The following is a 72,089-nucleotide window of genomic DNA, read 5'->3' as shown; positions in this document are numbered from 1 at the left end:
CCTGTCGTTTTTTTAATGGAATTGATCAAATTTGGACTCTGTTGGAGGTACGTGCCTGCTCCCCCCGAGCCTCCATGATGCTACGTACGCTCCTAAAAATGATACTTACGCTTTGAGCAGGTCAAATGCAGAGCATGATATCCGTAATACTGACATGATCCACGAATGCTACCAACTGATTTGATTGCTATTGGTGTAATAGCAGCTTCTCCCAGCAATATGCTCTTAGTAGATTCAATTATATTCCAGTTAGGCTCCTCATCTTTTCCGATTACAAGGCTTTCCACAAGGCGGCCTCCTGGTATGATCATTTGGCAAATTCCATCTAGAAGCAAGATTTTCTGTCGAAGAATAACAACATTAACTGTTTAGATATGCGTAAAAATGTAGTACAAACAATTATTGTACTTTCTAGTAACATGCCGAAGGGGACAGGGCAGGAAGGAATGGACAAACATTGGCAGTGATTATTGCACAACTTCCAGCCCAAAACGAGAGTTTGTTTGAGGCGAATATTTGCAGCAGCTCTTTTATACACAGGACCCCTAGACCCAGGTTTGGATAAATGTTAGGTTAAAGTACATGGTTAGGTGTGGGCTAGTATTATTGTTAATGTGAGAGTGCAAATAGTATTATATTATTATGTTTTTCTTTCGTTGCTCCAGTCTTCCCTTTTTCCATTGTCTGTTGACTATGTTCTCCAATTTACAGCCGAACTTTGGCTACACTCTTGTGTTTCAGCAATTAGCCTAGCCGTACTTCGCAGGAGGCATGTGTTCATAATGTTGATTAGCTCATTTCATAGTTTCTGGAGTTCGTGCCAGGTAATCTGCATCATTCTGTTGAATGACGGATCCCCGGCAATATTCTGTAGCAATTGGTGGCATAGCTATTTACGTAGTGCTTCATCTTTTGTGCGAGAATCCACGTTCACAGCCATACAACAATATTGAGAGGCAGACTTTTTGGAAGGTGCTGATTCTGAGTTCAAGGATGTGGCTTGAGTTCCAGATTCTCTCTCGTTTCCATAAAGGCATACCTTGCAAGAGCTCCGCGTCTTCTGATGTCGCTTACGCTAGAAGCCATCATGGATCCAATGTATCGGAAATCTCCCTTTAATTCCTTCACCATTTAAAATCAGACCATCTTTGCAGGAGGCATGTGTAATAACATCTATTTTGGTTGATGACTTGGTTAACTTCGGCAGTTGCTTCACTGTGAGATTTGACCTGCAATTGGTCTCCTGCTACCAAACATGCCAAATAACAGGCCAACGTCATTTTCAAAGTCGAAATCATAATCCAGTGAATAGATTCATCAGGTTTGTAAGACATATCAATTAGAAATTTTCGCTTGACAAAACCAGTAAGTTTTTACTTACTCTCTAATATTTCGTCCTACACGTCGGAGGACTTCTTCAGATGTGAAACATCTGATCCACTTTCCCGGGAAACTGACTTCCGGTTGTGATTGGTCTTGTTTCCAGTCTTCAAAAGTGGGTCATATACGTGACTTAGGAAATAAGTGCCTTACTGGTTTTGTCAAGCGAAAATTTCTAAGCGAAATCATAATGTTCGCAGGCTCTTCCTAGATCTTCTTGGGTGAGTGACAAAGCCATATCCTCCAGTTTTCAATGATATCAAAAGGCACATCTTCTTGAAGTACTCCTCTAGTATAACATTGAATACCTCAGTCAGAAGGCCGTCTACAAACAATAAACTTTTGGAAGTTGTTGTACTCTTTGTCTTCGCGATCTTCTCTTGAATGGTACCATGTCTCAGAGTAGGGAACATCATGTCCTTGCCGAATAATCGCGCCATGCATTATGAGATGGTTTATTGTGCATATAATTATAGGGCTAATAATAATGATAATAATTATGTTTCACTTACTTCACTAATAGTATTCGGTATGCAGAAGGGATGCCAGAATCCCAGGTTTTCAATATGGATTTCAAGAAGCCCCGAATTTATGCCAGTGGACTGACCAAGACGAAAACTGTAATTCTTTGGAGGAGCTGCAATATGATCTGTAAATTAATAAGAGCATTCTTCCACGTATAAAAAAGATAAGCAATCACGGTTGACAGATTTAGTTCACATATAAATTCTCAAATTATCCCAAAGATCACCAGTTTACCATCAGTTTTTTCACTCAGCCAGGGCCAAACCGGTCGGTATGTGACCCAGATGTGGATCAGATTTTCACACAGCTAGGGCCAGACCGGTCAGTATGGGATCCAGATGCATATGGTAAAGGTAAAGTTTGGCCGGAGAGTAGATGGTTTGGCCCACTTTCAGTCAGAAAAGATTGACTAGCCAAGCGCACATTAGTATGAGCTATTATAATAATAATTTACCGTTCTTCACGCTTGCAAGCACAGCATGCACAGGTAGTGTGGTTGCTATTGACTACTCACGTGGATCCTCGCCCGAGGCAATTAAGGACTAAATATAAAGAGTATGTGTGTCCGCCGCGGAAGTAGTGATATAACAGGATTAATTCGCCGGCGAAGTGACGTAATAATTTGATTAACTACCATAGCAATAGGTGAAAACAATTTTTGATTATACCGCGCAGCACTAGTACGTATGACGGCGAATTATATCCCCTATTGGTGGATTATACAATATGCAACATTGTGGAGCGATAATAGGCCATTGAGGCAGAGAATAAGTGATGACGTATTCATTAGATAATAAGGAATAACTCATATTATTTGCTGATTTAAATTTAAATTGTATGTAAATAGCGCCCTCAATTTGCACACAAATGTGCAATTTATTGAATAAAAATTACCTCAAAAATGCAGAAAAATATGAATAATTTGATCCTGTAGAAACGATAATCTATGTTTAAAATAGGTATAAAATAATAATATAAAATAAAATATAAATATATAAAATATAATATGTGTATATTAGTGTCATAATGCTAGAATTGAACATTATATAACGTTTTGTTAGAAAAATTAATAAATGATCACATCAAACAACCGTGGGCAATTATTTCCTTGAGATTGTGTCGGGAAGGTCCATGAGGAACACGACTCCTTAGTCATCACACTGTGCTTTCAAGCCGGACAAACATAAAAAGTAGACCTAAAAGATCACTTACCGCTACAAAGGACCCCAAACACTTGATAGTTGTAGCAGTCACAGATGGTAGTCGACGAAATGTCAGTAAGACATTCTTCCAAAGTATACACCCGAGATGTATTAGCTTCAGCACACTTCTGTGACACGTCCGGATCAGTCATTAGCACATTAGCGGTGCCGTTCTCTACGGCTATCTGGGTAACAGCCAATGCGCCAGCATATCCAAGTTCTTGACACATAACTTTGCTCATGGGAATACCATTAAAGTATTCGGAAAGGCAAATGTAGCCCCATTTATCGATACCGTTGTAAATCTCCACTATTCCACCGTTTTCCTGTTGCCGTATTTGATAAGTATCGTTTCCTGAATGGGAAAAATAGTACATAGTTTATTAAATGGAAGACCTGAGCGCAAGAAGACCGTAAGTCCACTTGGCCCCTCAACATGTATACACTAAAGTTGCGTATAGTTTCTTATAGTTTGGTAATGTTTTATACATGTTCAGGGGCCAAAACAAATCTTTCATGATGTTTTCCCCCTGCAACATGTATTAAACATTATATAAAACCCTATAAAGAAACTATACGTAAATTTCGTGTATACATGTTGAGGGGCAAAAGTGGACTTACGTACGATCTTCTTACGCCCAAGTCTTCAATTACAAATTGAAATTAATTAAAACGGTATAGCCGATTACGAAAAATTGATCTATTCCAGCTCCAGTGACATCCCATTAGTTTCATTAGCATTTTACCTTACAAATCAATATGACAGGGCTGTTGTGCTAGTTTTCATGCCCCTCCAGTAAACATTGGCCTTATTTTACCTAGGAGAATATGCATGAGGTGTCTCTTGAATTTGAACAGATAATAATAACAAGATACATACTTGGTGCATACGCACCAATATGAACCTCGCGCCAATCGGGCCGTCTTCAAGTACCAGAGGTAAAGTTTGACATATCGCACGACTCTGGGATAGCTGGTTTAAAAGATAGAGGCTTAAGTGCACAAAGTACAAAAAGTGACTATATCTCATTAACCAATGATCGTACAGATGCGCGACCACTGACCTTTTTTGTTCCTTATGACCAGAGGAAAAGTTTGACATATCGCACGACTCTGTGGTATATTTGGTTAACAAGATAGAGGGTTAAATTTCGTAGCAAACGTGACTATATCTCATTAACCAATGATCCTACAGATATGCGACCACTGACATTCTTCACGTACCAGAGGTAAAGTTTGACATATCGCACGACTCTGGGATATTTGGTTAAAAAGATAGAGGGTTAAATGCACAAAGTAGAAAAAAGTCACTATATCTCATTAACCAAGGATCCCACAGATATGGTTAAAAAGATAGAGTGTTAATGCACAACGTATAAAAAATGACTATATCTCATTAACCAATGATCCTACAGATATGCGACCACGCACTTTTTTGTTCTTTATGACCAGACGAAAAGTTCGACATATCGCACGACTCTCTAGGGTATTTGATAAAAAAGATAGAGGTTGTAAAGTGCAAAAAAGTACAAAAAAGTGACTACATCTCATTAACCAATGATCCTACAGATATGCGCCCGCTGACATTTTTTGTTCCTTAAAACCAGAGGAAAAGTTTAACATATCACACGACTCTCTATGATGATTGGTTAAAAAGAGAGCAAAGTTCACAAAAGTACAAAAAGTGTCTATATCTCTTTAACCAATGATCCTACAGAAATGCGACAACTGTCCGTTTGTTCCTGATGATCAGAGGAAAAGTTTGACATATCGCACGACTACACACAGCTCTCTAGGATCATTGGTTAATGTTTAAGTGTGCATGTCCCTAATGGTACACCGTATTATACTCAAACACCCATGTGCCTAAATTAATCGAAGAGTCCAACATGTGTATAACCAATCAGCAGTAAGAAAAATGTCGATATCAATTTGCCCATGACTATCACTGACGGGTCACTGGCCTCAATGGCCAGAGTATGCATGTGCAATTCAGCCTCTACACAGCGAAGAAAAGTCATAGAACGTCTAAAATATACAAAAACTCTTAAAATACTAAAATTTCACGTTTATTATATTACACATTATCATCGTTTGAATATTTGTTTTGATGAAAGTGTCATAAATATTTAAATGAAGTTATATATAAGTAAAAGGTATATATAAGTAAAACAGGCTTTTCTTCAATTCCCCACGTTCCGCTCAGAAGTAAACACTAATACTCGCGCCTCCCGGCGCGAGCAATCAATTAGGTTTTGCAGAGATGTTTTTTCTCCGCTGCGAATTTCAGTTATCGACTTAATAATTATTTTCATAGCAATTCCATTGTGGCGAAAGGTGATTTTTGGTTTTGGTCATTTTTTTAATTGGCACATATGTTTTTCACTTTGTTCTCTTTCATAAATTTCAACATGTCAATGGAATGGGAATGGGATATCTTTCTCAGGACCTCCTCCCAAGAAACTTCGTTCAAGTATAGGTGTTCTGCATGATAAGGCATTGTGCGTCCACAAAAGTCTGGTAACCGGGACAAAAACACTTTTTGTTACTTTTGACACAAGATGCATGGAGAAGATTCAAGGCACACACTATCTACATTGCAGATAAGGATACAAGAGAGCGGTTAGATACGTTTATATGTCAATCCCAGACAGGCAAACAGCCTTTGGCTTGGAAATCAGATACCACCGTCATTGCTGGCGTCAATATGTCAGCAATCAAGCGAGAGATAATATCAGTGAAAATGCAGAGCATCTACAGCATGTTAACCTTCGGGAGGCTCAAGCTTTGTTCTTTCAACATATCCAACAAGTCATATTTAAAGATCGTGAAATACGCACCCTTGAAGGACTGCTCCAAGATTATATTCGTATTACTTCAAATCACGGGCACTTTTCCCAAGCAAGGTCCAGCTACCTCAAGGAACTTCTGATCAAAGAATTATAGACATAGACATAGGATTTCACGTACGTATTCAGAAGAAAGTTAGTGAGCTTGTGTATGATACAAGCACTTCCGATACATACATCGAGGCCGCGCTGTTATCACTGGGAGTAACGGATGACCAGTTGGTTAAGAACAGGTCATCAAAACAACCACTGTTCCTTGGCCCCCGTATATAGATGAGGTGGAGCAAGCTGAAAATCGGGTTCTCCCTTCAAAATGCCAACCCCTGTCGTAAATAACGATTGCTCTTTAAGATTGACGAAATTGATCAGACCTTTGGGTTGTCATCAGCTGAACCTGTGTTAGGTTTTTTCAACCAGGTAATGAGCTTTAGTAGGAGCTCATTAAAGTTTTCATCTTGCTCCAACTCGTGTATGTACGGGGCCCAAGGAATAGTGGTTCCATTGATCACCTGTTCTCTAACTCGTGTTGCGACATTGTTGACCAACTGGTCATCCGTTACTCCTAGTGATTACTCCTAGTGATACATAGCAAGCTGAAAACTTGAGTGAGCTCATACTAAACTTCATTACCTGGTTGAGGGGGAACCCGAATTTTTTATTTGATCTTGAGGTGAAAACGGAAAATTGTTTGTTGAACCAGGAGGGGGGATTGTTAAGTTTAAAAAGGGTGAAACTGACAATTTTGAGTGGATGCGAGGGGGAAAGCAAATTTTCAAATTCCGCCCTTGTTTAACCTAATTACTCAATTTAAAACTTAACAATCCCCCTCCTGGTTCAACAATAATTTTCGACCCCCCCCCCCCCAGATAAAACAAATCGGGTGCTCCCTTCAAAATGCCAACCCCTGTCGTAAATAACGATTGCTCTCTAAGATTGACGAAATTGATCAGACCTTTGGGTTGTCATCAGCTGAACCTGTGTTAGGTTTTTTCAACCAGGTAATGAGCTTTAGTAGGAGCTCATTAAAGTTTTCATCTTGCTCCAACTCGTGTATGTACGGTGCCCAAGGAATAGTGGTTCTTTTGATGACCTGTTCTCTAACTCATGTTGCGACATTGTTGACCAACTGATCATCCGTTACTCCTAGTGATAACAGCGCGACCTCGATGTATGTACCGGCAGCTCTTGTATCATGCACAAGCTCACTAACATTCTTCTGAATACGTTCGTGAAATCCTATGACTTTTCCAAATTCTTTGGTCAGAAGTTCCTTGTGGTAGCTGGACCTTACTTGGGAAAAGTGCCCGTAGTTTGAAGTAATGCGAATGTAATCTTGGAGCAGTCCTTCAAGGGTGCGTATTTCACGATCTTTAAATATGACTTGTTGGATATGTTGAAAGAACAAAGCTTGAGCCTCCCGAAGGTTAACATGCTGTAGATGCTCTGCATTTTCACTGAGGTTATCTCTCGCTTGATTGCTGACATATTGACGCCAGCAATGACGGTGGTATCTGATTTCCAAGCCAAAGGCTGTTTGCCTGTCTGGGATTGACGTTATAAACGTATCTAACCGCTCTCTTGTATCCTCATCTGCAATGTAGATAGTGTGTGCCTTGAATCTTCTCCATGCATCTTGTGTCAAAAGTAACAAAAGTGTTTTTGTCCCGGTTACCAGACTTTTGTGGACGCACAATGCCTTATCATGCAGAACACCTATACTTGAACGAAGTTTCTTGGGAGGAGGTCCTGAGAAAGATATCCCATTCCCATTCCATTGACATGTTGAAATTTATCAAGGCCCTTCCATTGTAAAAAATTGCGTTCTCCCATTTCTCTACTTTTTCTTATCTGTCTTTTACAGGGCAATGATCTTTCAGTATGCATTCTAGTTTATCAGTCTCTTGGTTGCTCTGTAGCTCTTCAATGTCTGTTCTGTTCTCCATCACATGCTCTTAACGTGCAACTTTCCTGAAAGAACAAAGGTAACACTTTCAAAATCTATAGTATAAGTAATTGAGTAAAACAAAGTATTGGCCTCATGTGTGTCACATCTTAAATATCGATGTTCATGTTTTCGACATGGCTTAGACAGTCATCTTGGATTTAGGGGTCAAGATGCCCCAAACACTTTGAATACGACATGAAAAGGTTTGGCATGCCAAAAATAGTGCTGGCGGCCATCTTGGATTTAGGGGTCAAGGTGACTCCAAACTCTTTGAATATGATCTTAAATGGTTTTGCATGCCAAAAATAGTTGAAAACGACACATTTTTGGTTATTATAGTCAATCCACTTCATGATATATCGATTTTCATGTTTTTCAATATGGCGCTGGCGGCCATCTTGCATTTAGTGTTTAAGATAACCCCCAAACACTTTCATTTTGACAAAAACAGATTTGGCATGCCAAAAATAGTAGAAAACGACACATTGTTTGTCAGTATAGCCTATCCACTTCCTGGTATATAGATTTTCATGTTTTTGTCAATATGGCGCTGGCGGCCATCTTGGATTTAGGGGTCAATGTGACCCCAAACTCTTTGAATATGATCTTAAACGGTTTTGCATGCCAAATATAGTTGAAAACGACACATTGTTTGTTATTATAGCCTATCCACTTCATGATATATCGATTTTCATGTTTTTCAATATGGAACTGGCGGCCATCTTGGATTTAGGGGTCAAGATGACCTCTTAACACTTTGAATTTTATCTTTACAGGTTGGGCATGCCAAAGATAGTGGAAAACGGCATATTATTTGTCATTATAGCTCATCCAGAACATGGTATATAGATTATTCATGTTTTTCAAAATGTCACCGGCGGCCATTTTGAAAAATTAGCTATAAATAGATTTTCCCGCCATTTTTGGGAGGGACATAGGAGCTATTTTTTCTTAGAATATGTCCATCTAGTCAAATCCACAGAGAAACAAAGGTATGCTATGAATGGTCACGGATCGTAAGAAAATGATTCAACTAATAGTCATGATAGTGCCGTATCGACTTTATTACTTTTTATACACATTTTATAATAGTAAACAACTAAGAAGAAGTATTGGAAGTTTTTGCCTAATGAAGGTTCATTTGGGGCATCATTTGTACGCTATTATTATTGCTTTAAACAAAAAAAAAGGCCGAACTCAATTTGCAAAATATAATGGGCCCTGTGTATCGGCAGGCTCGCAGTAATTTTTACAGGCTTTTGGGTCAAGGACCCGTCTTCAAGCACTGCCAAAAGATTCACAGGCATATGATTTTTACCAGCCGCTACCACGACTAGGTTCTGTAATCTAGCTGTTTCTTACCTAGAAATCTGTCTGTTTCTTTCTTCTGGCAACAGGTCCAGTGCGCCGTCATGCTGAGTCCGATTTTGCCCATTATTATGTTTTGATGAATCCAAGTGTGTGAAAATATTGGATCCAACACATGATAAGTTTTAAAATCATGAGTTTTAAAATATTAGACTCGACTACGTCTCGTGCAATATTTTTAAACTCATAGCTCGACCAATAAATATGGGCTCAATCTAACCAATGTTATATCATACTTGGTCTCAAGCATTACTGTCTAAGATGTAACAGGATATGTGACTAGTTCCAGGTCAAAGGTCATACATGGGTCATTATGAAATACCTTCAAAATGCTACTTCTCGCACAAATTAAGTAGTACAGAGTTGGACGTGCATTGACCTATGCTGGTGTAGATAAGTTAAACTCCGATTTGGTGTCAAACGTCATTATTGGTTGAAATCTACAAATCTTCAAAATTTTATATCTGCTACATGTAACATAGTATGTTGATGCCACTTGGACAGAAATGATTCTTATGACATCCTGAACATATCAAAAATATTTCTGACCCAAAATGTCAAAGTTTATGGGTCAAAGGTCAAATTTAAAATGGGTCCAATCGGAATGACCCCCCATAAGGTCAAAGTTTTAATCTGATATTTTTGTTCAGAAGTTAATTTTCACGACATGGCACTTAATTTTTAGCAGTCCCGCACTAAATTACCCCCACTTTTGGGGAGCCCATACCAGATGACAAACAACAATGACTCCGGTAGGCACAGGTACGTTATTTTCATATTCGAGTGCTCCCCCACCCCGGGTCGTGTTTGTGGGAAAAGGTCACTCACACTCACACTTGAAATTAAGATATTCACTTACCTGGTAAACATACAAGACTTAAAACATCATTTGGAAGTTTCGGATCGGCGATACCTCTGCTGTCGATGTGAAAATTAAACTTACACTGCAGCAAAGTTTCCTCATGACCAAGGCAATTAAAATACGCGTAATAAAACCATAACGTTCTGTTTGCTTCTCCATAGTAGCCGACCACAGACGAGATTGGATTCGACGATCCAAACATACGACATGCTACTCGGGCCGCCCTGCCATTCCAAGCAAGTCTGTCAATTGCTGCCCATGTTAAGTTACCCATACGAATTTCAAGGACCCCGTCAAACTCGGTATTACCTCCAACCAAACGCCACTCATATATAGTGTTTTCTAGAAAACGGATGTGAAAAAGGTGAAGAACGTGCAGGATTAGAAAATGGAAAATGAACTGCAGTGGCACTAAAATTTAGAAAAAAAAGCTATTGATTCAAAAGCTGGAAACACTTGGTAAAAAAGACATCAACGGCGAGGTGTGGATTCGAGTCCCTCTGCCAAATTAGTTTCCTTTTTGAAAAATTACCACAAAAAAGCAGAAACTACGTACTACGTCCCCCTCCCCCACTGGCTATGCCACTCTCACTCCCTCTCCCTCCCTCTCTCTTCCTTCTCCCTGCCCTCTCTCTCTTTCTCCCTCTTTTTTTTTAAAGACCCGTGGGGCTGAAGCCCCAAAGCCCACCCCCTGGACACGCGCCTGATGTTACGCACCGATTATTTGGTCGATTCCGGCTCAGTGATAATGTTGTTCTTCAAATACGGATGTTTATCGTACAGGGTGTCCCCCAAAAAAACAACAGAACCCTCATTGCACCTTAAATCGTTAGCTTTAATAAACCGAAAAAAAATTCAATCGGCTCACAACTTTTGAGATATGCTCTTTTAAAGAAATGTAGAGTGTTTCACTCTGTCCACGGAGGAGGTTTGGCTACTTCAAAGATTGAAAAGGAGTACACGTACCATGCATGAATATGAATATCACACTTAATTTTTCTTGGTTATTTATGCCTTTTTGTTTTATTAAAGTTTCTTACTTTCTTACTTTGTTGATTTCCATCCGAGCCGCGAATTTTAGTTTTATAAGAACACGCAAGCTCAATAACTCGCAATCAAAGCCTCAGTGAAGGCATTTGGTGCAACATTTTTACATTAATATTATTGGTTATTTTGGAGCATAGGCCTTTTATATGCATCTAGGCCTATAGGATTTTTGACCGAGAAAATGAGGGAAAAAGTGGCTATAAAATGCGTTATAATTCCATTCAAAATTTGTGAAATAGGCCTATGGATCCACCTTTGGGCGCTTTTTTTCTCCCCTTTTGATTTTAGGAGGTACTACGTCCCCCTTCCCCCACTGGCTATGCCACTCTCACTCCCTCTCCCTCCCTCTCTCTTCCTTCTCCCTTCCCTCTCTCTCTTTCTCCCTCTTTTTTTTTTTAAGACCCGGGGCTGAAGCCCCAAAGCCCCCCCCTGGGCACGCGCCTGATTTTACGCACCGATTATTTGGTCGATTCCGGCTCAGTGATAATGTTGTTCTTCAAATACGGATGTTTATCGTACAGGGTGTCCCCCCAAAAAAAACCAGAACCCTCATTGCACCTTAAATCGTTAGCTTTAATAAACCGAAAAAAAAATTCAATCGGCTCACAACTTTTGAGATATGCTCTTTTAAAGAAATGTATAGTGTTTCACTCTGTCCACGGAGGAGGTTTGGCTACTTCAAAGATTGAAAAGGAGTACACGTACCATGCATGAATATGAATATCAAACTTAATTTTCTTGGTTATTTATGCCTTTTTGTTTCTTACTTTCTTACTTTGTTGTTTCTTGCTTTCCTTTTATTTACAACATAAGTTATTATTCTTTTTTAGATAAAAGGTAGCCCTGAAAAGGGTTGTTTGGTTTGTCTTTGGTTCTTCAGAAGTGAGTTTACTGTGTTGCTCTGCCCTCTACCTGGTTGCCTCCTTGGCGAATACAGGTTTCAGCCCTGGTCCTCATGGCATCAATTACGTTGCGTACCACAATTGTGCGCCGAATACTTGCAAATGCAGCAGTAATTCGTTTCCGAAGATCATGGAGGCTAGCTGATGGTCCTCGCTCATAGATGTCGCTTTGGATTTTGCCCCAAAGGAAGACATCAAGTAGTGTGAGGTCTGGTAATCTTACAGGCCACTCTAAAGCATGACATATCCCAACCACTCTGTTTGCTATCCGTGGACAGAGTGAAAAAGGGTATATTTCTTTAAAAGGGTATTATCTTCAAAAGTTGTATGCCGATTGAAATAATTAATTGTTTTGGTTTATTCAAGCTAACGATTAAAGGTTTCTTTACATAACAAAATATATTTGATCAACTTTTCAGAAATAGGTGAAAAAGAGGGCACAATGAGGGTGCTGGTTTTTGAGGACACCCTGTATGTGCATTGAATATAGCAATGGCATCTTCATTAAATCTGACTCAACATTTTAATCACCCTCATGGTAAGGGATTATTAGTTAATTAAAATTATTGTGAGCCAAAGCCTTCCGTATCAAAATGAAATCGGCTCTGCTTAGCAATATTCAGTATTTCGAAGTAAAACAGCAACAACAATAACATTGGGTCTTGCATGTGAGAATCACAGTAAAGATCAACAAATAATGTTTGTAAGTGAAATTATTGACACAATGTATACAGAATAATGTAAGTTTGAGCAGAATAAATCAAGATCTTTGTGACGTTGTGAATGTCACATATACTAGTACACAGGGTCGTTCGTCGTAGCTGTGGGTAGTGACGGACTAGTTGTCCACGTCCAACTTAGTGTAATCAGCACAATCATGTAGTACAGTTTCACTAAAAAATTTCAGGTTCCTGTATCCTTTCTTACATTTTAAACATCATATGATTTGTTTAAAAAAGCCTGCTTGCAAATGAGATAATTTGAAAAGAAACACGGCCCTATGAAGTCTACGGCGCTAGCAAAATTACGATTTTCCCACAGATGGGTATGAGTAGTCTCCTTCACAGCCAGTTTGGTTCCGCTCCATCCACCAAACTGGCAACGGTGAAGACCATGCGATCATGTGACCTTAGCCGCGCAACTGCCGCGATAAATCGTAGTGCACTAGCAGCCTCCTAGTTTTGTCGAATTTTTCAAAGAAAATTATCTCAATTTTGAAAACTGTAGTTACGACTTCTAAATTCTTAGGTACGTCTATTCGCCGTAGAAGTGACGTAATAATCGGACTAACTACCATAGTAATAGATGAATACAATTTTTGAATATATCGCCCTGCAATAAAAGCAGATTGCACTTAACAATGATACCACTCTTTTCAAAGATACTAATCTTACAGGTGCGAGGGACAGCACGATATGAATATTCAATAGAATTACGATCCAGGTCTTTATCACTATTCTTTGACATCTACTGTTCAATGCATAGGTACCGCGTGAACGTTATAGTGCATGGCGATATATTCAAATTTGTATTCATCTATTGCTATGGTATTTGATCCGATTAATTACGTCACTTGTACGGCAAATACTTAATTATGACATCGACTGATGACTGCTCAGTGCCAGAAGTGGGTAAGTGCTATAGTTGCTATGTGTAGATTAGTACCATACACAATGTCGACAACCTGTAAATAAATATTTTTTCCCTGCAATTGAATCACGTCTTAATACTCCGTTGGTGAGCGACGGGCGATTGGTATTTCACCGAACGCAAGAAAAGGAGTCCTATCTGATTGGCTTGAAACCGATCGCTAGATCGCTCAGTGATGAAGTACAAATTCAGATGTAGAGATGTATTCAATTACATTTAAATATTCTATTATTGACGTAGTTAAAGAACGTTGTATAGTGTCTCACTATGGTGCATTGTATTATAGACTTGTGATTTAATATTCAGTTAAATAAATGTGTTGAAAGAACACGAGTATCGTATCATAGTTAACTGAAATTCCAGTGAGTTAATTGAAAACAAAACCTGGGTTTTACCTGACAACAAATCGAATTTTTTTGTAATGGCAACATCATATGGGTGCTGAGCATGCGCAGATCGTAAAAACGTGTATGAATGGAAACACTGCGGTATCTCATATTGTGTAAGTATATGCTTAGCCTGAGTCGCTCGGCCTATCTCGAACAAAATCGCCATGCGTAGCTGTTGAAGAACGAGTGGATTCGCCGTACTATCACGGCAATTTTTGACACGAAGATATAGGGATGATGACGCTGTACCATATACTGTGTGTAAATTGACACATGTTCAAGGGCAGTTATTGCACTTACCCACATCTGGCACTGAGCAATCGACATAATGGTAATATGGAATCCGTTGCTTTATTCCGCGTAATCTGTACTTTCGCAGCACAGCGCTAATTGGGAAATTTACACAATAAATCCACGCCGTTGTGCGATAGACACGCATATGATAAAGGACGTGACTATGCACCATTTGATTCACAGGAGAGACATGGGAGTTTATGTCAGGCGGATTTTTTGCGGATCATTGCCTTTGGCGGCAATTTTTTACGCCGCTTTTGGCGGCAATTGTTTTTTTCTTTCAATTTTGATGTATACCTATTTCTTTTTATTTTATTTCTTTTATTAAGGCATAAAATGTTTGTTGTTTTTCGTGGGCGAAGTTTTTCTTTTAAAAAAAATTCCATGCCACCCCCTGAAAATCTAATGGTGCGCCCCCATACCGTGGAAACTTGGCATGTTGCCCATGGGGATCGACGCTAAGTCAGGTACTGCGTGAGCAAACTCAAAATAGCTCAAATAGCGCGAGCGTACACAAAAGAAACTTCGCGCGATGTCGCCAGGTCTAAACGCTGTACCGACGTCAGCTGAATTCGAGTACGCTTAGAGGGCACAGGCATGGACAATTCCAATCTGTTTACTTATTAATCTGAGTGCGCCCCTAAGACGGACTGACAGACAGACACACAAACAGAGACAGCTATGAAAAGGATAACGGTGTTCATCAAATCAACCAGTCCGGCAAGGTCCACAGAGCTGGAATAGTATTTGTTCGCAGGCAACACAACCCAGACCTCCACGTGGTGCCGGATGGGAAACTCTAATTTGGGCAGAGGAACATATAAAAGGCTAGGATGTGAGGATTTCAGCTAGCCTAAGGATCATATCGTGTTTTGTCTACGGTGTAGCTACTCAGTCTGGTGTTGCTCTGAAAAGACACCGTTTGGTTTTTAAAAAGTATGCAAGGAAATAATTAAGAAGAAATCAACGTACGATTATAGACGAATCCAATTTCACGCATTCCTACACCTCAATAGCAGCCATAACTGGATCCCTGCTGAGTAAATCCCACCAGAAATGAGAAATGATGCGTCCTTGGCGGGAATTTTAAACTGCATTCCATCACCCGTGTTACACGTAGACAAAAGAATGATGAAAGTTTACAACACAATGCAATATAACATCGATTTTAAAGCGGGTTTTAATCCACCCAATTGGGCAGTTACAACACCAGTTAGATGCGACGGGGACCCAGTAATGGCCGACCAAATCCTGACCATAATTTGGCTCGTTGGATTCGTCTATACAGACAGAGATCTATATGTACAACGTGGCAGACAGCCGTTTGGACATAGGAAATAACTAAGGTGCAGTGAAGCATATAAAGTAACATATTGGAACAAAGGTATTGTGCACGAGAGAATAGCACATGGTGCACATAAAAAGCACCAAACCTCTTCAAACAAAACAAACAAACAAACACCAAAACAACCAATCATGGACTTACGATGCTCTAGAATAACCCGATTCCCACTGCAATTCGTGATGAGCCACAATAACGAGAGGATGAAACATAAACTGAAAGACACCATTTTCAGTTTGATCATTGAGAGAAGATGCCTCAGTCATAGCCAACAAAGAGAACTTAAGACAATGAAACTCCGTTGCTTTTGCAAAGCAATATATCGATCGACAATTATGTCCATTGACCTTTTTACATAAAAGTATGACCTTTTTACATAAATGTCTATGCGCATGCTCTCTGGCCTTGTAATAAAACTCATTATGATGTTATATCCCTAGACAGTACGACAGCAACTTAGCTCACTTCCGGTAATTTTTACCGGCGTGACCTTTGCTGTTACGTAACGTAATGTTGTAAATCAGGTGGCAAATACAGTTTTTCAGAAAACATCAAAAAAATGGAATACACGAGTGGTTTCTCCCTTCATTTCCATATTGAGCCCATAGGTAAGATATGAAACATGAGTATAAGGCAAACAGTAACGTGTAAAAGTCCAATTATTGTGGAGAAAATGAATGTTTATTGTGCGCGAAGTAGCCTAAAAATGAGAAAAATGCATGTCACGATCACCAAAATAGTTATATCTGCAACTATGCGCCAACGCCGGTCGTATGCTTTTCTGTAATGATAGATATTAGCTAACTTGAGCTTGTATTAAATTTTCAGCGAAAATGATTGGTGGAACAATCGAGTCGTAGGTTGGAAAGTTGCTTTCAAAACGGCTTCCCTCGCAATCGTGCGTGACCATAAGTGACCAGTGTCAGCAGGAAAATTAACAGCCGGCCTTGTCCATATAATCGATTAATAATTGTCAGGATCGTCCAGTTGACTACAATGATATTTATTTATTCATTCAAAATACTGCCCTGTCATACAAAATATCGAAGTCAATATAAAACGTAATTTCAAGCCATTTGACTGAACTTACAAACAGTTTATAAAAGATTATTGTTGAACGAGACACTGAATTAGAAATAACATTGCAAAAGGTACGAGAATAAGTTAGCAGGTTGTGATGGTCTAGTGGCTAAGTCCGTGCCTGAAGTGCGTGAGGTTGGAAGTTCGAACCCTACCATAGCGGTTTTTTTTTTTTGTTGAAAATATTTATGATATTAGTAAACAACTTTCAGGAAGGGTTTCTGATCATTTGAAGCAGAAATAATGAGGTAAAATGAAAGAAAGCATTTTTTTTATCTTGACCGCTTGTGGTGTTCTATTGAAGATAATTAAAGTTACTCTAGACAACGAAACGCTGATTCCAATTATGTGTATGTCTGGGTATGGTGTAAGAACGGTGTAAAAATTACAAATAATATTGTGCCAAAATATCAGGTTTGAAATTCGTAAATTATGGCTGACGCTATCTTATTTTTTAATATGTAGGCCTACGCATAAAGAAAAACATTGCAAACGTGTTGCATAGAAATATTTTTAAATTGATCATAATACTGACGGGCCTACACCATAGGCCTATTAAACAGAACAAGAGAGAAAAAAATCGAAATGCTGTAGGATTCGAACCTTCAACCTCTCGCACTTCAAACCACGGCGTCAACCACTAGACCATCACAACCTGCTGTAACATACTCGTATCTTTTGCAATCTTATTTCTCATTCAGGGACTCGATCAACAATAATATTTTTAAAACTGCCTTTAAGTTCAGTCAAATGAGGTGATATTACTTTTTATATTGACTTCAATATTTTGTAAGTCAATGCAGTATTTTACTTGAATAAAGAAATATCACTGGAGTCAACTGGACGATTCTGACGATTATTATTCGATATAATGACAAGGCCGGCTGCTATTTTGCAAGTGACACTTGTCACTAACGGGACACGCACGATTGAGACACGGGCCGTTTTGAGAGTAACTTTCCAACCTACGACTCGATTGTTCCACCAATCATTTTCGCTGAAAATTTAATACAAGCTCAAGTTAGTTAATATCTATCATTACAGAAAAGCATAAGACCGGCGTTTGCTCATAGTTGTAGATATAACCATTTTGGTGATCGTGACATGCAAATTTTCTCATTTTCCCGGCCACTTTGGACATGTTCAAGCTTCTTTATTTTCAATATTATTCAACTTTTACTCGTTTTTTGTTCTTTGCACAAATGTTTGGTATCTTATCCGTGATAATGGTACACAATTTAAGCAAAAAACGACCCGTGTCTCCCATTTCTGGAGCTATTTCGCTAAAACATGTTTGCCGGCCAAATTTTCAACATTTAGTTACGTAACCCGTGTTCACCAACCCGTAAAATTTTTCTATCGAACAAAAGAGGTCACGAAGTTGCCGTCGTACTGTAGAACTACGAAGGATTTTGATTTTTTATGTCATAATAAACGCACGCGTTTACGCCCAAACGACCTAAGCTAATCGTAGATCCACCCTTTGTGCTCATTTGTGCTCATCATAGAGGTTGGGTCAGTGGTGAGACCCACCATTGGTTTCTACAGTAAAATCCATGATTTTTATTTCGCTCATGTCAAATTATTCCAAGAGCTGCTGACTTTTTACTTGTTAGTTGGGTTGCAATAGTCATTATTTTCCTATGTCCCATTTCCTTGAAAGTGAATGTAACAATAGATAATTAAATTACATGGCTATCATTCACCAATTAATTGTAATTAGTCATTAAATTTATACCTCAGTATGTCAATTTTTTTGAAAAATTATTCTCCATTCAAAATTAACATATGATATGACATACGTCAGTATGTCAACAAAAATCTGTATACCCAGAATGCAGAGTGTAATACATAGATTATGAAACTTACTATATCTCGTTTTGTCAAAAATGGCTGACGAAATGGCTGACAAAACATAAAAAAACAAAGGGGTAAAGTACACTTGAGTTGGGAAGAGGCTAGGCGCCTTCACAACCGGTTTCTGTCGGTCCTAACATTCGTCGTCCCTAACCATAATCACATGCAGTCTGGTCGCGAGATTACGAATTGGCTAGATATGCCAAAGTCCGAATTTCGTCGAGGAGTCTTGTAAGGATGCGGTTGATATTACTCATAGCTCACCAAAGTTAATTTCAGAAATCAGAAGACCAGATTTATTACCATAAAAACGAAACAGTGCAGTAATCTTTAGTTCAAATTAATTAGTCTTCTGTGGTGGATGTTTGAAAAGGCCAATTTGTCTTAAATTTTGCCTATTGCAACTTTGTTTGTAGAGGTCACATGTGCAGGATACGATATTGCATCGATTGAAAAATAAGTTTAACCAAAATATGGTTTAGTTTTACAATTATGTGCCTTTTTAAAATAATTTTTTTGTGGTCGTCGTATATTTGATAAGGTACAAAAAAAAGCAAAATGCAATACTTGAGGAAAATACAAATTCTCTCTATACACGCTTTGTTGACCAATTAAATTCCCGGTATGAAACTTCTACCGTGCACAACACAACAAGAAGCAACAAGCTGCCTATGGGGTAAACACATTCGTTTCATGACATATCTATTTTAGCTGTTGAGGTTTTATTACTTTGTTTATTTTTGTTGTACAGTCCCAGAACTCTGACAACTTAAGACCCGTGGGTCGAAAGTTTGTCAATTAAATCAAAGTACTTGCAACATGGTGTCTAATAATAATTTCTGTTTTGCTGTATATCCTCGAGAAATGCCCTTGCGCCGACACGTTAAAAATAAATCGGAGTACTTGCAACATCATGTCCAATATTAACAATACTATAGTATATTACTGAACATTTTCATGAGGATTGTTATTGAAACATAGTCTTTGTCAAAGATCTCGCGATCCTATGGGGGTGAACGGCGAAGCCGTTTGTCAAAGACCTCGCGATCCTAGGGGGGCTCGCGGCGAAGCCGTTCAGTGGAATAATATAGGTGGCGCTCCCACTACGGTGCCAGGCAGAGCCTTGTTGAAAGGCTAATTGAAAAATGAATTGTAGAATTTCCTATTTCTAATCCAATAAAGTAGTACTCACTGTGGACGTTTCGAAGTCTAGCAGAGAGACCGCAGATGATACTGGTTGGGTTGCCAGCTCGTTTTGCAAGAAGATCGTCAAATGCGTGACTAAGAGTGTATTGCCCCTCGTCCTTGTTCACGATGTGGTCATGTTTCCTGATCTGTGTTGCAGCCTATTAAGAATCTCTTACTGCCTGACAATAGGTGCCGTGCAGTCAGATGGAGCGTCTCGATCGTCGTCAGAGGCACTGCTGATATGTACGGGCTTGGAGAACAGGGAAACATGTCTGCTTTATGCTTTGGCCAGTGTGGAGCAGTCGGTACAGTGGACTGGAGTCGTGATGCGGAGATCTTCAATGGATTGTTTAACTGGATGGACGATCCCCGATAGACACGTTGAATGGCAACAACAATTTGGACCCCAATTTTAAAGTGGGATGCAATAGGAATATTTGAGATGCACAATGCGATGCGATAGGGCTTAATTCCAAATCGGGATATGTCCCGAGTTCGATAAACATCGGCCTCACGGTTGTTTGATAACATGTAAAACTACGTCATTTTAAGAAAAGGTGAACATTGATGGCGCTCTTAAATCGTGTTTTCTAGAGTCCCTATATATATGGAGAGTTGCAACAACTTCCAAAAATCCGCCATTTTGTGTCCAAATTGTGTCTAAAGTCTATGGGAAAATCCAGCCAATTTGCATATAAATGGTTGTAACTTTAAAACACGACCTCGAAACTCATTATATGTACACATATTTGGAAAGCTAACACAATAATAATTCCAAATTTGGGCACAACCAATTCACATTTACAAGTCACGTGACCAAAATCTTAGCTAATACGCCAAGCATTTATAATGCGTTTAAAATTAAACTTACACAATGCATTTTAGGTTATATTTTGCTATTTGCGATTTTGTTACATTAGTAGAGATGTTACACCAATTTATTTGAAGTCATAGTATCCTTGGTGGTCAATCACCATGGTCACCTTCAAAACACGCTTTCACCAATTACCATCCACTAATGGCACAAGAAGTTTCTTATTCTTGTCTAGGCTTGGCATAAACTCTGGACTCTATCTGAATGTGTTATGATTTTGCAGTCAGGAGTCCATAAAAACTTTTCTTTTAGAATAGACCACAATTTCTCTATTGGGTTAAGGCCTTTCTTCCTCCATTCTCTAGCAATTTCTCTCTCCTTGAATAAGCCACTGTCCAGGTTTTTTTGGACGCCATCTTTAAATTCTCTGAGGTTTGCGGTTCTTTGAATTCCTCAAGATACCCATCTGTCCACACTACAAGAAATGCAAAATGCCTAGAGATTTTTTACAGTGTATATATCCTAAGAACATTCATAGCAAGTAATCCGGAGGGCAAAAGTTGATGGCGCTCTAGCTATAGTGATGATATGCTTGGTGCAAATCGGACATAAGGGCGGAACGAACTTTTTGCACACCGTATAGTAAAATAAAGTGAATCTTACCAAATCTGTGGATTTGTAACATGTTACCATGGCAACAGAAGATAGCGAAAACTTTCACTTTTTGACTATAATATGGTTAGCTTTTATCATCCTTGACATACCTGCAAAGCTTCAGATTTAAATTCCTAAAAATAACGGAGTTAGACTAATTTTTTACCAAATCTGTGTTTTTTAAACACGTTACCATGACAACAAAAGATAGTGAAAATATAAGATTCACTCTATTTTACTATATATGGTAAGTTTTTATCAACTTTGACATATCTGCAAAGTTTCAGATCCAAGTTTAAAAAAATAACGGAGTACGTTAGACTCATTTAATTGTCCATGAGATGCAGGCAATATGGGAACATGAAGGTTGGCCAAATCGGTTCATACTTTGTAAGATTGATGTATTGGATGACATATTTTCACATGCCAGACTAGACCCACCTGACCCCCTGGGTAGGGAGATATGGGTACCCCCTAATTTGGGGCTTTTGACACAGGACAATTGCTGTGAAAACAGTTGAAAATTGGCAAAGTTTATGAAGTTATTTTTCTATCAGCAAATTCTCGATTGGATTTTATTTTGAAATATTTGTCAAGAGCATAGTTTATTTGTAATATAGAACTTAAAATTGCAATGATTGGGGTCTTGGGTTTTCAGGAGGGGGTCGTCAATGTTACCCCTCTTTAGCATTTTTAAAAATGTTTAAAAAAAGGTAATTTTTAAAGCCCTTTTATGAAAATATACATCTTAATTTTTATTGTCGATTAAAACCAGGTTAACAGTAATGCAAATATACCATATTTTCAATATAATTCACTTATCAATATCGGAGCATAACTTATTCTGCAAAAAATCAATATTAAATAAAATACGTCACTATGTGAAAAGGACTAATGTCAATTTCGCCGTTCAATTGACAAATACGTCGCGCAAATACGTCAGTATGTGAAACAGTTGCGCAAATACGTCAGTATGTGAAAAGGACAAAACAGCAATTTTGCCGTGCAATGACAGAGTCGCGCAAATACGTCAGTATGTGAAACGGCAAATTATTCAAATTGCAGATACGATATACTGGGCTTGCGCAGTATAGGTGATCGGCAAATACGTCGTTATGTGATGCAGACATTTCAAGGTTTTGTAAATACGACATAATGAAATTAATTAATATTTTACTAATTAAGCCACTTTGAGTCATGGTTTTTGGTGAATATATAGAGTAGAACATAACAAAACTGATATACCAATTTTCTCAAAAATGTTAAAAATGTCGAATACGTCAGTACAAATGTATGTGATACGGCCGCCGACGAAATATACAGTTTATAGAATAAAAAATACCACAAAAAAGCAGGAAAAGATGAATAAGTTAGAAAAGAAACGAAAATCTGTTAAAAAAGAGCTGGAAATATAAGCACATATTTAATAGTGTAATAGTTTTTGGTATTGTCCAGATCTAGAATTGAACATTACATAATGTTTATTTAGAAAATTAAATAAAGAGGACATCAAACAACCGTGGCCTCAATAATCTGAATCGAAAATAGCTTGTTTTTACTTTTGTCAACTAGGAGAAAAATACATATCAACTTCTGTGATTTATTACGCGCGCAATCTGAGTTTATTACTTTCTATATTTACGGATCACACGTTAATAAAGTTTCAGTCCCCTTTAAACACAAAACACTGGATTGGGATATTCCATTTAAAATCCACACTACCCCTGTAGAAGATTTAGCTAAAGTCTTCTACAGGGAGTATGAGTTTTGAATAGAATACACAATTTGGTAACTTCAACTTGAAATACTCACTCCAGTTGTGGAAGATAAAGGTAAAGCCAGAATACAGGGGAGTATGGGTTTCAAAATGATTAACCCTGACCAGTTACATTTCAAAAACACATTCCCCCTGTGGAAGATATATCCAACATCTTCCACAGGGGTAGTGTGAATTTCAAGTGGAATAGCTCATTATGGGTGAGGAATAAATATAATTAGCCTAAGGTCATGAAAGTATCAGGAAGCAATTGAGTATTTCCCGACACAACCAATAACTCTTCACCATGTTCATGATGGAATAAACATCTAAATATAGTATATAAAATATTTTATTAGAATTTAATAACAGATAGTCGTATTCGATACACATTTAATAAATAGATTGGGCTGTAGAACGTTTCACGTCTCAGTCCCCGTATTAAGCTCAACCAGAGATTGCGTTTAAACCAGAAGTTATATATAATCTTTTGTTAATATTAGAAAAATTAATAAATGATCACAACAAACAACTGTGGCCTCAATCTGAATCAAAAATAGCTTGTTTTTACTTTTATCAACTAGGACATGTAGGAGGAAAATACATATCAACTTCCATGATTTTTTCGCGCGCAATCTGAGTTTATTACTTTCTATGTTTTTACTTTTGTCAACTAGGAGGACAATACATATCAACTTCTGTGATTTATTTCGCGCGCAATGGGCTATTCCAGAAAATAAGTGCACACCCCCTATAGAGGAGTAAAATTTCCATAAAAGAAATGTCTGGATTTCCTGGTTGGCTTCCTGAAAGCGAGTGGAATTCCAGTTGCCAATGTTGCTGTAGCTATTTTTGACAAATAAGGAAGGAGGGTTTTTTATTGTAAAAATGGTGAAAACCCTTATTTGGACCGTTTTTGCATACATTAGGGGCTGTTCAATAATTATGAGCCCCCGGGGGGGGGGAAAATTTCCAAATGGCTCGCCAAAAATCGCTTGCCCCCCCTCTCAGCCCGCCAAAAATCGCTTGCCACCCCCTCTCGGCCCGCCAAAAATTCTTTGCCCCCCCCTTGCATATGCCAAATTTTTGGGATCCCAATTTCCAAATCTTAAATGGTCTATATACCTGTTGCGAGCGCAGCGAGCATGAAAATTTGCATATTTAAGCGTTTCTGTAGTGTTTTCCTAAGCCTTTTTAGCGCGTTTTATTTAAAAGGCGCCCCATGAATGTGTGCCAAAAATCGCTTGCCCCCCTCTCGGCTCGCCAAAAATTGCTTGCCCCCCTTTCGGCTCGCCAAAAATTTCTTGCCCCCCCCCCAGGGCTCATAATTATTGCACAGCCCCTTACGATACCTGGAGAAAAAGGAAGAGGCCTTTTTAATTTTGTTTTTCTGGTAGATTAGGCCCCTCTTCTGATCACAAAACTATTTTGTAAGGCTATAGAAGGCTCTAGAACTTCTCAAACATCTTCCTTAAAAAGTTATAACTGAAATTTTAGAAAATAAAAATAAAAACTCAAGAATCTTCAAAAAAGGAAGCGGGAGGTTGTTGTTTGTTTACACGGCTTTAAAACTTCTCAGCAGAACAATTTCTGATACAGTAAATAATGCGAGGTTTTCGTTTTATTACCAGGTTTATTACTTGAAGTACTCGTCCCCAACTGTATCGTGGGAACTCATTTTTCCACCATGGTGGGATAATTCTGAATTGACACTTAATTTGGGTGTACTTTGTCTTGGGTCCAATCTCTATCGTGGAAAGTTTGCTATATCTTTCTAAACATATGATTGCAACATTTCGAAACCACAAACCAAAACTGGGTGCTATGATGTACAAGATTGGGCTACAGTATGCATTTTACCAAGTTAGCAATAGGTAATTGCTTCATTTTGCATATGCATGACTTTCTTTATTATACTCAAAATCGGATTTTATTATACATGTTATAAGGAAGTTGTTTACGTGCATATAGGCTCCTTCACAGCCGGTTTCTGTCGTGTATGTTTGCGAGTGAGCCACAAGCAGACTGGGTTGCCAGGGACTACAGGACAAAATACCTGTTTCTGACTATAACTATTAGCAGGGTCTGGATTTGGCACCCTACCAGATATACTGATAATGGTTAATTGGAAATCTGAAAATAAACACTTATTTTGTAAACAGATGGTACTCTGTGATTATTTATGGATGGAAACTTAGGAAATTGATGTTAATGGAATAATTGATATATTAAACATACATTTTGTTTTGTCAACGATAAAAATCCATTCACAAATAAGGTTTTTAGGAACCATTTGACATTAAATATTTTGAACAATTTCTCTATGAAAAATGATATAAATGCACCCCTGCTGATCCAGGCTACTCCCAGCAAACACAAAAACGTTTTAAATAAGTTATATTTTGGCTTTCGGTTTAGGTAAAAACGTTTTAATAACATTAAAATGTCGGGTTATATAAAGGTCATGATAACGTTTTAAAACGTTTTGTATGAAAACACACTACAACAATATTTTTAAATGTTTTCAAAAATGTTATTGTAAACTATTTTTGCAAACATTTTTGCCAAATATTGTGTCAATACTTAAATAACATTATGTTAAAATATTTGAACCCAGCAAACACAGAAATGTTCTTTAAATGTTTTTTTCAAAAGCTTTTAATAACATTTAAATGTCGGGTTATATAAAGGTTATGAAAACGTTATTGCAAATATTTTGGGCAAACATTTTTAGCAAAATATTTTTCAACCCCAAAATAACATTCTGTTTAGAATGTTTTGTATCAAGTTTTCAGGAATGTTTTTGGAATGTTATTAAAACGTCTTTATACCCTTTATATAATCCGACATTTAAACGTTTTCTGTAAATCATTTTTGTTTGCTAAGCAGTAGATTATCAATTTTTTTTTTAAGGTTATGAAAACGTTTTATACTCTTAATATACCCTTTATATAACCCGACATTTAAATGTTTTCTGACAACCTTTTATAACCTTTTGCGAATGATGTCGAAAACGTGTTGTGTTTGCTGGGCTGATAAGCTGTCAACAAGTGACCACTAATTCAACAATTATAATGAGCAATTATCTGACCAGACAGGAACCAAGCTGGGTATAAGGTGCCCAGGCACCTGTACTGTTAACTAGGGTTAGTTACCATCACTAATTGATGTTGGGAGTGACACTAGGGTGGGTGTGTGGTTAAATACCAGTAATTGGGGGTAGATAGTTGCTTTGGTTTTATACATTTTGGTAGAGCAACTGGGCAGTTAGTAGTAACAATTATAATCAACACATTCAGAAAATAAAGATTGAATTGAGGCAGGGAACCCCTGGGATTGAGTAATCAGTCTTTTTGATTATAATTGTTAAAGGTCATCTGACCCTGAGGTGGAATTTATATTGTTGGATTGTCAGAAAGTCTTAAGGTTGGTCAACCAAAACATGTACAGTACTTCTTGCTGAGGAAATGACCTCCATAATGCATAATTAAAAAAATACTTCCAGCCGTTAAAATAACTCGTGTCTGTGGGCTGCCGTATTGGTTTACTAGTCTAGTAGTCTTATTCACAGTCTGTTTCTGGCCTAGTGAAAATCTTGCAACTAAAGCAGTCTGGGTCCAAGACTAAGCACACACAAAATTTGAAAAACTAAACAAAACTTCCTTTAAAAGGGGATGGTTAGCTACCTCAGAGTTTTGTATTATTTTGTTGTTGCTAAAATTTTCAAACTTATTTAGCCAGAAAAAGATTTCTAGGGGTTGTGCGATAATTATGCCCCAGCAAGAGTGGATAATTCTGGTTAGGGCAATTAGGCCAACCCGGGGGGGGGGCAAAGAGGGGAAAGTTCAGAAAAAATGGCATCAGAAAAGAAAAGAAAACTTTGGCATGAAAAGAAATAAAAAAAGAATATGAACACCCTCCCCCACCAAAAAAATAAAATAAATAGTTGCATTTTTCTGATTAATTTTATTATTATTATTATTATTGTTTGTATTTAGAAAAAAAAGTGGGGGAAACAATTCTAGCAGGTCGAAAAAAATCAGAATAAAAACAAATTTGCATTAAAAAAAAATCAAGAAATTGTTTTTGCATAAAACAGAATTCGAACAAAAAAAAGAGAGCATTAAACCAAATAAATAAATAAATAAATGATTAAAAATGAAAAAAAAAATATAATAATAATAATCTTTTGCATTTTTTATATAATTTACCCTTTTTCTTTCTGTTTTTCTATTTAAAAAAAGGGGGGGGGGAATTTTGGAAGGTTGAAAAAAATCAGAAGAAAAACAATCTTGCATTAAAAAATTACTGAAGACATTCTTTTGGTATAAAAAGTAATAAAAGAATTCCGAACCAAAAAACAAGAGTGCAAACAAACAAAAAATAAATAAATAAATCATAAAATCAAATAAAATGAAATGAAATGAAATGAAATAATAAAAATAATAAATGTTAGCATTTTTTAAATCAAGTTGATCTTTTTCTGTATTTTTTTTTTTTTTTTTTTTTGGGGTGGGGGCAGCTGTCATCTGCCAAAGAAATGTAGGGCAGCTTCCTCCCACCCTGTGAGAAGTCTTGCATCCCCCCTGGAAAATGGGACTTTCAAAGCCGTATTATTTTGGTACACAGATATTCTTTCTTTTTTTTAAAAATCATCAGCCTATAATTTGCTTTTGTTCATTGTCAATCATCAAACGCATATCTCTATTGATCATTGTTTGGTTATACTTTTTTTTAATTCAATGATGATTCAAAATGGATAACAAAATGGATAATCAAGAAAATGGCTAAGTAAAATTTGACACAAATTTGACATACAAATTTTCAGAAAAACAACTAAGTTGGATTTGACACAATTTTGACACAATAAAATTGTCAGGAAAATGACTAAGTAACATTTGACACAAATTTGACATAGGGCCTAGTTATTTTTTCTGAAAATTTTTCTAAGTTAGATTTGACACAATTTTGACACAATAAAATTGTCAGAAAAATTGCTAAGTAAAATTTGACACAATTTTAACACAATTTTGACACAATTTTGACACTCATATTTTTCATTTGGTACATTTGACATAGATTTGACACACAGTATAAAATCTAAGTTAAATTTGATACATATTTGATACAATCAAATATATGCCAAAAACTATTTGACATACTTTTGATATATCAAATTTGTATCAAAATGCCATTTGACATATTTTTGATATACTTTTGATATATATTTGACATAAAAATTTCTGCGTGGGTGATCGAGCCTACTATTTTCCCTCGACCTGGCGATCTCACGGTCTCCAGTTCACCTCGGGGACTAATAGATTCCACCAGATCCCTCATGAGCAGTAAATATTTGTATACTATACTATATACCAACGCACTGAATGGTCTATTGTTCTATTGTGTCCGATTTGAGCGCTGACATATTGGAAAATGATGCCAATCAATATTCATGAGAGTGTACATTCAACGTCCAATTTTCGAAATTGGATGACTTGTGCTTGGCAGGTGTAAAATACATCTGACTGGGCGTTTTAAATACGTAACGCATAAAGGAATTGGCATCATGGAATGGCTGCCTATAGTGCTGTTAGTGTTAGGCCGGGGTGTGGGGGTGTGTGTGTGTGTGTGTGTGGGGGGGGGTGTGGGCGGGGGGGGGGCTGTGTTTAGTTTCTATAATAATTATTATAAGGCCTACATTTATTTGTCATTCATTTCTTTTCCTTTCTCTGTACTTGCTAAAGTATCACTCCCTCTTCTTATCTCCCTTCCCTTCTCCATCCCCTCTTACGTTTTGTCCCCTCTCATTCCTATCATTTTCCTTACCTTTCTATTTATTTACGTCTATTTATTTATTTCTCTTTATTTCTTCCTCTTTCTCTCTTCCTCCATTTCCTTTTCATTCTTCTTATCCCCTCGTCATCCCCTCCCAAGACCTCTCACAGATGAGCTGCCCCCTTCAGTACGCCACTGATTATGACATTCTCTTTCTTAAAATAAAATAAAATAAAATCTCAATTTGTAAAACAACTTTTATATAGGCCTATACCGGTATACTTATTATATGTTACATGTATACGTAGCTCCCGGGACGTAGCTATTTAATACCATTATAGACATGGCAGCCATGATGTGTAATCATTCAGCAGGCGCATTCAATTTATTTAAATGAAGCACCTAATGTCAGTGGGGTGACAACGAACTATGCATTAGCGGCTAATGTGTGCCTTTTGTGCTTACGGCTACTCAATCACACCCTTGGGTTTATGTATAACAATAGGTACTTTTCATTCCATTAAGCGCTTTCACGCGACTTGCATTTGATCACTTATTGACAGTAGCCTGCTAGGTAAAGCGTTAATACACTGTCGGGTCAGCTTACCGATTTAATGGTGGAAGCCTTTTGTCCCAAACAAAAGGTACCTTTCGATGAATAGCTTGTCAGATTTCAAATCGGCACAAGGTTTCAATGCGTTACGTAATCTATTTCCTCTCCATCTTATAATAGCTATATACTAGGTCGTGTGTCTTGAGCTCGCCACCAGAAAAAGGTGGCGATGTTACATTTTGCCAAAGTCGACTCAAAACAAATGATGATATCTCTGTCAAGCAAGAAGGTATTGTCATGCTTGTGGTCTCATTTTATTGCTAAATAAAATGCACTTTCAACCCTGTAAAAAGAAATACTTTAGCTTTCTTAATACTGACACTATCCTTCATATAATTCAGAATGGGCAGGGTGGCGGTGGTGGGGGATGTGGTGGTGGGGGATGTGGTACACACAAACTCTATGGGATTGGTATTCTTAGTGCGTAATCTGCTTCTGTAAAGGCTGTAAATTGGATTTGGACTCTATTTAGCATTTAAAACACTCATGGCCTTACAGCTAAACAATTCTACTAATTGTTTTTAATAATTTATGATTGGTTTAGTCTAGAAAATACAAACTTTTCCATACAAAACTACCCGTTGTCATATTAAACACTGTAGTAAGCAATGCAGATGTCTTCAAAATCTAAAAGTTACTGTAAAATTTTAATTACTTATCCTATCATAGTCAAAGTATAGATTTTCTGAAGGGAAATTTGACGAGGAATCTAAATATGGACATATTTTTCTGCATCGGTTAGAGGGAAAATGTTTAGGTTCAAAATATGTTGATTTGTAAAAAAATGTAACATACTTTGGGACACCCTATATTCCTAGATTACCAAACAGCTGTGATTTTGGTTTCTTCCAAAGTCAGTTGGCTCTCCATATCCTCTAACCAAATGAATATTGTTTACTTTCAGTTTATTACTGTAAGTTGGTAATAAGCAATGCATTGAATGACCCATTTTTTATCAAAATCTTTTTTATTCCACCCTGTATAACTTGCAGGTCACCCTGTATAATGAGTTGAAATGTATATATTTGAATTGCTTATGCCTTCAGCTGTCCAAAAATGTATACTTTTGGTAGTTTAGGGTTGATGATTGTCGAGATAATCTAATTAGAAACCCGGTTTGTGTAAAAATTCATAATATTTGTCATGTAACGCTAAGGGTGGCGAGCTCATGACACACGGCCACTAACTAATACTACATTTTACCAGGGCTACGACACTCAGCTCATTTGCATGGCAAAATTACCCGTCTCCTCCGCAGCCAATATGGTTTCGCTCCATCGAAATCAAGCTGGCCACGGAGGAGACTACCCTCCTTTGTGTTTGTTCATTTGTGTATGGAGAGCCATTATTGGAGTCTATAATGACTTAGGCTACGCTCTCAGCTAGAGTCCGACGCTGCATTGTACTTGAAATACCTTTTCTGTGAAATCGCTATAGAGCCAACCGGGAACACGTATTTGTTTTGAAAATATAGCATTAAAATTTTAGTATTTTATTTTAGTATTTTAGTATTTTAGTAAAATTAGTATCACCCTTGTGGCCCCGTGCAGTGGAAAACCTTAATTCTTTCATTAAAAAGAAATGAAAATTAAAAACAACACGGATCTACTTGTGCACCTATAAAATGGGCACAGCAATTTGTCTCAAATATGAGTGAATTTCAAGAAACATACGGGATATGATGAACATTGACCTGACGCCATGATAGCAGGATCTATTAGTCGTTTTATATACAATGTATATATCGTATTGTCATAATACCAATATTTGTCATAATATATAATGAGTAATATTTAGCAACGTAAACGTGCAGTTCATATGCACAAACGAATACTGATCTTTATGATATTCAGGTTTTTGTACATCACATATAACATGTCACATAGGAGGTCATACGTGTTGACCTTCATCTATTGTATTTGTTCATCTGTGTATGGAGAGGATTAACGCCATTAAAACTCCATCAGTATTAGGGCGTAGTTCAGTGAACTCATCGGATTGCTATTCCAAGTACTTTGATTAGGGATGACCAATGAACCATCAACTTGATTAGAACCATAGATGAACTCCTGGATGGGGCAGCTTTAATTAGCATGAGGCCGCATTGATATGTAAATAGCGTATTGTTATTTAAATTTGTGCCCAGACGTATTGAGGGCGACAGTCATGTTATCCAGACGGAGCATGGCTGCATATGCCGGGCATGTCAATTTGCTGAGTGAAGGCTGGTAATAAGCTAGTATATTTCGTGTACCAGTTGGTTATAACAAAATATTAAATGTATAAACTTTGAAATTTACCTGAATTTGAAGAGCAGAGCTTCGAAATGTAGCTAAGTCAGGTGATGTGAAATTCTGCTGCGTGACCCCTCTGCGTGGTAGAATTATATTCATAAAACATTGAATTTAACAGATATCATGGGCAGCCAACCACGATTTATCAGCATTTAAAATATATGTTAATTAACAAAGATAAATAATAAAGAGTACAAATGGCAATTAACTAGTAAACAAGCCTGAAATCTTAAAATGTTGCCACGTGATTTCCCGAACACATGATATGTCAACATGTGACCACCATTCAGATTTACCGTAAATATTTGGAGTATTGTTGCACGGCTTGCACATACACTGTGCATTTCTTTACCTCCGTATAAATTCAATAATTCATGCTGGGAGCCAAGTAACATTCTGTCTGCTTAGTGCAGATTGGTATTTTATTTTACTTGAGAGCATAATAGAAATACATAACTTGAATAAGCGCCATGATGGAAGGTCAGGTCGGGTATCAAAGGTTATTATAACTTCAAATACTACTTGTATTTCACACCTTGCCTCTGTCACATATTTCCTTCATATTATTGACAGCAAGACCTAATTTTGACTTTGCTATTGCAAAATGTCATTTCATATCAAATTAGTAGACTTTCTTTGAAAAAACATATCACTGGTGCCTGGTGGGAATACCCGTCCGCCATTTCATTAAACTGGATCGTTTTAGCCTGGTTTGTGCCCAGATGTATTGGGGGCGCGCTATACTCTCATTGAACAGGCATAGTTCGGCAAACTAACAACGTTGTCATTTGCCAATATCAATTAACATGATCCAAGGGGTCGAACATGAATTATTCATAACGGATCGATAACTGGCCTCACTTTCTAGCTAGTAAACCAGCTGAATTTTTCATAGGTTTTGCGTTGCTAATAGAACAACCGTGAATTTAGTGTCACCCCCTTGTTAGAACACTCCCATAGACATGCAGGGAGCTCAACTGTGCACTGCTTGCACAGACATTTCTAAATTGATCCCATTCTTTTATTTTTCAATATTTTTCTGCAACAATTGGGGAAGTTAATGCCAATTATATTTTGTAACTATCTTGCAAATTACAGCAACATAACTTATTTCATTTTCCTGTAAGTGCGAGTCAAAATTGGTCCATCGCCACAGTGCGCTTAATTGCCACTGGCTGAGTTCAGCACTGCTCAAGAATGGCACAAAATATTCATGTCAATAATTTCAGATGAAAAACGTGGCCTACTGAGCTGTAATTTGGCAGAGTTGCCAGTAATACCTCTATCATACCCTCTGTAAAAAGGTTAAAAATTGAACATGTAGATCTCGAGTTACAAATTAAATCACCAGCTTCCCTTTGGAATTTCCATACTCCTTTCGAATCATGCTAAGAAGACACCTTTCTGAACATAAATGTGAAGTTTCGTGCCCATTCGATGTATTTTTCACCTGATTTCAACCCTAAACGTTTTCTTATATTTAGGCCTATACCATATACAACTTGCTGCTGGCTATACCTTGTTTAGAACTTTCAAAAGAAGTACCTGAATGTGCAACCATAACTGTTTCAAAATAGCCTGCGAAAGTCATGCAGGTAACTCCGAGGTCATGTATTGAATTGTTTTGAATGAGGAATACTATGGGAACCAGCACCTTTTGTTAGAAGTCACACATGAGCATGATGAGTGAAGTGTATAACCTCTATTGTTGTGAATGAGTCAATGACCTTCAATGACACTTAAGATTTAATTTGCATACACCTACTAATTCGTCGGCTGTATTCCATAGTGGCGTATAGTGATTTTTGGTAATTTTTTTGAAAATTGGCACATATGTCTTTAATAATGTTCTCTTTCATTTTTTCTAAGTCTCATCAGTCATAATTAGCTAATTAATTAGTAATTGATTAATTAAATGTGGCGTATAGTTACAAAGTGACATTTTTCGTATTCCATAGTGGCGTATCGACCATACGCCACTTTTTATACACATTTTATAATTATGAAATATCGGCAAAATGAAAAGCATCGTATGTCATAGTGGCGTACGCGTATCGGACCTATACGCCACTATGGAATACGATGTTTTTCATTTTTCCCGATATTTCATAATTATAAAATGTGTATAAAAAGTGGCGTATGGTCGATACGCCACTATGGAATACGAAAACTGCAGGGTATTGCGTTTTGTTCGTTTTCCATAGTGACGTATAGTTTTATTGTCAGTTTGCCAGCAAAAGTATGTATTTATTTCTTTTGAAAATATATAACAATAAAATCTATTTAGTTTACTACAGAAATTTCACATCATTTACAAAATATAATGAATGTCTGATTTACACAACTCGATTTTAAATTGGCATTTCTTCAAACCCGATTTTCTCGAAAAGTTGTTTATTCGCGGCGCCCCACTATACGCCACTATGGAATACGGACGACGAATTGGTCATATTAAACCCAATAACATTGACATTTTTGGTTGTGAAAAAAAATGTTTACCTGGACTTTGATTTTGCAATTTTGATTTTGTGCCATATATGTCACAATATGCTTGTTTCATGTTTGCATATATGTTAAAATAAAGAAATATATAAAGGTAAATATATGCTTATGCCAATTTTGCTCCCAATTGATATTTTTGGACCTTGTCATTTTATTTCGTTCCAATGACCGGTCAGAATGGGAAACTTTGAAAATTCATAATTCCAAAAGTTTTTGACCGATTTTGACAATTTAACCACCAAAATACTTCTATTGATGAGTTCTATCCAGAAAACAATATTTTGTAGCAATAGGGGCAACATGAAATTTTGATGGTTATCCCTACTTTGATAATACAGATAATATGTATTAATGGGTCGAGGCGATTGCATTGAAAAACCTAATAAATTATTCATAACAGTTATGTAATCAATCGATAGTGCGGACACTTTTCATTTGCAAACCACCAAAATTCGTGATCTTTTAGCGTTGGAAAAGAAACCACGTGAATAGAGTGCCCTCTCAAGAATAGGTTCTCTGTGATTGTACGTTGTTAAACTGCATGGTTGAATACATCATACATGTACATGTATCCTGCATACTGATAAAAAAAGAAATAATGTATTTTAGGCTTGTGATTATAATACAATGTATGTATTTTCAATAAACGTTTTACAAATTAATTGAATGATTAGATTACCGGTACCCTTTTGTTGTCTAGTGTGCAAGCAGTCAAGCTTCAATATATCACAACTGAAAAAAAATGCGATTTTCACAGTCACTGGTCATCTAGATGCTACACAATTCACATACACCTTCAGGTGTCAGAAAAGGTTTGAAACTCTTTTCACTCCAAAATGTTAAGTTCATAACCAGGGAATGAAAAGACAATGACTATAAAAAAACACCAGCCAAATATTACGGATCCTCCAAAAGGTTTTAGGACTTAAGAACATTTTTATTTTCACTGAAGACTAAGGACTTGGAAAATTTTTGGACAAAGGCTTAGCACTTTGATTTTTTTTTCACAACCAGGACGGCCAAAGGTTTAGCACTTAGATTTTTTCCACTAAAGGTTAAGAACTTAGAAAATTTCAGCCATAAGCCAAAGGCTTAGGACTTAGAAAATTTTCAGCCGAAGGCTAAGGACTTAGAATACTTTTGGCCAAAGGCTTAACACTTAGATTTTTTTCACTATAAAGATTAAGGACTTAGACAATTTTCAGCCAAAGGTTAAAGACTTGGACAAAAGGTTTAATGATAACTGTAAAAATGCTAAGAGTATGTCCTGAAAGGTTAAATTGTAAAGACTAACGTTAAGCATTCACAGTTGTTAACCTTAAACTGGTAAGAAGGTTAAGAAAATCCTAACATTAACCTTTAAATGTCAATGAAAGATTACGAAACTGCTATCTTAACCTTTCCATTGGGTAAGGGTTATGCTGACTTTTAAAATTGTTTGAACGTTGGGAGTATTATTTTCAAGTTAAATAACCAACAATGGACAATTGACAATGAAAGTTTCTTTGCAGGAAAAACATCGGCCGTACAATATATGGCGTGACAGTAGTCACGCACAAAGATAAACATTTCAACATGTTCAATATGCGACTAGAAATATACCCCAACCAAAAATCATGAAATTTTCAGGCAAGCTAACTTTAGTTATTCTATAACATGACACCCATTTTTGATTCCGGCGCTTTTTCTTGCTTGATGATATGAACATTTTTGTGTTCGTGACATGCAATTTTTCTCATTTTCCGAGCTACTTTGGGAGTGTTAACATTTTATAGTTTATAGTTGTAGTTGTAGTTTATAGTTGTAGTTATAGTTGTAGTTATAGTTGGAATTATAGTTGAGTTTATAATTGTAGTTGTAATTATAGTTGAGTTTATAGTTGTAGTTGTAATTATAGTTGAGTTTATAGTTGTAGTTGGAATTATAGTTGAGTTTATAGTTGTAGTTGGAATTATAGTTGAGTTTATAGTTGGCTAGATCGAGTATATATAACTAAAGACATTCTCTGTACCATTGTTGAAATTATGCCATAGCTTCCCATAATGCATTGTTGAAACTATATGCTATACCTATACCCGGTGGGCACTTCAATTTGAAATGGATATAGGTGTAGGGCTGGCGCTTTCGCACTAAGGGGCATTCGGTGAGAGCAACATGTAAAAAATATGGGGTCATTGGGTGAGAGCATGATTTTGGCATTCGGTGAGAGCAAAATGTAAAAAATATGGGGTCATTGGGTGAGAACATGACCTTTTTTTTTTAAATGGCATCTTTGGGTGAGAACCAAAACAGCGCCACAAAAACCTCGAAAATCGAATTTCTAGTTCTAAATGGCTTCAAAATTCTTTATTTTTTCAAAATAAGTAACAAAATCAGTGATAAATGAAAGTTGCTGTTCAAATTGAACTTGTAAGGGTCTTTGGGTGACAGATCAAATGGAAAAATAGGGGTCTTCGGGTGACAGAGCTGGAGCGAAGCATGTGTTCGTAAAAAATATGGGGTCTTGGTGACAGCGATGCTGAAAAAGGGGTCTTAACAGCCCTACATACGCGTCACCTCCAAAGTTGGAGTGCCCCCGGTACCTATACTCTGTAGCGGAATGTCTTCCCATAATGTATTGCTGTAGATTGTATTGTAATGCTTTCCCATAATGCATTGTTGGAATTCTTGCCCATAATGCATTTTTAAAACCATGTTATTGTCATGTTAAATAGGCCTACATCACAGTGCATCAGCTGTACCTTATATTCCCATACAAAGTATTGATGAAATGCCATAGCTTCCCATAATGCATTGTTGATACTATGCTATACCTGTAGTCAAATGCCTTCCATAATGCATTCCGTACCCTGTACTGGAATGCTTTCCCATAATGTATTGTTGGAACTCTTGCCCATAATGCATTTTTAAAACCATGTTATTGTCACATGTTAAATACATGTACACTATGTATTCTTCCCAGAATGCATCAGCTGTACCTTATATTCCCATACAAAGTATTGATGAAATTATGCCATAGCTCCCCATAATGCATTGTTGATACTATGCTATACCTGTAGTCAAATGCCATAGCTTCCCATAATACCATAGCTTCCCATAAAATTATGAAATTATTTCATTCCCATGAAATTATGCCATAGCTTCCCATAATGCATTGTTGATACTATGCTATACCTGTAGTCAAATGCCATAGCTTCCCATAATACCATAGCTTCCCATAAAATTATGAAATTATTTCATTCCCATGAAATTATGCCATAGCTTCCCATAATGCATTGTTGATACTATGCTATACCTGTAGTCAAATGCCTTCCATATAAAATGCATTCCGTACTCTGTACTGAATGCCTTCCCATAATGCATTGCTGTACCCTCTATTCGAATCCCTTGTTGAAATGGTAAGTCACAATACATCAATACATCCTGGTAATATAGATTGTGAAATTTGGTGGAAAAAAACAACTTATTGTCATTTTGTGGTCATATGGGGTCGAAACGCCCATAGATTGTTGCAGAATTTTGGGAAAGAACAAAGAAATGAGACAAAAATCCTGGATTGTACAGGGCAAAATATCCTTCTCCATCAGCATGTTGGTCGTGTATGTCAATCAATCATAGGCGTAGATCGGGGGGGTGTCTCCCAATATTTTGGCAGGGGGATGGTCCATACAACGCCCCAATTTCAAAACCCACATATAGAATCTCACACTTCAAAAGTCACCATCTTGGAAGGTTGTCCACAAATAGAATCCTGCGCTTCAGAAGGCACAAATTGGGCACTGAATTTTGTAATTTGTCCACTTGTGTCGTCGCCATACTATTACTAGTATCTTGATGTCAATGTGAAGATCCTTACTACAGGACCACAACTGATGAAATGGTGTCCTTTGATACCTGTATACCATGTATACAGGTCTAACCAACCAATTATAACAATTAGCCTCAATCCCATTGGCATTGTTCATAATTCTGCATTTTTTTCAATATGATGAAGCCCTTCCTGGGTTCACTGTGAAATGTTACATGAGTCCTTTTTGTCAAGGTAAACAAAGATACTAAACTGGGGTCCTGGGAGTTCTATAACTTCATGCTTGGAGTTGAGACACACAGTGAGGGGTCAATGTATTGATGATGTTAAGCAGGAAATGAAAGCCTGTGGGTGGTCAAATCATGGCCAAAACAGCAACCCATTATGCAATTTATAGAAAGCTCATGTCACTTCATGACTTAATTAATTTTTATAGCATGATCCTTAATCAATTCAATTCAAAGACCCAGAAGAGCAGAGGCATACCAGCATCAGCAGTAATGGGGAGTGGGAGAGGCTGGTCGATATTGCCTCGGCTCGAAATACTGGGACAAAATTGACCAAAAGTATCTTCTTTTGTCCTGGTTAGACCACCATTTTTAAACATTCTAATTTTGACCCAAAATTTCTCAGTGAATATCAACAATATTTTAGAAGAGGGACAGCAGGAAGATTTGGAAATTTTTCACCTCTTGGCCCCTTCTTAATTCTCCCACTCATGTAGAAGAGTTTATACGCTGTCTTTTGAAGGTGAAAATAAATAGGGTTCTATGTACAGGCCTGTCCAGTGGTTTTACTTTTGGCTCCATCACCCAAACACCCCTCATTTTGGACTGTGCACTAATTATGAGCTGTGGGGATTTGGCACTTTAAAAGAAGGGGCAGTACCCCGGGCAGTACAGAAATGTGTGCAAAATGTCATGCTTGCTATGCTCGCAAATAAACTATATAGGGACCGTTCACAAACACTTGTAAGGGGGGGGGCCTGATGCAAAAAAGGGGCACCATTATGTATCATTGGCCCCTGGGCACCACAACCCCTGAACTACACCACTGAACACTAATTAAACTAATAGAGTGCAATAAATTATGTTATGCTAAATGGTACTAAATGGTACAATTGTTTTTAAGTACCGCATTGTTACACTCACCCCACTATCATGACTATTTTAGCAGTATAGGCATGGTAGGTGATCAGATCTATACCAAGTCACAGCACAGATCCTGGAATTTATTTCCAGGGTCTGTTTTCGCAACTACTAATCATGCTAATAGTCTCCCACAGTGAAAACATTTAATATGGCCATAAAACTAATTCCCTTTGTTGTGCCCTCAAGTATTTTACCCAGGTCTTCCAGAAAAAAAGAGTATCTGATGATTTGAATCTATAGACCTAGGTTTTGAATTTACTAGGTTTAATACCTGATCATCATGAAAGATTTCTTACTTCTGTGATCATATGTAGCATAAGTGAAATATTCAACCCTAACTCTAAACCTACAACTACTATAAAGTAACTATTAACTCAACTATAACTCTAGACTCAACTATAACTCTCTAATTATAACTCTCAATCCAGCTACAATTCTAACTGCAACTATAAATGCAACTATAATCCAACTACAATTATAAATGATTATAAAAATGTGATTACAACTATAACTACAACTAAAACTACAATGTCAATGATAAAAATACATTTACTCCTACTTTGGACATGTTCAAGCTTCTTTTTTTCCATTTAATTCAACTTTTACACGTTATTTGTTGCTTTACACAAATGTTTGATATCTTATCTGTGGTCAGGGTACATAAATGGAGCAATATATGACCCGTGTCTTCCATTTCTGGAGCTATTTTGATAAAAAGCGTTTGCCGGCTAAAATTTCAACATTGTGTTACGTAACCCGTGTTCACCAACCCGTATAAATTTTCTGTCGAACAAAAGAGGTCACGAAGTTGCTGTCGTACTGTATACATACAATAGGCTATCATTTCCTGAAGGTCACCAAAGGTCTAGCATACTTGGTTCTATTAAGTTATGAAGTTTTTTTTTATGTCTATTTTCTTATGTATTTTATTGTTTTTTTCACTCCATATTTATACCTTTATCTCAGTTTCAAATTTGCCGCCTTTGGCCCCCACAAACCAGATCGTGTCACATATAGAAAGTCAGCATCATCAAAGACCCCAATTTTGTCTCAAAATGCCCTCTGATATCAATTTCTGAATAAAATTTTATAAAATTTTAAAATAAATTTGTGTAATATTTCAAGTGATGTGCCTGCGATGGGCTATTTCAGTTGATAATGGTTGAAATCAATACACACCCCATTTGGAAGCAGGGACTACCTTTTGAGGAGAGTGAGCGCAATCACTCTCTACTGCTCTCCTTAAATCTGATATATAGGAGTGATTTTTAGCTCCCCTTATTTAACCATTCTCTCCTTGCTCTAAACAGCTCTCCTTGAAGGCTCCAGAAGAGCTATTTAATGCTCTCCTGTAAATTCCAAAAGACAGTCCCTAGTGGAAGACATGACCTTTATAATCTCCCACACAGGTAGTGTCATATTCAGGTAACCAAATTGAACTCTCGATCCCTATTGGGAATATTAAGGCCAGGCATGTCTTCCATGCATGTGTATTGATTTCAACTGTAATAGCCCAATATGGGCTGAAAGTTGTGGCAATTTGCCTAGCTGCACACAGTTCATTTTGAAGGAGACCAAAATGCGAATGTTGTTCCGTCGTATCCAACATCTTGCCTGGCGACATCCGAGAAACTGACATACATTCTGAAAAGGAGGAGAAATGAAATGAGAACTATTATTCATAGCAGGGGGTACTAGTAATCTATGTACATGGAGTGGTGACACAAGGATTTGTTTTTTGAGGGTGGGGGAGTGGAATTTGGGGTAAAATCTGGGTGGGGGGCATATTTCAAGATGGACACCATGCTTGGGTACAAAAACAAGTAAAAAGGGTTGTTTTTTCAGCATTGGGCAAGTACAGCGCTGTACCTGTTTAGGGTGTCAAAAATGCCAAAAATCAGGGTATACTTTTCCAAGCAAAATACTTTAAGTACCAAAGTTTAATGGCAAAATAAAAAAGGGTGAAATAGGCTATGTTTGGTTTCTATCAGAACACATCATAGGGTAAAACATTAAGAAACATCAAACTAAACACCTCAAAAGAAATAAGTCCCCCTCTGAACATGTAAGTCATGGAAATCTCTCATTTTCACACTTAGTAAACAGTCATATAATTATTTCAAAGTTAGTTTTGTTGGTACAAAACGAAACCTTACGATGTTATGACAACATGTTCAGAGGGGGACTTATTTCTTTTGAGGTGTTTACTTATATAACCTGAACATGCATTTTTACTTTCTTAGTGTTAAAAAAATGGCAAAATGCTTGTTTAGGGTATGTTTTGCACGCACTGAGTAATACCCGTTTAGGGTGTGTTTCTAGAGTCCATACCTGAGCATGGTGTCCATCACGTAATGTGAGTGGCACCCTGGGGTAAAATCAGAAATTTTCCTAAAATTTGGCCCATACTATAATAGATTCCATAATACATTGGAGCGTTGGGAAAAGGTTAAAGAATAAAGAGCATTGGAACCCGACCATTGTTCGAAACAGGTGATGGAATTTTAATTAAAGTTCAATTATTATGAGTTAAATTAATTTAATTCAAATTTAATTTCAACTTAAAAGTATTATCAATTGATCTCTTCCTCACTGCATAGTATGTGGAGCCATACCAGTGAACCTGTCAAATAACAATACCTGTATAAAAATAAAAAAGGATACTCCAAACTGTTGTGGATGGCTTTTCTGTAATTTTTTATCCAGACTAGGGGGGGGGGGTGGCAAAGACAATTACTTGGGGGGATATCCACTACTTTTAATCTTTTAATTATGACACCCCGACCTATTTAGTTTCATATTTTTGAACCCCTTTACAAATTTAAGGTTTAAAGAGTATTCACAACCCTTTACAAATTATCAAACATGCACTTAGCCCGGAGGGGGGGGTACTCAAGTTTGGTTTTGGTAGGGACGTGCCGCTGAGAATTTGAAAGTGGACCCATAAATATACCAATTTTTCAAGAAATTTGGACCCATTGATATACCAAAAGTCAAAATTTTCGGCCGAATGTAACCCAAATTGTCTTAGTTTATGCAAATTTTCCCAAAATGTTGGGAAAATTTTAATTTTTTTTGCTAGATTAAGGAAAAATTGGGCTATTTCAGAAAAAATTGAGAAAATTTTGAAAAGAGGACCCATTCATATACCAAAATAGGCTTTGAAAAAGGGGTCATTGATATACCAAGAGGCTGAAAATGCTACCCATATTTGCGGCACGTCCCAGTATGGTCATTTGTACTGAGTACCCCGTGGCACTTAGCAACTTGCCAACTCACCAAAAATGACTGCATGCTCATCAGCACATTTCTTGAATGACCAGATTATTTTGCGTTATGTAGCAGCAACTTTTGGACTTTGGGCGACAGATACATTCAATTTGCTAAGTAAATACATGTAGAAATGTATTGAGCAGGCAGTCATTTCATGTTTTCATGGTTTAAAATTATATAGGCCTATTTAGTTTTTGTGAAAATGACAGCATGGGCTCTTGCCAAATCTCAAGTCCCTGTACTAGCCCAATAAAAACAGGTTCAAGTTTGGTTTGGTTAGGGGTCCCAGTAGGGGTTTGCCGCTGAGCATTTCAAATTATTTTTTTCAAATTTGGACCCATCCATATACTACCAAAATAATTGAATACATGAATCCAAAACCCACCCAAGTCCATGGGAAGTGATTTTGACAAAAAAAACCTGTGTATCATTACACAGCCGTGACGTTAGTCACGGCTGTGTCTTTTTTCTTACAGGTTCTTTCTTTCTTTCTGCCGACCACTACATTTGCTCTAGCACTCACATGCTTACACCGATTTGGACCTAACTTGGTCACAACCATCATTGACCATGCCCCTACATGTCACATGAAACTCGTGGGGTCAAAGGTCACGCTGGGGTCATAGGGGTCAAAAACGTGATTTCAACTCAAAATGCTTCTTCTCCTACAGATTACGTATGACGGTGACCCCACTTGCACACATGCATTGCTATTACCCAGTGTCTATGGGGTGTACACAGATTTGGGGTCAAAGGTCATTTAGGGGTTACTTAAAGGTAAAAAACAAAAAACCTTCAAAAATTTTTATTTGCTAAGAAAAACATAGGACAGTAACGGTATGTTCACACATAAATTATAATTACCCTGTGTATATGTATTTTTTTATTTAGGGTCAAAGGTCATTAAGGGGCCACTTCCGGTACAAAACGAAATACCTTTAAAATGCTTCTTCTCCCACAAATTACGTGAGGACAGTAACACCACTTGCATACATGCATTGTTATTACCTAGTGTCTATGGGGTCCTCACATATTTGGGGTCAAAGGTCATTAAGGGGTCACTTCCGGTATAAAACGAAAAACCTTCACATGTTTTTATTTGCTAAGAAAAACATAGGACAGTAACGGTATGTTCACACATGAATTGTGGATGCCCAATTCATATGTGGTATTTTTTTGGGGGGGTCAAATGTCATTAAGGGGTCACTTCCGGTATAAAACGAAAAACCGTCAAAAATTTTTATTTGCTAAGAAAAACATAGGACAGTAACGGTATGTTCACACATGAATTGTGGGTACCCAATTCATATGTGGTATTTTTTATTTGGGGTCAAATGTCATTAAGGGGTCACTTCGGTCTGAGCGAAAAACCTTCAAAATGCCCCTTCTGCCACAAGTAACATAGCAAAGTGGTGCCACATGCCCCCATGCATTGACATTAGCCAATATCTATGGCCGTTTTCATATATTTTGGGGTCAAAGGTCATTAGGGGTAACAACACGGCTGTGTTCGTGGGTTAGACCACAGCTTAGTCTAGTTGTAATTCCTTCAGTTAGATTTACCTGGTCAAAAGGGTAAGTTGTACGTGCAAATGGGTGGGTTAAACTGTATTAGTTATGACGATTAGCATTTCAGGGACTTCGTGGGGTTCATTTTAAATTCTGGACTTGGGTGGTTTTTTGAATCATATACTAAGACAATAATGTTGGAATGAGATTACCACTAGTAAGATAATACAAAATAAAGCACACAGTTATGTATAATGTTGATAAGCATTCTGCCATGTAATATAAACCACACACTTTCCTTGATTAAACCCATTTTTTTTCAAAAGTCACTCTCCATCAATGAATGTGTTATAAGTGGACTTTTATACATACTGGATTTCAATCAATGTGTCACAAGACTCAAATTATGGACTTGGGTTGATTCTTTCATACATGCTATTTTTCACATGTTCAATAGACACAGAGGATGAATTTGAGTTGTTCTTTCATACATGTGACAGGCCTATGTATAGCAACACTTTCCCATGCTTAACTCAATTTGGCCAAAGCATGGACTTGGGTGGCTTTTGTATTCATATATTCAATTTATTGCATGGCCTAGAAAATATACCAATGGTCGAAAATGTGGCCAATGTTTGCAGCACGTCCCTGTAAGGCGACAAATAAAACCTTGTTGTACGGGTCATACTATACAGATTAATGTCAGCAAGAGAATTTTGTATTGGGACTGATTATTATGTGCATTTTGGAGTTGTTTCTTTTTTCTTTTAATTTTGATAAAATCAGCTGTTTTGGCCAAAATTTATTAATTTTGGCTGAACAATTTTAGACAAAAATCATTCAATTTTGTCAGATTTTGGTGAAATTTTAGGGTAATTTTAGTCTCTAGAAAATAGAAAGAAAAAAAAGCTGCCCCCCTTATCAAACCTAAAGGTCCGTCCGCCCGTATAGAACAGGGTGTTTTCCATCGCCTAATAGTCATTTGTACTGTACAACTCCCCTGATCATGAGCCCTAGCTGTCATGAGGTTCATTATTTTACTGTACCTATCTTTAGCCACTCCAATAGAGCCTAATAATTCGGTTATTTTCTCAGTGTAGCATTTGTTTTCTTCCTTGCCAATTTTCCCAATGCTGATACAATTGACAAAGGCGCATGGCTCCTGTGTTCCGCAAATGACATCATCTGATCTGGCAGGACATGAACCAAAATAAACTGCAGAGGAAGAAAAATATCAATGTACTGTAGTTAGCGTTTTATCCACGCCGGTTGAGGATATCAGGCACAGAGTCTTCCCAACCCGCACTAAGCTTAATATACATGTATATATTGGTCACCGACCGCACCAAAAATCTTTGAAATCACAGAAAATTCGCTTCAGTTACAACCAAGATGTTGCTGTTTCTTACCTGATAGAACAGTAAGAGATGGATTCATCCGTGTGGTGAGATTAAGAGATGAATTTGTCCGTGGTGTAGCTGTGTGCATGGAAATAGCATGCTGTGTGTATTGAGGGAGAACAGCTACACCACAGACAATTCATCTTTTAAGGGGGTACTATACCTCTGGCCAATTTTATGCCAATTTTTGCATTTTTCTCAAAAATTATAGCACATTGGTGGCAAGTAAGATACATGTATGTACTACAACTACTGTACTGAAAATTCAGCAACTCAAAGCAAACTAGTTATTGATTTATTGATCAAATATTGGTTTTCCCTCATTTTGACTGTAACCCCACAACTGTTGTCTGTGCTGAAATAAAATTTACAGTGCAGTAGTTGTAGTTCCTGCCCTATAATATACATATCTTACTTGTCCCCAATGTACTATAATTTTAAAGAAAAATGCAAAAATAGGCACAAATTTGGGCAGCAGGCCTTCATTTATGAAAATAGCAGGAGCTCAGTTAGTCACTCTCCTATGTGTACTGAGGAGCTTGACAAGGAGCTCAATTATGTAATATCAATATTAAACCATAGGATTTTCAAGAGGTGAGGAGCTCAATAAATTGAGCTCCTGAAATACTGTTCAGGAGAGCTGTAGGAGCTCCGGCTCAATTGAGCTCCTCAAAAATGAAGGTCTGGGGCAGGGGTGTAGTATATACCCCTAATTAATCTCCTACACGGACAAATTCATCTCTTAATCTTTCTCCTTGCACACACTCAGCTATTAAAATTAGCCTGCACTAAAATTGTGCTGGCTATAACTCTGACTGTAGTGGGTATATCTCATATATATGCCAAAGAGTTGCAGATTTGTCCATAAATCTCTATACCTTAGTAAACACAAATTTAAGAAAGTCCACAGTTATCCCATCCTACACCATAACCAACCTTGTTATGACTATGATAATTTGATTGATAAGGTCGTCTACAAAATCTTGTTCTGTTAGTTCTAATTTGATTTCAAATTTGCTTCCAAATACTCAAAACTGAGACAATGATTATCCAGGGGCGGATCCAGGAACTTTCAATACGGGGGGGCGCCGAGCCACAGCCGCTGCCGCCAGGGTCTCAGCTAGAAATTGATGTTTGCCCGTCATTTGAATAAAAATGCCTGTTCTAATTTGACCTTTAAAACATTTACCAGACCTCTACAGCCCATTGGGTGTTCAAAGAGTTCTGAAAATGGCCTTGTTTTGCAAAGCTGGTTTACTAAAAAGGTCAACAGCCTTTCTTAATACATACAATTATAATGCAGCATCTGTCTAAGGCATTAATTTTGCCTGTCCCAGGAGCAAACTCCCTGTCTAAAATGACGGCCAGACGGGTGGCTAGCTATAAGACACTGGCTGCCGCGGCGTCTCGGCGCCCACACAAAGTCAGGCGCCGCTCTGCAAAAATACACAGAGTCAGGCGCCGCTCTGCCAAATTTTTTGGGGCGTGCGCCAGGTGCGCCTCCCTCTATATCCGCCCCTGTTATCAGTTGGTGCATTTTCAAAAGGTGTGTGGAAATGCTTCAAATTGGGTGTCATTGACCCTGAAAAATAACTTTCTGGGCAAAAAATGTGTCCACATTTGCCATATATATTGAAGCTAAATTTGCTACAAAAATGTAAAAATTGTTCAAAATGCAAGCAAATAATTTGCAGATTTGGTGTGAATTCAAAGATATGAGCAATTAATGAGTTTTCAAAACAACAGGAAACAAAAGGAAATATTACCTTTGTTTGGCTGTATCTCAAAATCAATATTTCCGATATTGGCTGATTTTGCTTAATCGCATATCACATACATGCCCCTCTTCACAGGGGGGTCAGTCCATGTCAAATCAACCAGGGGTCCTCTGCAGGTGACCCTCTCAGATTTTGATGAAATTCCATCAGAATAATCTTTTGTGGCCACAATGAACCCATACAAAAATTTGGCCTCATAGGCCATGTCGTTTTTGAGAAATGACCCTTGAAGTTTGGTCCGGACCCCCCTTTTTGGAACTTGCGAGTGTCATTGGTGATTTTTACGAACTTTCGTAGCTCATAACTTCCTGTTCTGAACAGATATAAAGCTGCAAAGTTGCATTCTAGCTAACCATATATATGTCATATTTTCAGAATCTGGCTCTAAGTTATGAGCACCCAAAGTTGGTCATTTATTCAACCGCAAGTGTAATTTTGTCATTTTGGGGGTCCCCTGGTGCCAAAAATATGTGATCATATGACTCAAATGTCATAGATACATTGTCTATGGGTACATATCTGAGCCCACAAGCAAGTCAGTACCACGTTCTGACAAGTTGTTTCTACTTGGTGACTTCAATGCTCGTGTTGGATCAGATCATGCAGCATGGCAGAAAGTCCTTGGTCATCATGGAGTTGGAAAGGAAAATTCAAATGGCACCCTTTTGCTGGCCTTGTGTGCTGAGAAGCAGTTGGTCATTACCAACACACTGTACACCCAGAAAGACAGCTTCAAGACAACTTGGCGACATCCACGCTCTGGTCACTGACACCAAATTGACTTCATCATCATTAGGCAGAGAGACTGGCATGATGTCAAACTTACTCGTGCAGCCAAAGCATCAACGTGTCACTCGGACCATGCCCTCCTGAAAAGCAAAGTGTCCATCCACTTCGAAGCGAGCCGACAGAATCAACGTGTCCAACGAACCAAGAAATTAAATGTTACCAAGCTTGCAACCAGTGAGGCACAGGCCACTCTCAGGGACAACATTGCATCTGCCCTCGTCGACCTCGTAGACACCGAGTACAGTGATGCAGCTAGCCACTGGGAAGAGCTCCGTAAGAAAATTTATCAGGCATCAGCTGACTCCCTGCATGGGTTATGTAAAGAAGAAGCATAAAGACTGGTTTGATGAAAATGATGTCTCGGTGAACACTCTGCTTGATGAATTGCACTCCCTTCACATCGAGTATGCCAACAACAAAGACTCTCAAGCAAGGAAAGATCGCTACAACCATGTGAAGCAAAAGGCTCAAGCGAAGCTACGTGAGATGAAGGACAACTGGTGGCATGACAGGACACAGGAATTACAGGAAGCTGCTGACACAAAGAATATCAAGAAGTTCTTTAGCGAGCTCAAGGCGGTCTATGGACCTTCTTCCAGAGGAACCAGCCCACTACTTGACCTTGATGGACATACTGTGATCAAGGAACCGTCACTCATCACTGAGAGATGGGGATGGGCTCAGCACTTCAACCAGCTGCTCAACCGCCAGTCAACAATCTCTGAGGAGGCAATTGCAGAAATACCACAAAGCCCAGTAATTGAAGAGCTCGACCAACCACCTACTGTTGAAGAAACAGTAAAGGCGATCAAACAGCTTTCTAGTGGCAAAGCTCCAGGCGAGGATGGCATTCCCCAGAAGTTTACAAATATGGTGGAGATAAGCTTGTGTCCGAGCTAACGCGCTCTTCAAAGAACTCTGGGCAGAAGGTGAGGTTCCACAGGATTTCAAAGATGCTCTGATAATACACCTCTACAAGAACAAAGGGATAGACGCATTTGTGACAACCATCGTGGTATATCGCTGTTAAGCATTGCTGGTAAGATCTTCGCCAGAGTGATCATCAATCGTCTTACTACCCATCTTGATAGCACCTTTCCAGAGAGTCAATGTGGCTTTAGAGCTGGCAGAGGCACAACAGACATGCTATTTGCAGCTAGACAAGTCCAGGAGAAATGCAGGGAACACAATCTAGACCTGTATATGGTGTTTGTTGATCTCACCAAAGCCTTGGACTCTGTCAGTCGTGAAGGCCTGTGGAGGTTACTACTGAAGATAGGATGCCCACCAAGAGTAGTTAAGATAATTCGCTCATTTCATGATGGCATGATGGCCCGCATATCTGACCTAGGGACAACATCAGAAGCATTTCCAGTGTCAAATGGTACCAAGCAGGGATGTGTTATGGCCCCTTTATTGTTTAGCATCATCTTCTCTGCAATGCTTCAAGATGCCTTCAAGGACTGTAACGAAGGAGTCATGATCAGGTTTAGAAGCGATGGTGGAATCTTCAACCTTCAACACCTGAAAGCCAAGACAAAGGTGTCTCTATCACTTCTGCATGAGCTACTATATTTGCTGATGATTGCGCCCTGATTGCCTTTACCGAAGAGGATCTACAGAGCATTCTCAACGACTTTGCTAGAGCAGCCACACGCTATGGTCTTACCATAAGCATTAAGAAAACAGAAGTGATGTTCCAGCCAAAGCCAGGCAGCCCACCTATAGACCCAGTCATCAAGATCGGCTGACGATCAACTAAAGGTTGTGCAGAAGTTCTGCTATCTAGGTGGCTTCCTCTCACAGAATGCCTGCATTGATGACGAGATCACTTCACGAATTAGCAAAGCAAGTGCCAGTTTCGGACGGTTGCAGCACAGACTCTGGTCTGATCATGGCATCCGACTCAGTACTAAGCTCGGTGTATATAGAACAGTTGTGCTATCCACCCTCCTTTATGGAAGTGTCTCTTGGACCTGGTATCGCCGGCATGTGAGAAAACTTGACCAATTCCATCTAAGGTGCCTTCGTAAAATCTGTGGTATCTCATGGAAGGACAGAGTACCAAACACCGCAGTACTTGAGCGCTGTGAATCGGAAGGTATCGAGGCAATCCTCATCAAAGGTCAACTCCAGTGGGCTGGACATCTTGTTCGCATGGATGATAGCAGAATACCAAAGGCCCTGTTTTATGGTGAGCTAGTCAATGGTCAGCGTTCACGAGGAGGTCAACACAAGAGATTCAAGGATGTCCTTAAATTAAAGCCAAGAATTTTCCGCGTTGAGGAAATTCCGCGAAAATCGCGGAATTCGGAGGTAAAGCGGAAAACGCATTTCTGAGAAAAAAATAAAAAAATAAGCAAAAATGACCTAGAAAAAGGAAAAAATACAATTGAAAAGAAATAAATAAAATACTAAATGAAATGGGTCTTCAAAATTCATCAAAATAAAGTAAAATCCGTCATATATTTACCGTGCACAACGCTTCCATTGCAGCCATGATACCCAATTACCCATCCCAACTTTGCAAATCTCAATGATCGTCACAAGATTCTTGTGAAATTTTATTATGTCAGAAATGTGCTAAAATTACAAAGCGGAGAAAAGCGGAATTTAGCATTTGTAAAGCAGAAAATTCTTGGCTTTACCTTAAATCCAGTCTGAAAGCTTGTGATATACCTACTGCATCTTGGGAGAATCAGGCTCTCACCCGTCCAGAGTGGCGATCCGCTTGTCGTGCTGGTGTTAGGAAATTCGAGCAACGACGTATCAAGACGCTCCAGGAAGCCCGCTCAGCCCGCCATGCTACACAAAGCCAAATTCCACCAAGCAATACTGATTATGTCTGCCCTGATTGTCAACGACACTGCCGTTCCCGCGCAGGATTGGTCAGCCACCGCAGAAAACATCGAACCCTCAAACAGCTTTGAGAGAAAGGAGATCTGTCGGATACGACGGCTCACACCATCATCATCATCATCATCTGAGCCCACAAGCAAGTTTGAGCAAATCAAACCATTGATGGAGGAATAGGCGGATTCCAAAGTTGGGTCCGGGTGAAAATTTGCCAGAGACCCCCCCTCTTTCTGACCAATGGTTGACCTTGTGGACAGTTAACACATGAATTGAAATTTACAGCCATGAAACAGACCTACAATGTACCTAGAAACAAAAATTCAGCCTTGGTACTCAACTCCATCATAGTTAGATGGCTCTTGAAAATAGGGAGGAAAACCTGTTATTTCTTGTCCAAGGGTGTTGAATTCGACAGCCATGGTAACAAAATATGCCAAAAAGGGGGGGGGGGGGGCCGGGCCAAACTTCAAATTTTTGTATGGGTTCATTGTGGCCAGTGTTCGAAATAAGCACTTATCCTCCGCCAATAAAAGGATTAGGGATTAATCTAATGTGATAATCACAACCAGGCACATGTAGCTTCCACGAGTGCAGAGACAGAGAGAGAGAGCCCATGCAGGCTCAGTGCACCTTAAGGGCACACAACTATGAATCAACTGGCGTAACTACCTCATTCTCTCTTTTTGTTTTTTAAAAGAAAAAAAAAAAGATCACTTTCCTCACAAGGAAGTGAGGATAACACTACTAAACAACTACTACTAACAACTGACTTGCAGAAACCAATCTAACAGCTTATGTGAATGAAGACACTGTTGGTTTAGAACACTCAAAATAGGCAATGTGCCAACAGTCAATAACATCAACAGTTCAAGAGTCTTTTTGTCTGCAATGACAAACTGACATTCAACATGAATGTAAAATATATGGTTCAAAGTTCAAAGAAGTAAACGTCAGTTCCAGAGTTTTCTTTTAGAATTCCAAATGACATACGTAAATCAGTTCAAAGTTCAATGAAGTGACCATATAGGAGGACACCGATGATGGATTAATGTCATAGTACACAGTGACCTGTCCATTTAGTTTAACACATAGTCTTTCAGGTGCTCAGGAATTAGTTTGTGAGGGCGCGCGGAACGCCTTTGTGTGAGCAACGGTGGCATGATCTCAGGGCCAACCATACTAGCTTGGGGGATACTTTCGCTAACCTCACTGCTGTTACCGGTACATGGATTAGACTGTGCAACCAAACCGGAGGTATTGCTGGAGCTATGACCGCTATCGTGCAAGGGATCGTGAGGATCTGACTCAGAACTGGGGTGCGAGTGATTAGCATTCCTGGGCAGGGGGTCACAAGTAGCAGGTGTGGACAACTCGCCAGGTATGAAAGGAGGCTCTGGAGGAGTACATTCAGGGACCACTTCAACGAACTCGGAATCCTCGGTGGGTGGAGACGACTTGGGAAAGGGACGAGAATCCAGGTCAGGATAATACTGGACCTTAAAGCACTCAGATTTCTTGATACGATAAGAAGTATTCCGAAGCTGAGAACCCACAAATTTGCGGATGTTGCACCATGGGCCTTCGATAGTAGTGACTAAGTAGCGATCTCTAGCATGAGATTTCGTAGGGCACGGTGGCTCAGTGGTTACGGCCTTGGACTCATAATCTGAGAGCTTGCTCGACGTGCGTGGTTCGATTCCCCGTCCCACCACCGTGTTGCGCCCTTGGGCAAGGCGCTTTGCCTCGCTTGCCTCACCCCACCCAGGTGCAATGGGAAGCTGTTAGGGGTAGTCACAGTCGTTGTACTGATGGACCCTCGCCACTTGTAGGCTGCAAACGTGGTTCCGACATATTCTAATGACGGCGGAATAAATGTAAAGCGCTTAGAGGCTGTTTACGGCATAAAGCGCTATATAAATGTCTACATTTATTTATTTATTTATTTCTTGCGATCTGAGTAGAGGTAGACAAGATCACCAACCTCCAACTCTGCTGCTGGGGAGGCAGAGGCTAATGGGGCCTTTGAATGAGCACTGTGTGGGTGGTTGGCTTTTCGCAAGGCATGCTGGGCCTGAATCATTTGACAATCAGTGAAAGGAACCTGCTCATTGGTAAACTGGTCTCGCTGAAACCACATCTCACGGGATGAAAGACCTCGGGATCTGATCACAGTATTAAGGGCTGCAGTAGCAATGGCAAGTGATAATGCTGTAGCGGACCACCTGTAGAATCTTGTCTGAGCAACTCATCTTCAAGCTCACGAATGGCTTTCTCAGCAACAGGATTCTTGTTATTATTTTTAATACGACCGATCTCAACCGATAGATGGTAACGTGTGAGAAGTTTGTCATTGGCGAGTCGAACAAACCCTGGTGCTGGGTCAGTACGAATGACTGCAGGGGGCCCTCAAGTGGACGAAGTTCAATGCACAATTGAATCAGGGCATCACGCATAGCGTGCCATGTTGTTCATTCTCGACAATGCAAGAAGCTGTGTAGGGGCGTTGAGGTTTCGCGCAGCACAAGGACTAGCTGGCGGCTACGCTTCAGGATATCAGCTGCAAAAGAAATGCCAACTGCATCGGAGGGTCACTTGAGGACTGCTCGATCAATGTCTTAGGGGCATTGGACAGAGAAGCACACTGGTGACAAGTTGATGTCACTTGATCAATAGCCTTGTCCATATCAAGAGCATAAAAGTAACGCTGGGTCACCAAACTGAGCTGATGTTTGGAGGGATGGTCAAGTTGGATGTGCAGGGCAGTGAGAAGACCATTTAAGACCTGTCTGGGAACAACAATACAATCGCGAGTTGGGGACAATGGTTGATCACGACGAACAACAAGTAGGCCATCTCTAGCGATAGATGCAACCTGCAAATAGCGCTTCCCATCTTTGACAGAAGTAGCTTTCTTTGAAGGGCGAGTGCCCTGAACTAGATGAGCATGTGTTCGTCGCAGATCCGGGCATTCCTGCTGAATAGCATGCCAGGCTGCTTTGCTGGCAAAGGGGAGCTTAGCTTTCCCTGACAGAATGTCATGTGCGGAAACACAAAGGAGAGTTGCTTCCTCTTCACGCTTGATAAAGGAGCATAGTTGACAAGGGGGCTCAGTGCAGTCAGGGGCATTACGACTAGCAAAGTCTGAGGGGTGTTAGCTGATCCTGCAAGATGACGAACAGATGCTTGGAAACGACTGACAGTGGAGAGGAATGTGGACACGCGAGGACTGGCTGAAAACTCACCCGGCAGAGCTTTTCATATGCCTGAACACAAGGTTTGCTGTCAGTGAGGATACATGTCTTGTGTTTGGACTGAATAACAAAGGGACTGAAGTGCTTGGTGGAGGCAGAAATAGACAGCGCCTCAATTTCGCAGGGTAACCATGTTGGCTGTCGATCACGCAATTTAGCACTGAAGAACCCGGCGAGGAAGAGTTTGTCATTGCGGGAAATATACAATGTCGACCTAATGCTATGTTTCTTCACGGATCCATCAGTAATGATCCAAAGCTGATCATTGGGATGGGGAAGTGTGACTGCCCTAGCGGAAGACAGTGCTGCTTGAGCCTTGTGAAAAGCAGTATGCAGACTATCAGACCATGTAAGCTCTTCAGTTGATTGGTGCCCTGCAATAGCATCATCTAATGGGGCTACCAGACTGGCACAATTCTGAATGACACGGGCCAGAACCTTGTATGCACCGATGAAGGACCGCATGCCACCAACTTTGCTTGGAGGCGAGCAGCTGGAAAGTGTGGCGATGCTATGGGGGCTAGCACAAAGGGTTCCATTTGACCAAATCCAACCCAGAATAACTGTCTTTTGGGGGCAAATGACTGTTTTGGAAGCAGAAAGACGTAACCCAGACTTAGACAAAGCTTGCAAAACTTGACGCCAATTCTCAACAAGTTCATCCACAGTATTACCACCACAGTACAAGTCATCAGCGAGTTTTGCTACGACACCTTTCTCTAAGAGGTCACCAAGGACACGACACATCAGTTCCTCAAGGGCTGTTTCAGAACCTGGCATACCCATGGCACACCGTGTATACACACGCACCCACGAAAGGGAGTTGCAACACCACAGTATTTCATGGACTCATGGGATAAAGGGATTTGGTAGAAAGCACTAGTCAAGTCAGTGGCAATCAAATACTTCCATTTGGCAATTGAACGCAATGTTGAGTCCACATTGGGCATTAGAGAGGGTTGTGGCTAATTGCTATATCGACCGACATCAGCAAATGCAGTAACCAGACGAAAGCCTCCATTAGGCTTCTTGACAAGAAAGGACGGGTTAAGGTATTCGACACACACACCGACATCTTCAGGTCTAGCAAAGACGCCTGCTTTTTCAAGCTGATCAAACTTTGATTGCAACTCTTGGAGTTTATCCTGTGCATACAATGGGAGACGACCTTTGCGTTGGGGGGGTTGGACCGGTCCCATATTAACCACAGATTTGAAAGGGCCGACAGCACCATTGTAACCTGGGAAACTGGGGTCAAAAACCTCATCGTACTCATCGAGAAGACTGCGGAAGTTGGATTGCTCACAAGTGCCAAGTATACCATCTGGGTCAAGGGCAACAGCAGCTGAGTAGTTAACCGGTGAACTGGGCTTTGGGACATTGACTGATGCTGCTGCAGCAGTGTGTGATGGCTTAGAAGTTAGTGATGGTGAAAAAACAGTGTGTATCTGGCCAAGATGTTCATGCTTTCTGATGACAAGTGGCACACCAGTATTGTTGGGAATGCGAACCCTGCCTGCAATACTTGTGATTACATCAGGCTTGGGCCAGGCTTGTTTGGGCGGTAGGAACCTACCGAGCGGGGTATCAACACAGGGCTCAATGGCAAAAGTAGCATCTGATTCAACGATGTCTGCAGGGAGATTTACCTCAACGTATGAGCCTGGCCATATGGTAGTGTTTTGAGAAGGTCCACGAAGTATATGGGCACTGACGAACAGTGTGCTGGGATTTGGGGCTCTTGTTGGCGCCATAAGTGATAATTGTACCATCTGTCAAGATGATTTGGTTCTTAGCCGGGCGAATTGCGACATCATTGCATTTCATGAAGGGAATACCTGCAAGGATTTCTTCGTCAAGGTCTCTAACAACTAGACCTTTAAAGACAAAGGAGTGTCTGTCACGAGTAAAGGTGAGGGTGGTTTCCCCAACTACCTTAAGAGGGGATGACCCATCAGCTTGACGGGCAGACTGCGAACTCTGATGAATGGGGCATCCTAATCGTTGGACAGTGTTTTCGCGAATGAGATTACCAGTGGATCCACTGTCAATGGTGATCGCGGACCGCATGGTGCTTGTGGAATGCATCTACATAAGGAGACTGATCAACATGAATTCGCAGCGCTGTCTGAACATTGGGCTGCGCACTAAGGTCAGATTGGTCAACAAAGGCGCATGCTAAATCTGAGTCGCTGTCACAATCATCAAGGATGTTAAGCTGACGAGCGCGGGCCAGGTATTTTCTGTCCTTTTCAGGGAGGTATGAGCACTCGCTTAAGAAATGCGCATGGTCATGCCGACCAGCTTGCTCACACAGAGGGCAGGATTTACCAAATGATTTCTTAGCTTTCAATTTAGGCATCGGTCTACGCCGACTACTAGTGCGCATGCTGCGAGCAGCATCGTTTGAGCTCAGCTCATCCAGGAGCCAATCCAGAGCTTGAGAAATTTCGGCTTTGATAGAAGCCAAGGTGCGGGATCTTAGCTCTGTACCGTCAGCTGCTTTACTAATCGGGGCAGATCAGGGTTTATAAGACGCAACCACGTTAACACTACAAAGTTTTCGAGTGTAGGCGTAATCTCCTCATCTTCATCGATGACTTGGTCATGGTGACTGATGTCGCCTCCTTCACGCATGAGGTTGTCTTCGGTGAATGCTACTAGACGCTGGTACAAGTCCTCTGGCCGTTCATCAGGGCCAAGGGTAATATTCAGTGTTGTGAGTCGGTAAATTACCGGTTAATTTACATGGTAAATTACCGGTAATTTACCGCCATCTTAATTTACCGTGGTAAAATAGGGTAAAATAAGTAAATTAAGTAAAATATGAAATAAAAGGATTTTTTTTAATTAAAACTTCAAAGAATATTGTTTTTTGTTTGTTTTTTTAGTAGATGCCAATTTTGTTTGCAATATTTGCACAAGTTACTTGAAATAATGATTTTGTAGACCCCCTACTACCTATAACTGCCCATATAGGTACCACTAGACTGCGAACTCAGTCCTCAATGATAGTCAGTCACTTATCTTTTGGTCGTTATATGACTATCATTTGAGGACTGAGTTCTTACCAGCCATTGTCAGTAAGAATGGGACCGAAATGGGACTTTGTGATTCAAGTGCGTCATGGATTTTCTTTAAAAAAATAAGATGCTACATCATCAGTCCAAGAAACTACCCCCAAAATTTTAGCTTCCTCGCTCATTTCGTTTGTCTGATAAAAATTATTGAAATTTTGGCCCCATAAACATCGTTAAATGGTTTACCAATTAGTAGCCACTAGAAAATTGTGCGCCAACGTTGGCCCAGTGAAAAGAAAACAGTTTTTGAATCCTTCTATGGGTATCATTACAATGATGCAAAAAAATTCTTGGGTTACCATTGGCGCATCGTAATAATCAAGTTTAAAATATTAGTGAAAAGCGCCCTCGTGCTGTTTTCTGTGGCTTTAAACTCATTGCGCCATTAAGCACCCACGAAAAAAGCAAGTTGAAATGCATAAACTAATTATTTAGAATCAAATGCAAATGCAAAATTGATGGGTGCTTGTTGGCTCAAGAAGAAAATGGAGGTCAAAGGTCAAATTTTCAAATTTTGAGCCATTTTCACGCCTCATTAATTTTATGCGCCAAGGTCGAAGAACAGAAAAATTTGTGTTCAGTGGTAAACAAACTGTAACTCTACTAAAAGAAGCAGTAAAAAGCTTGGGTCCTGTTGGTTTAGTATTTGTTATGATTTTCTAAATATCATCTTAAAGCAAGTAAACAGTAAATAATATGCCATGCCGTACTATGTGCGAACTTTAAGTATCCTCCACTAGATATGCCAACAAGTACCCATGGTGTTTTAACTTCAGTTAGTTTATTCAAGTGCTGTTGCTTGCATTTCTGTGGAAATAAGTGTGGGCTCATGTTGGCGCAAGGATATTTTAAGAGTCAAAGGTCAATTCAAAATCACAAAATGCTACTTTTATGTTAGTTTGTGCGACCAATATGCAATCTTCGAGTGTCCATTTCTTGATGCGCCAACAAGTACCCATGGTGTTATAACTTCATTTAATTTATCCAAGTGCTATTACTTGTGTATAGGAATATGTTTGGGCTCATGTTGGCGCAATGATATTTTGAGGGTCAAAGGTCAATACAAAAAACTCAAAATATGACAAAGTGCATTTTGAGTGTTGGTAATTTCAATGCCAACAAGATTCCATAATTTTTTCACTACCAATGCCAACTCGATTTATTCAATTTCTTCATAAAAAGCCTTGAAGTTGGGATAATATTGGCATTATATGAATATTTAAAGAGCCCAATATTACAAGTATGAGACCAACTTCTGCATTTTTATTTAAAATGCAGAAGTTGTGCAAGCTTACATTGTACATGTAATGTATAATATTAAGTGAAGAACAATATTGCATTTTGACTGCAATGAATCAATATACTTATAGGCTACTTATAACATGTGCAGGCTTATAATATTTTGGAGAACATTTTTGTAAACCATGAAAACTTAAAATGTGTACCTTCCACTTGGTTTGTTGTGGATTGTCAAATGATCTGAAAATGCAGGGTAAGTTTTGATTTATACACATTCTGCATTCAACAGTATTAAAGTGTTATTCTTAAATAGCACTGTGCCATGAGCATCCATAAGACATAACAAGCAAATATACACTCCATTTGAGGTAGATATTGGGACAATGTTTGCACATTTTCAGAGTTGCACAAACTCGCAAAAGAGTTGCACTTTGTGCTTTAGGATTGACCTTTGACCCTTATAATATCCTTGCGCCAACATGAACCCAAACAAATTTCTACATAAATGCAAGTAACAGCACTTAGATAAACTTATTGAAGTAAAAACATTATGGGTACTTTTTGGCACATCTAGTAGTGGACACTTGAAGATTGCGTATTAGTTGCAGGAACTATCAAAAAGTAGCATTTTATGGTTTTGGATTAACCTTTGACCTTAAAAATATCCTTGGGCCAACATGAACCCATATTAATTTCTACATAAATGCAAGTAACAGCACTTAGATGAACTGATTGAAGTAAAAACATTATGGGTACTTTTTGGCACATCTAGTAGTGGATGCTTGAAGATTGCATATTGGTTGCATGAACTATATAAAATAGCACTTTATGGTTTTGGATTAACCTTTGACCCCTAATATATCCTTGCGCCAACATGTGCCCAAACTAATTTCTACATAAATGCAATAACAACACTTAAATATGGTGGATGAAGTAAAAACACCATGGGTATCTGTTGGCACGTCCTGTTGTGGATGCTTGAAGATTGATGAAACCCTATTTGGCCTATTATATGCTATTTACTAGGCTTTAGGATGATATTTAGAAAATCATTAAAAATAGTGAACCAACAGGACCCAAGCTTGTTTCTGTTTCTTTTATTAGAGTTATTATTTCTTTACCACTGAACACCACTTTTAATGTTCTTTGACCTTGGCGCACAAAATTAATGAGGCGTGAAAATGGCACAAAATTGGAAAATTTGACCTTTGACCCCAATTTTCTTCTAGCGCCAGCGAGCGCCCATCAATTTCGCATTTGCAATTGCCTCTAGGTAATTAGTTTATCCATTTCAGCTTGCTTTTTATATGGGTGCTTAATGGCGCAACGAGTTTCAAGTCATAGAAATCAACACGAGGGCGCTTTTCACTAATATTTTAAACTAGTTTATTACGATGCGCCAATGGTGACCCAACCATTTTTGTGTGTAATTGTAATGACACCCATAGAAGGATTCAAAAACTGTTTTCTATTTACTGGGTCAACGTTGGCGCACAATTTTGTAGTCGCTGCTAATTGATAACCCATTTAACGATGTTTTTGGGGCCAAATTTTCATTATTTTTTTTCGGACAAACGAAATGAGCGAGGAAGCTAAAACTTTGGAGATAGTTTCTCGGACCAATGTTGCATCATCCTATTTTTTTTAAAGAAAATCCATGACGCACTTGAATCACAAGAGTCTGAATCTTACCGACAGTGGCTGTTACCATACATCTTCCGAGGTGCAGTTTCAGACAATAGCTTGGGATTATTGGGGCAGCTAGGTTATCTTTTGAATTTTTTCATGACCACTGAAGCATAGTGAAGCTAGCTGTCAAGGACACTCAGCGTGAATTGAAAGACCATGTCACTCGCCACAAATGAATGTCAAATGTCACCCGACACCAATTTGGTGTACTTCTGCGCCTCGGAAAATGATGTTTAAGGTTTAGGACTAAGGTGCCCAGTGTCTGCAATAAGTGTGTAGCAGTAGCAAAATGCTACACAATTTTCATCATTTGCATTCACAAGCATTTGCTCCCAAATTTGGTCCTGTACTATATACATAGTGTACAATAGACTAAAATAGCAAGTAGAGAAACTGTCAGTGATTGTGCATTCAGCTGATCAACATGTTCATTTACTGCATTTTAACACTCATTTATGCAAGAAATAAAACAACACCTCATTATGAAAGCACTGAAAGCAGCACCCCCTCCCAAGCCCCCTTCCCCTTGATGGTACTTCCAAATTTTGAGGGGTTGACCATGGCTTGACTATGTCATGAGCTTTCTATATTTTATAAACATTTTTAGGAACTGTACTACGGTACTCAAGGTAAAATTTCCCATATTTTTTGTCACAAATATGAGTGAACTTGCGACTAAAGAATGGCCGTTTTGATTTCACATCATTCTGAAATCTGAATATAAATGCTCTTTGTCTCTGTTTTACCAAAGTATTCCCTGCATATTTTGGATACCACTGTAAAACATCATTCATACGTAAGTTGTGACCAGGTTCATTGCCATCAGTCATGAGATAGGGTCTACAGTGGAAATTTCAATTGAATGAACACAGCCTGACAAATTTTTTTGCTTACAGCTTGCTGTGTTCATTCAATTGAAATTCATAGCATAAATGTTCTACCATGAAAATGAAAACGGAATGTAGTTTTCTCAGATGTTATAGTCCAGGACTCCTGTGCCAAGTGGCTACACAGGCTCTGTGTCCGTATGTTGTTTTTTATGAGAGAAAACATTGAAACACTTGTTAAAAATGTACGTAAATACTGTTTTGTTTTACTTCTTACAACTTAAGCTTTATTTATGAAGCTGATTTTCATCTGGAAAGGTATATTCAACAAAACAGGACTGTGTTCAAGTATCTGTATGTAGCTCTTAATATGAAAAAAATTGAATTTTTATTGTTCAATACAACTCTTTTATAATTTACTTAATTTACTTATTTTACCATTTTTTACCGGTAATTTACCGCCATTTTTAATTTACCGGTAAATTAACAACACTGGTAATATTGTTGAACTCTAGAAAGTGGCCACCTGTTGTTTGGAAGCCAAAATGGAGACGGATGGCTTGCCATATCTTTTTCAGGCTGGTGCAGTTTTTGAGTATTGTATTTCGTGAGATAATTGGACAATAGTTGGCTATTTGTCCAAGCATAAGCTCCAATGCAGCATTTTTCTGGACTGCTGTTTTCCTTTGGGCTTCCTGTATGTCCTCACCGTCGTTAGTGAGACATCGAAGAGGGAAGTTTTTGACTTTTTGCCCCATACCGCTCCTTCAACCAAGTAGGGAGAAAAGCTTGGGTCTAATGACAGTGTATACTGGAGGTTATGTTTCCAGCTTTCAAATGAGTTTATTGTTTAGTTCTTTGTTAGAGGCCATTGCTTGGCGCACGATGTGTTGTGGCCATTGCTGATTGTTTTTACACTCGTGTATGTGAACCAGAATAAAAGCTAATATGCAGCCTTGCAGGCTTAAGCTTACTGTTTTAAGCTTATACTGGTCGCTCACAGTCTTGTGAAAGATCACACATTTAGGGTTCAGGATGACCACCAATTTCGTCAGGAAGGTCAGCTGAGAGACTTCAGAGATGACTGGTTTCGAATCCAAGCTGTCACCACGCCAATAAAAGGATTAGGGATTAATCTAATGTGATAATCACAACCAGGCACATGTAGCTTCCACGAGTGCAGAGACAGAGAGAGAGCCCATGCAGGCTCAGTGCACCTTAAGGGCACACAACTATGAATCAACTGGCGCTCTTGTCCTCTTGTCCAAAAATCACTGGGGACAACCATATTGAGCTATGTACTTATCCTCTGGACAACCACTATTTGGATTATTTGCACTCAAAAACATGACATATATGTATTTTGGGGACAAATAATCAAAATATTTTGAGGACAAGCTGAATTCATGCTTTAGTTGTCCTCGGGACAACCTCCATATTTTTCATATTTCGGACACTGATTGTGGCCTCAAAAGATTATTCTGATGGAATTTCATCAAAATCTGAGAGGGTCACCTGGGAACTTTTAAGAAAATTGGTTCATTTGACATGGACTGACCCAGGGGTATAAACCAGAATCCACCCTCCCCCAGGCACTGAGCAAACTTCAAGGCGAGAGAACTTGATTATATCAGTACCACTGTCCTAGCTGAGTTTCTGTAGCCTTCTCCACTCCACCACGAAAGTTAAAGACCCATTCAGTGATCCCAGCGCATAGCGTAAAACAAATAAAATTGTTTATAAATTGCTTAAAAGTGAAGGACAAGTTATTTAAATTGTCATTTGGTATTTTTGAAATGAAAAATTTGGCAAAAATCGAAGAACACAGCAGTAGGCCCTACTGACGAAGTTGAAGCTCCATTCAAATACATGTAGTTAATTTAGATATAAAATTACAGATTCGTGTAAAATGTCTTATTTTGTCTTAAATACACAGCTTTTGGCTGAACCACTCGCAGGCTATGTTAGCACATCTATGACAATGACAAAGGTACCAAAATCTGAATTTTGATGATTTTTACGATCGTCCGGATGAGCAAATCAATGATTCTCTTTTTAATGATTCAAGCAATTTTAGATGAATTTATTAAATTTCAAAATTTTATGAACATGCCTACTGTGGACAGTACGGCATTTTTATTTGTCAGGACGTCATACGCAAACTAGTCTTTTTAATTTGGTCTTCAATTATATCACATCACAGTATCATGAATATCATGAATTGGCGGGAAATCCAAGCTGATGGACTATGTTAAGTATTGCAGTAGAAGTATGATCACTGCACACTGATGATGTCCCATGCTAGTCCTAAACCTTAAACATCATTTTCCGAGGCGCGGAAGTACACCAAATTGGTGTCGGGTGACCTTTGACATTCTTTTGTGGCGAGTGACATGGTCTTTCAATTCACGCCGAGTGTCCTTGACAGGCTTGACTATGTTTCAGTGGTCATGAAAGAATTCAAAACCAATTGCTGGCCAAATATTTCATTATTTTGAATAAAACACTGATTTTTAACAAACTTTAACATACCAATAAAAAATTGTGGTTTTAAATATATCATAAATCTCTTTCTGTTGATTTTCAGGGATTTTTTTTGCAGTAGGAGCATGTCATATGGTTAATAATGAATTAATAATGAATACCTACTCACTTCTCTGTACCGCACTTTTTGATCTGCTCTGATCTCATGCCGTAAAAAATATTGTGAAGCTTTTGATAATTAATAGTTGTACCATCACCTTCATGTGGTTGTAAACTACATCTCATATGGAAAAGTTTTCCTATGAAAGTCTAAAAATAAATTGTACTCGACTCTAGTGTGCATGCTGTGTGTACAGAGGCGTTCGAGGTCAATGCACAATGCATACATTACCACACAACACACTAAGCAGGGCTGTGCGGAAGAAGGTATGGTTTTTCCTACAGTACTGACGGCACTTTGTAACCAATCAGATTCCTTTTAGAGAGTAGAATCTGGCAAAGTATTTCTAGGAAATACCGTTTAAGCCAAGTCAATCGGACTTTCTATTATCAAGTGAGGGCCGTCTTTAGCACGCTACTTTAATGACACGGGGTGCATGTCAGTGTATTTCGCTGTAAATCGAGTGAGATTTTGGGAATACCTTGCTGTGTAATAGTGCTCCTGTACGACGAGGTCTTTCATCAGATTTCCTTGAAAATCGGGGAAAGTAAAGTTATATACACTTGATAAGAGTGAGCCAAAAAAATTAAAGACTTATTTGCCTTCATAATAATTGCCCATATCAAAAAAATAAGGTAGCGGGTGCCTATACCCGGTGCTGATCCGCAAGGTATCCGATACCTTGTGGATGTCATTTTTAAAGACATCCAATGGCACCCGCTAGCGGATTAGTTTTCGGATGCCTCAAAGTCAGAGTTGGGAGCTACGGGTAGGTATCCGGTGCCTTAACAAGTTATCCAAAAAGGCACCCGCTATAAACTTAGTCAATAAAAGGGAGGCATCCGAAAGGGCACCCGCTAACTTAGTCAAGAAAAAGGAGGCATCCGAAAGGTATCCACTAACTTAGTCAATAAAAGGAGGCATCCAAAAGGTATCCACTAACTTAGTCAATAAAAGGAGGCATCCAAAAGGTATCCACTAAGGTCACATGATCACCAACTGCCATTTCAAATTTGCTGTTGGATTCATGCAACAAGCTGGTCTCTTCACACAAATCATTCATTCTTTATGGAGAATTTTATACTACAGATGACTACAATGACTATATATATGCACATGTAGATGCACAGGTAAATTAAAGATTTGCAGAGTTGCATTTCAAGCAGTAAATGTTATAAGCTTATCAACTGCTTGTACATAATGTGTGCAAAGGCTGCTCAATTTTGCAGTATGCACTTGCAAGTATCCAAAATTAGTTTTCTGTGATAACCTTGCTTCAGTAGCCACTGCAAATTGGATTCATATCATTGGCAATTACTGATACATGTCTAAAAGGTTGGAGATCGGAGGTATAATTGTACAATGCCGCAAAGTATAGCATGTGGTGTACCGGGGGGCACATCAAAAATTTTGGTGGGTATGCTCCCCCGGAATTTTGAGGTGGTGGGTCTTTGGGAGCTGACGGCGTGCCGGTAAAAGGGGTCTGTCGGAGCTGCGAACCGGGCTGTGAACAAGTAAAATGGGGTCTTTTGGAGCTGCGAAAAGTCAAAATCAAGGGTATTTCTTGGCTTTTTGGTTGAAAATCGCTTGAAAAAACAAGAAATATGAGGAATAAGCAATTTTTGGGTCTTTTAGAGCTCAAATTATCAAAATCAAGGGTCTTTCAGAGCTTTATTTTGGTCAAATAATAGGGTCTTTGAAGCTGCGAAACCCAAAAGGGGGGGTCTTTCGGGGAGCATACCCATATGGTCATTTGTGTTGAGGGCCCCCGGGTGGTGTACCTCTGGGCCCGGGTTGGCACTTATAGGAGTCTGAAACCTTTAAAACAAAATTGTCCAGGCCTAATTGGATTTTAGTTTTGCATTTTACTTTGTGTTATCATGTCATTATGTAGGCCTACAATTTATGCTTGGGACTCAAAATCATTTAGTGTTCAGGAATTCATTGTGTTTTACAGATTTTTTGTTAAAGTAAATTCCAATGTACCGTCGTATTACAGTAAAAACTGCACCATGATAATAAAGCTCACATGTTACGCGGTTTGTTGTATCCATGTTATACTCAATCAATGTATTGCCTCATTTACATGAACTTCCACAAGAATGTTGCCTAAGGGGCTGTGCAATAATTATGAGCCCTCAGCCCCTGGGGAGGGTAAAATTGTGGGGGCCAAGAAATTTTTGGCGAGCGAAAGGGGGGGACAAGCAATTTTTGCCATCCGGGAGGGGGGGAAATTTTGGCACACATTCACGGGCACCTTTTAAAGAAAACGCTCTTAAAAGGCTTAGGAAAACAGTACAGAAACGCTTAAATATGCAAATTTTCCTGCTCGCAACATGTATCTAGACCATTTAAGGTTTGTAAATTGGGATCACAAAAATTTGGCATGCACGGGGGCAACTGAATTTTAGTGGACCGAGAGGGGGGCAAGCGATTTTTGGCGAGCCGTTCGGGGCTCATAATTATTGCACAGCCCCTAAATATATGCCGACCAAGTGCGGTTTGTTGAAAACCATTGATGCCAATTGAAATGTGCCAAATGACATCGGGTACTTATCCGGTGGTCTCCAAAAAAGCCATCGGATAGTTATCCGGTGGCGTACACTAACGGTTCTCAAAAGTTTTCCACAAAAGGCACCCGAAAGGCACCGGTACTTATCCCATTGCTATTCACAATACCGTGGAGGCACCCGATAGGCACCCGGTACTTATCCGGTACTTACCAGATGGCTATTCACAATACCATGTAGGCACCCGATAGGCACCCGATACTTATCTGGTACTTACCCGATGGCTATTCACAAGTGACCAGATACCATGGAGGCATCCACTAAAAGGTATCGGGTGCTTACCTGGTATCTACCTAATTTGCATGTCATTTCAGCCGGTGCTTACCCGGTGAGTAGCGGATAGGTATCCGCAAAGTTGTGTTTTTTCGATATGGGTGAAGTTGAAAGAGAAAAAAGACAATTTTCTCCCATTGCTTAACTGTGGGACCCCTTTTATTTGAGCAAAAGAGACTACTTTTCCATATTATGTAAACTACAAACTGTGATTTATCACATGTATACATGGGTATATAGTTACTGTAAAACCAGAAATGTTCGCGTGCATTTTAATTTCGCGAATGATGTTGAGTCGCGAAAATTTTATGCCTCGAATATTTTGCTCAAAGTGACCGCCGTACTATCAATAATAAAAGTTGTTCCAACTTCATGCCTGTTTAAAACACCAGTGCAGTAAGCTCACATGAAGTCCCGGGGGTGCCACTCATATACCATTGCATGTTGTCATCACTGACCAGACACTTTTATTTTTCACCCAAAACACTGACATGCCCAAGGGCTGAAAGGTAACCCTTACCACTGACCAGCAATGAAAAAAGGATACCCAAATCACTGACCACAGCCATGGTGCAAACAAAGGTACCCATATCACTGACCTTACATGTCCCAATGACCCTTTTCACTGACGAAGGTAGAAACTTAAAGCAATATTTACCTAGTGTATTTCCAATCCCTTTACATACAATTTCTGTTATAATAAGAAATAGCCTGGAATATCATCCTTAACACAAAATTGTGGTCATCTAAGCAGTGAAGCTTACCAACTTTAAGCTTATCAATTGGTCATGTGTGTGCCGAATTTTGCACCCTCTGGACTGGTGTGTTTTTGAATGGTACACAACCCGTGGCACACAATCGGAAGTAGAAACCCGGGAGTAGAAAGCAAGAAACATCAGCAAAAGCGATGAAAAACGTGATTGCATTTTCTTAATAAGCGTAGCTATTTACCTTTGATTTCAGTGCTGAATCCGGGCGAATCCATGATCCGCGCTAAGCTCTGAAATCTGAAATATAAAGCACTTTTTTTCCCCGTTTAACTTCGGTTTTGCGCGGGTGACAAACAGCGATGGCAAATGTCACTTCACGATTTCCAAAAGGCATGGTTCCTGTCATATCTGGTTCAGCAGTCAAGCGTATGTCGTAATCCATTCCGATTACACAGTATCTGTACCTTGTACATAATTCGTAGTCTCTAAGCCCGGCTCTACGCACCCCGCTCGGCAGCATGCACAAACCCCGGGCACAAACATCACCGAGTTTTAATCATGGTACAAGACCGGGCACAAGACTAATATATTACACTTACAGACCCGGAAGTAAGAAGTTGTTTACAATCAGGAGCGAAAACAGCGGCTGACGTCAAATGCTGGACTTTGATTTTCATGAACCCAAAACGCCGACATATCTATTGTAAAAAGGTACCCTTTTTCCAGAAAACACCAAAATTGAGACCCTTTTTCGCGTCCCGCGGGGCGGCGTAGCCTATGCTTAAAAAGATACCCTTTTACCGCGAAATTTTGGTCGGTGATGACTTCATTGACGGTTCAACTGGCACCCCCGGGCATGAAGTATTGACATACCTTTGTAAAAACTAAAGTTAGAAGATCAGTTCTGTAATATTGCAATACCTTTGTTTTCTTTGAAAGTTCATCAGTTTGATAAAAAAATAATACCCCATCTTCTTGCGGTGGCATGTTGTGATGCTCCGACCACGACCGTGTCGTGTGGACGTGTGTCATCCACATCTGCCATTTTGTACATACCACACTGCGTCTGTGTGTAGGGGTGTTGAATACATAAGTTTTTTTTCTTTATCACAAATTTTTATAGAGTAAGTATTCAGCTTTAGAAGATCAGTAGACATAAAGGAACCCGATAAATGAAGCATTTAATCATATTTTGAAATCCGTTTTGTCTAGTTTTAGCAAAAAATAATTCCCTATCAGCCACCCCCGCAAGATGAATGGAAAATGCCAAAACTTTTCATTCATAATTATGCTAATCAGAAACAACAAAACAGTAGGATAATGATAGTAAACAAATAAAGTAAATATGTAAGGATGTTTAGTAAATAATATTAAAACATTTTCAAGACACAGATTAATTGATAATAATTTTTTTTTTTTACTACCGACCGATGTGATGGTTATTTACTTTCAGAAAATGTGAATTTTTATGGCTAAAACCAAGATGGCTGCCAGTCTGCACCTGTTCCGGTGGTGTGGTCTCACGAGGCAAATTTTGCGATTTGGAAAATATTTGAAAACAATTATTGTTGCTCAGAGGTGATACCACTATAACTGCTGCCCCATGGAATATTACTCTAATAGATCTCAGTGGAATTTCGACATGCAGGGTCAGCATTTACAACAGAATTTATCCAAACATGTCTGAAGTAAGCTTAAAAGGCAACATGCACTATAAATGTAGGCCTATGCAATGCTTGAACTTGACAATCGCGAAATTTTCATGCCGCGAATATGGCTTATATGGTTAATTCGCGAAATTTTAAACCCGCGAATATTTCTGGTTTTACAGTATTGGTTTAAACCTGTAACAGATGCAATAATGAAATGGTTTAAAATAATGAATAATGAAAAATGAAATGGTCACCTACACAGTCATGAAAAATTGTGTAATGGGAAACAAGGAATTGACTTTCACATATGGAAAAGTAGGCCTAGTCTCTTTTGCTCAAATAAAAGGGGTCCCACAGTTAAGCAATGGGAGAAAATTGTCTTTTTTCACTTTCAACTTCAATTATTATAAAGGGAAAGTCTTTTATTTTTTGGCTCACTCTTAATTGTCTCATGTATATATTAAACTCTACTTTCCCCGATTTTCAAGGAAATCTGATGAAAGACCTCGTCGTACAGGAGCACAAAACACTGCAAGGTATTCCCAAAATCTCACTCAATTTACTGCGAAATACACTGACATGCACCCTGTGTTATTAAAGTAGCGTGCTATAGACGGCCCTCACTTGATAATATTCAGTCCGATTGACTTGGCTCACACGATATTTCCTAGAAATACTTTGCCAGATTCTACTCTCTAAAAGGAATCTGATTGGTTACAAAATGCAGTCGTACAGTAGGAAAAACCATACCCTCTTCCGTACAGCCCTGCTTAGTGTGCTGTGTGGTAATGTATGCATTGTGCATTGACCTCGAACGCTTCTGTACACACAGCGTGCACACACTGGAGTCGAGTATAATTTATTTAAAGAGACTTTCACAGGAAAACTTTTCCATATGTGGCCTAACCTCTGCCCCAATAATCCCAAGCTATTGTCTGAAACTGCACCTCGGAAGATGTATGGTAAGAACTCAGTCTTCAATCTTCAAAGGTGCTATCCGTATGCAGTCCTCAAATGATAGTCATATAACGAGCAAAAGATAAGTGACCGACTATCATTGAGGACTGAGTTCCGCAGTCTAGTCCCATGCATGGTCCATGCATATCGCATGCATGTGATGTGACAGTCACACCACAGTGAATGATATATCACTCACTTTTTTCGGTTTACCAATCAGCTCCATCCATATGTCTGAGCATTTTCCAACAAACCCGTCTGGCAGCGACGCTTTCGGAACATTCGTGAAAATTTGTAGAGTTGGCATGATGATGTTTTACAGCTTCTTTCAGTCTTTTTTCGGGGCAAAACTAATCCCGGAAACTAATGCAAAAACAATGTAATTGATTTTGTCAACTACGCATGCGTGATTGAATGGGAGGAAAACTTTGATCTAGCAAAAGGACAATTTCCTAGAAAATAAAATATTTTAAACCTTTGTATAATAATTGTTATTTTACAAAACTTGCATTGGAAATATGTATTTGATTCCTTGATTATCATTTGAAAGGTAAAATATCATGGATTAATTACTTAAAATTATAGCAACTTGGATATTTCTCTCCTTTCTAAAAAGTAACTATGCTGTGATTAGGTGGCGACAAGCTGTCAGTAAACAACTTGTCTTTTGGGCGCACACCACTAAATAATTGTCCCATTGAAATACGTGTAAAAACACCAGTTTTATTTGCTCGTTTTGAGGCCTTTTCGGCACATTCTGAGAAATTTAAGGATAACCAGTCGATTGCAAATCGATGAAAGTTTAACATATGTTTCAATGTATGGGTAGTCTTCCGTCTCGTTTTCCCGGTAGGAGCCGCTAAACAGCGCCCTCACTGTTTTTGACATGCTCTCATGACTGTAAACCCGTTTCTGCCCATTTTTTAATACGCGGACCTATTTTTCTCGATAATTATAAAATGCGACTTTTTAGTGATTCAAATTCATGCACAGGCTTTACACTTTTATTTAAGCTATCATTCGCTACTCTTTCTGATTATTAGTCCAAAGAGCAGCCCATTATACCTCAAAAACTTTCTGTATTTTACCGGAACTCAGTAGGGTTGCACAAATGGCGCATTGATTTAGTGGTGTGCTCCCTTCAAGGGTTTCTGATGTTCATAAAATTTAATTCTTTTATCTTTTTCTTGAAATATAAAATGTTTTGAGTAAAACGCTCGAAACAGAATTGTTCTGTGACATTCACTTCAAGAGAAATTCCTTTCAAAGTTACATGGTGGATTCCGAAAATAGGCAAATTTTCAACATTTTGACCATTCATGCTTACTCTTCTATATTTGCATTAAATTCCAATTCTCTAGATAGTTTTTGACCTTCCATCTGATGAAATTCGGTTTTAAATGAGAGTAAATCACGTTTCACAATTGCATGCAGGTCTACTGTTAATGATTTATAACAATCACCCCCCCCCCCCCGCCCATATAAAACCAAGATTTGGCAGCTTTAAACGGCACGCACCGATTTGTCACCTTAAGCCCAAATTGCTTTAAATCCAAGAAATCTTGTTTTCACACAATTTGTGGCAATTTCTTGAACTTTGAAGGCCTCTGGGGAATAATCTTAGCGCAATTTGCATCTAAAACGCATTAAATATATTCACTAACATATAAACTATCTATTTAAATCGAAAAACTGCAATTTAATCAAAAGCCATTTCAATTTTGGCTGAATCTCTGAAAAGCACGGTTTTACTCCTAGGCCCTTCGAAGGGCGCACACCACTAAATAATTGTCCCATTGAAATACGTGTAAAAACACCAGTTTTATTTGCTCGTTTTGAGGCCTTTTCGGCACATTCTGAGAAATTTAAGGATAACCAGTCGATTGCAAATCGATGAAAGTTTAACATATGTTTCAATGTATGGGTAGTCTTCCGTCTCGTTTTCCCGGTAGGAGCCGCTAAACAGCGCCCTCACTGTTTTTGACATGCTCTCATGACTGTAAACCCGTTTCTGCCCATTTTTTAATACGCGGACCTATTTTCTCGATAATTATAAAAATGCGACTTTTTTAGTGATTCAAATTCATGCACAGGCTTTACACTTTTATTTAAGCTATCATTCGCTACTCTTTCTGATTATTAGTCCAAAGAGCAGCCCATTATACCTCAAAAACTTTCTGTATTTTACCGGAACTCAGTAGGGTTGCCCAAATGGCGCATTGATTTAGTGGTGTGCTCTCTTCAAGGGTTTCTGATGTTCATAAAATTTAATTCTTTTATCTTTTTCTTGAAATATAAAATGTTTTGAGTAAAACGCTCGAAACAGAATTGTTCTGTGACATTCA

At 38.7% G+C, this 72,089-nt stretch overlaps 1 long non-coding RNA gene across 1 annotated transcript; it reads right to left on the bottom strand.

The window, feature by feature from the left end:
* Positions 1 to 35,185: 35,185 nt before the first annotated feature.
* LOC140146793 (uncharacterized) lies at positions 35,186 to 70,157 on the bottom strand. Its single transcript, XR_011858308.1, has 4 exons — positions 69,944 to 70,157; positions 45,076 to 45,244; positions 39,807 to 40,891; positions 35,186 to 36,038 (listed from the first exon to the last, which is right to left on the bottom strand). It is a non-coding gene; the product is annotated as an uncharacterized lncRNA (long non-coding RNA).
* Between the last annotated feature and the right edge of the window lie 1,932 nt (positions 70,158 to 72,089).

The sequence above is a fragment of the Amphiura filiformis genome, chromosome 2 (genome assembly GCF_039555335.1).
Source record: "Amphiura filiformis chromosome 2, Afil_fr2py, whole genome shotgun sequence".
NCBI lineage: Eukaryota > Metazoa > Echinodermata > Ophiuroidea > Amphilepidida > Amphiuridae > Amphiura > Amphiura filiformis.
This window is presented reverse-complemented; position numbering and strand designations above follow the sequence as displayed.